The sequence below is a fragment of the Hydra vulgaris genome, chromosome 07, assembly GCF_038396675.1.
Source record: "Hydra vulgaris chromosome 07, alternate assembly HydraT2T_AEP".
Taxonomy (NCBI): domain Eukaryota; kingdom Metazoa; phylum Cnidaria; class Hydrozoa; order Anthoathecata; family Hydridae; genus Hydra; species Hydra vulgaris.
Window position 1 is genome coordinate 10,327,793 of NC_088926.1, and position 72,089 is coordinate 10,399,881.

Below are 72,089 nucleotides of genomic sequence, written 5' to 3' on the forward strand. Positions count from 1 at the left end.
ATTTGGCAGCAAATTATTCTTATACTTATACATAAATAATAGTATTTAAAGCGAATTAAGTCTTGATATATTTAGGACATTCATGTATTTGATTACAGGGAAAGGGTTTTCCAGTATCTTTAAATAGTTAATTGGTTTTTCATGCGTGGTTTTGTAAGCTCTGTAATCTTATTGATTTAGTTCTGTGTGTGTTAGCCCAAATAATATTAGCGTAGGAGAGACGACAATGTTGTTCATTGACTGAAGTAAAGCTTTTAGCTTGATTGATAATCAAGAAAGGCCCTAGATTTATATAATTCATTTATTGCATCAAATATTACTCACAAAAACCGTGTATGATTTACTCGATTTATTTCATTTTTATTGATTGACTGTTTTGGCAACTTCAATGAAAGATTAATTGATTGTTCTATATTATTTATGATTGTTTTATTTGTGTTTTTTTTTTGTTTTTTTTTGTCTCTCCATTTTTTGCCGTATAAAAATATAAATACAACCAACATTTCCAATATACAGATGGCCGGGTTAAGAAGAAGACACAATTTGTCTTATCGCCAAGCCCCGAGATTGATTCCGTAAAAAATAAATAATTTCGTATAGAGTATATAAATGTTACCAATATATATATAAAATAAGACTTTATTTTTAAAAAGATAAAACAAAAACAAAAAGTTACATGGTCATAAAGAATTTTTTTTTTTTTTTGAAAAAAAAAATTTAAAAATTAAAAAAAAAATTTCTTTTAAAGTAATGAAATAATCAATAAAAAGTAAAATAACAAATTCTTAGAAATAAATATTAAATAAATAAGTATATAAAGATTGATATAAATTTGCACAAAGTAAAACTTGCAATAAAAGAAAAAAAAAAAAAAAAGAAAGGTTTTTAACAACTTTTTTTTTTTTTAATTAATTAAGATTAAATAATAAAATTATTAATAAAACACAAAATTGAGAAGAAATTGAACCTCTCCAATTAAAAAATATATATATTTATATGTATATAAGCATGCTTCAACTAAATCCATAAAAGGGTTGACAAAGATAAACTTTAAACTAAATCGAAAAAACTTATTTGTGTCACCCGAAAAAGTCAAGCACTCCATCACTAACTAAGAGCATTTGCTTCAATTTTACTTTAAATTCGTCAAGAGTTTCAAGAGTTTTAAGTTTATTAGATAAGATTTTATTCCATACTTTTGGTCCTCTAATGGATAATAAAAACTCAGTTGTGGCATAAAAACTTTTGGGCTGAATATAGGTGTTGTTTGAGTATCTGGTTAAGTATCTATGTTTATTTATTTTAAATAACGAATTAAAAATGTTTAGTGTTGTTCTTTTATTAACTTTATACATAAAAATTAAAAGATGAAAAATATTTATTTGGTAGACATTGAGTATATTCAGCTTTATAAATAGTTATTTGAAGTGAGTAAAACATTAGATATTATTCTCATTGCATGACTTTGTTTATTAAAAAGTTTTTTAATTTTGTTTTGATTTGTGCTACACCAAGCAATGTTTGCGTAATTTAGATAACTATGAACAAAGGAGAAATATAACAATTTTAAACTAGTTTGTTTTAAAAATGGCCTTGCTTAATAAAGTAGGCCAATATTTCTTGAGATTTTACTTTCAAGATAATGTATATAATTTGTCCAAGTAACGTTTTCGTCAAGGAGTACTCCTAAAAATTTTAATGATTGTTCTCTTTTTATAAATTGACTGCCAATATGAAGTTTTGGAAATTTTAAAGGGATTTTATCGCGTTCATGAATGCGATGGAAAAAGAATACTTTGTTTTATCTAAATTATTTGATAATTTATTTGCACTAAGCCATTCTGCGAGTTTTATGAGTTCCATGTTAACTGAATTAAACAATATTTTAATATCGTGACAAGCGTGAAACAAATTTGTATCACCCGTAAACAAAATAGTGTCTAGTAACTTACAAGATTTACTTAAATCATTTATATAAATTAAAAATAAGAGTGGTCCTAAAATTGACCCTTGTGGAACACCACATTTTATATTCATATTATCAGTTTTTCCGCAGCTAAATGAAATGTATTATTTCCTATTTGACAAATAGCTTTGAAACCATTTAAAACTTGAGTGCTTAATCCCGTAATTTTCTAGTTTATTTAATAGAATATAATGATCAACAATGTCAAACGCTTTGCTAAAATCAATAAATACACCTAGCGTATATTTATTTTCATCAAATGCCTGAAAAATATTTTGAACAAGATGAATAGTTGCTTGATCTGTGGAGTGATTTTTTTTAAATCCAAATTGTTTGTTATAAAGAATATTGTTATTTTCTGGAGAAGGTAAGTAGTCTATGATACATAATGTATTTTAATAGTTTTGAAAGGCATGGTAGTATTGAGATTGGTCTGTAATTGGAAATGCTGGTATCGTCCCCAGATTTAAAGACTGGTACCAACCATGCAAGTTTAAGTTTATCAGGAAAGATTCCTTATTCAAGAGACAAAGTAAAAATATGCATGAGCGGAGATTTGGTAAATGCCAATTAAAGATATTTGTATTTGAATTTGTATTTGGAAATCGAGAATTAACGTACTTAAATTTGTATTTGTTTTTCATCAAATATATTTGACCCCAACCCTGCTAACCGCAAAGGCACCACTTTCCGTATAGATAGTAAATAGGTATGTTCAGCAATTTCAAAGAAAGTTCACCTAATGCAACACTTTGTTGTATATCAACCAAATTAATAATCAAACATATAAGACATTTGCATATTAATATAATTTTAATTAATTTTTTGATTTGAAACAACATTTGGGTTGATAGCCGAATGATCTGAGTAGGTTAGCCAAAAGTTTTCAAATTATAGATTATTTATAACTTTTACTTCAAACTATATATTTTTTTTATTTTTCATTTTTTTTTTTTTTTTTTGATTTGGAGGAGAAGGATGAAACTTTAAAATATGATAAAATGCAATATGCTAAAATAAAATGCTTTTATACTAAACTCTCAATTTTAGATTATAATACATGCATTTATATTATTAAAATATTTTTTGTATGACAAGGTAAAGAAGTAAGCAACTTTGCACAGTGAAGATAGTGGTGCAACGCCTCCTCTTGTCTCTGGCACTTTTGGTAATGTCAGGTAACCACCAGAACCAAATTCACAATTTGTTTTTCAAAAATTATACACAAACAAAATTTTTTGTTTTTAAAATTATTTTTATTGGCTGTGGAGGGGATGGGCCGGGGGGTTATTCTGATTAATTCATAACAAGGCTGCAAGCAACCAATTCATAGAGAAAGAAATGAAACTTTACATCGATGAAAAAGAGGCTCAAACTTACCAGATAGAGCGGGTCCAACTACGTTTACAATGCTTTTTAGGACCTTTTCTAGAAGAGATCATCATTAGAAAAACCAGCCCAAATATGACAACAAGACTCCATACAGAGACGAATAAGAGATTTTTAGAGGTAGAAAATGGAATCAGAAGTAAGAAAATTGCGAGCACGATAAAAAGAAGCAACCTTAGCGGATGGTAATCTAGCAAACGATCGTATATATGGTTTCCATGAAAGGTCAATCGTAAACGATAATTCAAGAAGACGTAAAGAAGAAAAAGAGATAATCCAAATAGACGTAAGGAAAAGCTAGCAAGTCAGCCGTATATCAAGAGGATTGAAAACCGTATTACAATAATTTATTTGACTCAAGATAGGATGTTAGAAATTTGTTAATCAAAGACTCAAATACCTTGCTATTAACAGATAAAAGACAGATCAAACAATTATTGGAGGGGTCGAAATGTTCTCCGAGTTTTTGAAAATTGGAACAACATTCCATTTTCAAGCAGGCAGGAAAACAAGACTCAGTCAAGCACTTATTGAATAGTTTACAGAGAATTGAAGAGGGTTCTGGAGAAAAACTTTGTAAGACTATGACAGAAATGTTGTTTGCACCACAAACCGTAGAAGAGTTTAATTGAGATTTAAATTTAGCAATGGAAGCCGTGACAACGGAAGAGTGATTCGAATGTCTTACTATGGATTAACCTGTTTAAACGGAATGGTAGAAAGAGAATGATCATAAGATTCAAAAGTTGAATTAGAAGAAGGTTCTTTGAAAATAGTTCTGTCTTATGCTTGGGAGAGGCAAAAAGACCAGTTCCATGATGGAATGAGAGATGAAATGTTAAACCTACTTTTATTAATGACGCGAAAATTTTCTAAAAATCTCTAGAGCTTAACTTCTGAGATAAGATACGAGGTTTAGTGAACCAAGAATAATGGAGCTTAGCATCAGACAGCACCTTTTTACATTAATTTCTTGCAATACTAAATTGACGTTTGTTCTCGAGAGAGTTATTCTTTTGAAAAAGATAAAAAAAAATGGTTATAATTGGATATAGCAGATGTACAAGAAGGTAAAAGGAGTAAAATGGTGAATAAAGTAGAATGAGACTTGACTTGGAACCGACGAGAAGGTATAAATGCTTCCATTCCAGGAGGGGTATTTATCAGCAAGAGAATATCAACCCAAGAACCGTCACGAAGAAAGCTACGAAAAAAATCCTAGCTAGCTTTAAAGCAGTAGTAAGTAGTACAATGACAGGGTAAGTCCAAAGAAGAAGTGCAAGATGCATGGTCAGAACCACTTGAGGGAGAAAAGGGGGAAATTGAACAAAAGCTGGGGTCAGAGTCAAGACATAAGTTAAGAAGTGAAGGTAAATGATAAGGGTTGCCTGGCAAACGAGTCACAAGCTTAACTATCTAAGCAAGAGATTAAGAAATGCAGAAGTTATATGCTTCAGTGCCACCAGTGTTAGTTGTGTTAGAACCATTAAGTGTGATGACCCATATTGTTGTTATTGGTGATTTTAATGCTAAAGTCAATAAAAACAACAATATTGGCAGAGTGGTAAAGAGAAAGTGCTTGGTCAATTTAATCAAAAATTATATGTAAAAGAATGGAGTGTTGGGAAGAAGGAGAACAATAAAGAACAAAGAGAACGATGGTAGAATGAAAGGGTGCTAAGCGAAAGCACAAAAGAATGTTTTCAAACCTGATTTCACAACATATAGGTGAATTGATGCGTATGTATACCAGCAAACCAAGCATGTGACTTTGGGGCCTTTGCAAATCAAAGAATAGTACCCATCAACACTAAGACCTGAAAAAGAAATTGCGGAATTTAAATTTGTCTCACAAAAAGCAAGCAAGTCTGGCAAATTTTGCAAGAGGTTCAACTTATGGAAGGTTGCTTAGCAAACCACGAATATTTGTAAAAGATATATTAAAAAAGTTAGGCCATGGAGATGGATTTTTATGTTTTAATGTTTTGGGTTACTTTTGGCACAGTTTAAGTTTAAACAAAACTTGACTCATTCATAGATAAAAAACAGTCCTGTTAATTAACACTAACTTGTAACATAGAGCTCCTTTTATGGCCTCGACAATGCGCACTAAAAGCATTGACAGTGACACCATCCATGCGCAACATGGCACTGTGATTATTCTGATATTTTGCTGCTGTTGATGGAATCAGCCTCTCTGAGACCTATCACAGAGTTCGGGAAACCTTATTACCATCCGGCCTCAGAACCATTGCACTGAGTTTTAGAGCTTTATCCTTATTAGGAGATTACAGGAAGAGTCTCATAGCTACTATCAAGGAGACACAATTAAAATTTTTTGAGTCGAGTCAAGAAGGTTTGAGGCTGGTTAAAAAAATTATTTTGCTTGATCCTATAGACTTTGCCTAGGATGCCTCCTACTAGACAGTAGCTGGATGCAGTTAACATCTGCCCAAGATATATGAAGAGTACACGGGAAAAAACGGCAGAGTCACATTTAAAAAGTTTTGAGAAAGTATATATTATAAAAGTTTTCATATAAAGCATAGTAAATTAGAAAAAATTATTTCTTGATTTAATTTATCTAAAGTTTACATTTTTAATAAAAGGTTTGTAATTTTTATTAAATTTTTTTTTTTCCTAACTTTATACAAAGACTTTTATAATTGATAAATATATACTTTCTCAAAACTTTTTTAATGTGACTCTGCCGTTTTTTCCCTTGTACTCTTCATATGTTTTTATCGAGAAGTAATCTCTAGCTTTTACATAACTAAGTACCCCAAAGCAGGGGATTTTTAAGTCAAGGTTTGTTTTTCTTTGTCTTTAACTAAAAGAGCACACCCTGAAATGCAGCAGGGCATGAGGCAGATAGTGCTAGGTTATATGACACCAGTAGCAGGGTGATCGTGATGATCTTGAACCTTACCTGACCTGGAGTAGTTAAAAGGAGTTTTGTTACTTCCTGTAAACAGTACTTTAAAACATTAGGCATGATATTTTGGAAATGTATTGGGAAAAATATTACATCAAACAAAATACTCGAGATTAAGGTGAGTGTATATTTTATAGTTGGAGTCACTAGTTAGTTACTGAGCTCACACTGCATTGGAGATTTAAACAGAACACAAACATACATAAAGTAACTTATGGGTAAGTAAACACCACGCCACAGATTCAGACAGAACACAAACATACATAAATGACCTTTCGGGTAAATGAACACCGCGCCAGAGGTTTAGACAGAATAAAAACACATGTTAAGTAACTTACGGGTGAGTGAACACCGCGTCAGAGGTTCAAACAGAACACAAATATACTGATAGCAACATACGGGTCAGTCAATACCGCGCCTGAGGTTTAGACAGAATACAAACATACATAAAAAGTAAATTACAGGTGAGCTAACACAGTAACTAAGACCAAAAATATAAAAAGACACACTTAAAAGTAGATAAACATGACCGATATTAAATATTACTGATGACAGAAAGCACAATCCTCCCAGCACACAGTGGGCCAGAATGCACTTTTACTGGACAAAATTCATAACTAATTTAATATTAGAGCTATATTCACTAAAATTAGTATGTGTACTAATATGATGTCTGCGCTTTTTATGAAGGTAATATTTTTTTATTTCGTTGCTATGGATACCTTTATTTTGCTTAGCAACAACCTACTTTTGTTATCTGCAGATATTTTATAAGTGCTATATTCACTAAATTTGGCATGAGTACCAATATGAGATCACACTTCTTACAAAAGTGATAATTTTTTAAATTTAGTTGTTATGGATACTTATATTGCTTAGTTACCGGATACTTTCCTTAGTTACAAAGTGGTAAATTGATATTTGAATATCTTATCGGATTTTTGACCCACCTATATTGAATAAAAATTGAGTATTTAGGTAAATAATGTTTTAGGAATAATAAAAGCAAAAAATAGTGCAAGAAAACGTTTTCAATTTTAAATTACATCAAAAAGTTATAAAACAATAATATCGTTTGAAGATTGTTTAAGTAATTGTAAAACATCTGAAGGAAATGCGTTATGATTTGTTTGGTGTGATGTTGATTTAAGCAATGATGAAATAACAGGATCACTGGAAACTAGGAGTCTATTGATAAGATCAGTATTTGCTGCTTTTCTGGATGTTTTTCGGCTGAAATTTTCGCGATAAGATTTAAAGTCTTTATTTCTAGCCTCTTGAGCTTCCTCTGACATAAGTCCGATGGGTAATGTAAGGCTTTTAATTATGTCATGTCCATGTATCAATACTTTGTGAACTGATTGAGCCATGTAATACCATGGATAAAGGGACACGTATAGTCTAAAAGTGTCAAAACAATAATCCTTGAACTTTAAGCAGTCTATTTCATATCCTGAAGAGAGCGTTACCAAGATAATGATAAATCTGAATATAAGGTTTTGGTCAATACCCAGAATTTCAGCTGTTTGCTCATATGCTGCAAAAGCACGCCTTGAGGTATTGCCATCATTACTTGTTCCAGAACCACCACTTTTAGGGAAATCAACAACAGGTCCCATTTTGTTCATAAAATCAGTCTGAATCTTTTGTTTAGCTACAGATGCCTTTTCTTTGTGTTCTTTAGATCTTGCTTGCCACTTTCTTGTTTCTTTTTTATATGCAATGTGCAATAACATCTCAAAAAATCGAATCCATGCATGAAGACTGGAAAGACCATATTTGAACTCTCTGTTAGTATAATCTATATTAAGGATATCAAGACTATTCATATTTTTTGGAGAGACACCACACACTGAACAGCATTGGTATGAGTTATTTTTTTCAGATAATATTGTTTGAACCTTCCCATCAATCATTGTAAGTTCAATAATACAATTCACTTCCATAGAAGATCCGCAAACCTCTAATAAAATCATACCCAAGCTTTCTATCTCACTTTTAATGTACTGATCTTCTTCAATCACAGATTCCTTGGATTCTATTTTGTATGCAAATCTTATGGGTCTACAATAGGCTGTGGAGGACGACTTTTGATTTATCCAAATAGGCACCTTTTCGTTGCTGTTGTTAAATCCAGTCAAATCCAATGGGACAAGACAAGTAATAAATAATGATTCTTCACGCTTTAAATCTCTGTTAATGTCGGGTTCTGATAAAACTTGTTTATAAATGCTTTGGCCAGTAGCACCATCAAAACCAGCCTTACACGTTAGTGTCATTGTTTTTATTGCTTTGTCGTTCAATATCAAGTGCCTTAGCACAGGTTCCTGAACTGCACAGATTCTTTGCAAAGTATGAGTCATTAAATCTTTTAAAGGAACTGAAGCTGAATAGTCCTCCACTGTTATGCTTGCAGGATAACATTTCAATTTTGCATCTCTGACATCATTGTAAGCGGGGTAGATGTTATATTCTTTCTCCAAGGCTCCGCTTCTAATCAATTGATAGGAAGCTTTTGTCAGACTTGCATCAATTATTAAAGCCAGTGCTTCGTCTGCTGAATATTTAGTTGCTTTATCTGTATTTGATATATTTAAAACATTCTTGGCAGCAATAACAACAGATTCATCTCTAAATTTTTTATTAGCAGCAAAAAATAATTCATTGGATGAATGAGATTCAATTAAACAAGATACACGCCGTTTTTTAGTTTTATTAGAACTATTATCAAATGCAACTGGTTTTCGACCACGTCTACTTGCAGTTGGTTCATTGTCTTTTTTTCTGACAATTAAATATTCATTAAGCCAGTTCACAAACTTCTTTTCAAAATTTTTCACAGTATAGTTTGCAGATTTCCACTTTTTTTTATACAAGTAAACAAAACGTTGAACAGCATGTCTAAAATCAACGTCTTTAAAATCAGTAAATTTTGGCTGAATAAATTTTAATATATCTTCAGTATTATTTTGTTTTGAAATACTAAGATTGTTTTTTTGGAGAAAATTATGAATGTCTAAGTTTAACAAAACCATATCTAAATAATTATTGTAACAAGTATTTTGTATTTAAAAGTAAAATGTTATAATATATATGCCGCCTGGACTACTAATACTTGTTAGTAATTAAGTTACTACAAGTGTTAGTAATTAAAATTAAAAGTAATTAAATTACTGTCAGTGTTAGTAATTAAATTACTAACAACTACCGAAAATATGTTGTTGCTATGTTGTGCAAAGTAAGGTATCCATAGTAACCAAAAAAAGTTAACCTCATAAGAATTCTGAATCTCATTTTAATACATACCCGCAATATTGTGTATTTAGCGCAAGTAAAATACTGTTAAAACAACGTTAATGTAAAAATGAGTTGTTGCTATGCAAAATTTAGTACCATAGCAACCAAGTTAAAACATACATAAAATCTGAACGGGGATTTAAGGGGACGAGCAATCAATTAAAACTCGATTGAAGCATCATATAGCTCAAATAAATATAAGACAACACATGGCAAATTGTGGTAATTATTAGTTATTGTGCGGCAAAAAATAAGTTTCTTAAGAAATTTTTTTTTTTTAATCTGTGATTTTCAAAGTATAACTGAGATAACATGCTATGACAAATTTATTTCACACATTGGTTTTTCTTATCTCTAAATACTCTAGAATAACATGTACTAATTTTTTGTTTCAAAAACGTAGATGTAATTGAAATATAACACAACGTTGATGTCACCGTTAATTACTTACTTATATATTTTTTTTATTTTTATTTTATCTCAATATTCAAATGCTTAGAGTCCTGGTAACTAAGGGATTTAATATAAATAAATTATCAATAGATTTCTCCTAATATATGTAGATACTAAAATTAAATAGGTTTTCAAGATTAGACAACTAAAATTTTTCCCATTTTGTCCACCTACTGGCCCACTGTGCAGCCTTTGCTTAAAAAGAAAATCCCTCAAGGTAGTACGGTATAGAACAGGTTGCTCTGGGTTACATGTTACCAGTAGCAAGGTGTACTGTTAGCTGTTAAGGTAACTGGGTAACATGTTACAAGTAAAAGGGTAAACTTATGTTATTTTCAGGTTAGTATTTTATATACTTGAGTGTGTAGTATTTATATACTTGAGTGTCATAAACTCTCGCCACCGCACCCACCCTCAACTGTAAGATTATATTTGCTATTGGTTCGGAATAAAATGAAAGCAACATGTTTATTTTATTCTAAAAAAAATTTTTTTGATCGAGAATTATGCTTTTAGATAGTAAAGATGATGGTTCGGTACACCTAGAAGGGGTACCATTAGAAAGGGAGCCGGCCTGGGGACAACTTACATCTTTGTAGCTCTCTCAAATCTATTTTTTGGTACCAAGTTGTAAGCATTTAGATAAGAATTGACAAAATTATAAAAATTTAAGTAAAGAAAAACTTATTTTTGACCAAAGTTCCATCAACAAATCCATATATCAAAAGTTTTTTACTCAAAACCTCATAATTTGTTTTTGAACTTTCGAATTTTGATATTTTTCACCTTTTTAATACTCTATTAATATTTTTTCCAACAATATACAACTATCTAATATTTAAATAATTTAAAAATTCATGCCACATACCTAATATATATATATATATATATATATATATATATATATATATATATATATATATATATACATATATATATATATATATATATATATATATATGTATATATATATATATATATATATATATATATATATATATATATATATATATATATATATATATATATATATATATATGTATATATATATATATATATATATATATATATATATATATATATATATATATATATATATAATATATTTCTAGTCCTGGAAAACAAGTAGTTTCATTTGGCACTATTACACCTTACTACACGCTGTGAAAAAACTTTTTATAACAATCTTGTACTCTATATGGCTGTGTTTATTAAAAGAAACTTAATAAAAGAAACCAGCTTAATTTTTCTAAGCCCCTCCATAGAATTATATTGTAAGACAAGAAAAAAAATGACATTAAGGCTAAATTTCGCATTTTCAATATGCAGGTGCTCATTTAATTGTAAATGAATCTTTAAATGAAAGAAAATGAAATGAAAAAAACTTTGTATAAGTTATTTTTATGCATAAATGCAACGCCAAAATTATGAACAGCATCATTCGACATAGTTGGGGCAGCTGTCACACCTTAATATATAAATATATATATATATATATATATATATATATATATATATATATATATATATATATATATATATATATATATATATATATATATATATATGTATATATATATATATATATATATATGTATATATATATATATATATATATATATATATATATATATATATATATATATATATATATATATATATATATATATATATATATATATATATATATATTAAGGTGTGACAGCTATATATTTATATATATATATATATATATATATATATATATATATATATATATATATTCACACTTTGCAATGACATCGTAAATGGAGGAAGCATTTTCTCAACGATGAAAAGATGAAAAATATATAAAAGAGCAAAAAATTGTTTAGAATAGAATAGAATATTTGAAAAATAAAATAAAAGAAATAAAGTGAAAACAATTAAAAGATTAAAGATTAAAAATTGAAGAAAAACATTAAATAAGAAGAACTAAACGCAAAGATAAGAGAATAAAAGTGTTAAATTCGAAAATAAAAAAACTTTAAAAGTTTTTTATTTTCGAATTTAACACTTTTATTTTTTATATTCAAGTTTTTAAAAGATAGAAAAATAATATTTTTTAAGTTTTATTAATTTATGTTGTATGAATTGTTTACAGTGGCGGATCTAGCTTTTTGGGGGCCCAGGGCTTAAAAATAGCAAGGGGCTCTAGCTCTACACGAATAAAGATTTTTAATTGATTATGCGATAAATTGATTTTCGGTTCATTATTTAAATAAAATGAAAGACAATATTAAAGATTAATTGTTTTTATTATTATTATTCCTATTCACTAACAATCACAAATATCGTAAATATTTAAGCATAATAAATTCATAACAAAAACAAGTTATTTAATTTTAGGATTTTTAATGACGCAGTTTTCGAACCTTTATTAGGGCATATTCCTTTATAACCTCATCGTAGTTTAATGACTTTGTAATTTTTTGTTGTATAGATAGAAGCATTAAATCAGCCAATCTGTCATCACTCATTGTATTTCTTTGCTTATTTTTAATATAGCTCATTCTGGAAAATGATCTTTCTGCTTCACAATTGGTTATAGGCATTGTAAGGAAAATTTTCATTACTGTGTACAAATTCGGAAAAGTATCGATAAGGTGTTTGTCATAAATTATTTTTAAAATTTCAGCACAATTAATTTAGCTTTGCTCGTTAACTACAATTATGTTAATATATTCTTTAAAATGAATGCATTCGTTTTTCAGCGTGGCAAAATCTTCAATATCCTCTTTATAAAACTTACATGCATTCTGCATACTGGACTCATCTATTAAAATAAAATTTGAAATAAAATTTATATAAATTTTATTTAATATGTTATAATTTTAATACCGAGCGAATGAAAAATAATCAGTGGAATTTGCACAAAATGGCTTCCGAAAGCGTATTAAAGAAAAATAAATTTCCCATAAAACTATGTACTTTTAATTGTCATGGGCTTAAATCAAACATTGAATACACTGAATCCTTGATAACTTCCCATGATATTATTTTTACATGCGAACATTGGATATCAAAACTTGAACATTCAATAATCAAAAATATTTGCAAAAACACCCACTCTACGTACTTCCACCAGGCAAATAAACGCGAGCAAGGTCGGCCGTTTGGCGGAAATACGTCTCTGGTTCGGAAACATATGTTTCAAAATGTCATTATTTTATATGAAGATGATCATATTCTTGCTATAAATCTTGTTAAAAATAATACTAGCATTGTTATAATTGGTATTTATCTAACTTCATCGCGGAATAATCGAACATCATTAGATGAATACACAAATCAATTAGATATAATTAAAGGCCTTGTTAATAATTATGAGGGTGTCGGCGAAGTAATTGTATTTGGTGATTTTCAATCTTTTCCTCTCGAAATATACGATTTACTAGAAAGATCAAGTCCCACAAAAAATAATTACTCCGCGGCTCTATCAGAATTTATAAAATCGAGTGAATTTGAACTACTGGACGTAATTAAAGGTTCAGGCCCTAAGATAACATATCAACATAAAACACTACCAAATGCATCATATATTGATCACATAGCTATCTCAAAAAACACTTCTCTTAGGTATTACAACTGTTTTGTTGCCCCCTTTTCACCTCAGAATATGAGTGATCATTTGCCAGTATCAATTGTAATTGAACTCATCGGAAGATCTCTCAAAGAGAATATTCACAAAATGACAGACAAAATTAGCATTCCAAATTATGCTTGGAATAATCAACGTTTTATACAATTATATAATGATTTCGTAAATAATAATATTAAAAGTCTTAGCCTTACAAATAACAATTACGATAAAGAACTTATCAAAATCTATAATTTGATTACAAAAAGTGCATCTGAGGCTCTTAGCCAACACTTATCTGAGAAAAAACAATCATTATATTCGAAATCTTGGTGGACTCCCGAGTTAAATAGGAGTAAAAAAGTTCTTACATTTCATTTTAAGAAATGGCGTGACACGGATTTCATAAAAGATTTAAGTTCGCACATTTTTAACCAATACCTAATGGCACGAAAAAATTTCCGAAACGCTGTTAAGAAAGCACAAAACTATAACCTTTACAAAAAATACATAAAAATCGAGATGTTAAAAAATACCAATCCAAAAAACTTCTGGAATACTTTTAGAAATATACAGACTGATGCAAACTCAAAATTATTTACAATAAATAATAAAAAGGACTAGGAGTCAATCACAAGAGAATTCGCCGATAGTTTCGAAAAACGGTTGAACACTAAATCTATAACGCATACCGCGACGAGTTTTCAAGTTCCACCTTGTCCAAATTTGACTTTGTAATAATAGCAGATGAAATTATAAGAACGGCTTATGTTGCCTAAAATTAAAACAAAACCAAAGATGCATTTGGAATCTCTGCAGAACATTTAAAATACTTGCGTTGTGAAGCCCTAATAGAATGGCTAAAAAAATTCTTCACATTTTCTCTTAATCATGGTCAAACGCCAAAGTTGATGTCTGCATCACTTATAAAACCACTTGCTAAATCTTATAAAAAATCATTAACTGATCCAAATAACTACCGTGGAATCAGCATCATTCCAATCTTCACAAAACTAATCGAATATATAATCCTAATAATCTGTCCAGATCTAAAAGAAGACAAAAGAAACAAACTTTACACAAAAGAAAATTGCATAAAATTGAATGCTGACAAAACCGAGTTTTTGGTCACCGGAAAACATCAAATTAAAAAATGCACGATAACACTCAACCACCAAAAAATAAAACTAGACAATAAACTTACTCATCTAGGCTTTATATGGGACACAAAATATTTACCAATTGCCTCACTTAATCGTTTAAACATTGATAACCGAATATCCCATTTTCGGGCAGTAATACAGTCTTTAATTCAAGCTGGAATTCGTTTTGTTCACCCAAACTCTATTGTCCAGTTATATAAAACTTTAGCTGTTCCAACACTAACGTATGGTCTTGAGCTTTGCGACCATAAAGAAATGTTATTGCAAAAGCTTGATATAGTAGGAAGAACTGCACTGAAGTCACTACTAAACGTTTCAAAACATAGTAAAAATTATATACATATCCTATTTTGTATTGAAGATATATCTATAATTACGCAACAAAATAAGATAAACTTATTTATTCGCCTGTTGAAAAATAAAATGACATTTAGTATTCTTAGGTCGCAGTTGAACAACGAATCAGGTCCACGACCTTTTGTAGATAGCGTCATGGCTCTGTGCAATAGTCATAAATTAAATATAGAGAAACTAATGCAACACAAAGAAAAAATAAAAATTACTGGTTTAAAAAATATAATTCCTGAAACGGATCTTAAAATCTTAAAATGTGCAGTTGAGTACTGGAACTCAAAAGAACAAAGAACAATCTTCAAGGATGTTCTTGAAAATAAAATTCCTAGATCCTAGAGATTTTTTTTGAAACTTTTTATTTACCTTACTTGTAATATATAGTGGGTGTTTAACAAATATATAAAAAATAAAAAAATAAACTTAATCATTCAAAGCTGAGTCGCTGGTGCGCTATTTTTACAAAAGCTAGCAAAGACACTTAACAATTTTTCAATACAAAAGCATTTGAACATCATCGTAGCGATAACAATGCCAATACAATTTTTATTCTCTATTCTAAAAATTTAGTTTTCGTTCGCTTGAATTTTCACATACACTTACTTATGTTTGAATTAATTAATTATTTAACCACTTTTACATTTGATAAATGAATATTCACGATAATATGTAAAATTTCTCTTTTCATACGGGCCCCTTACTGGTCGGGGCCCCGGGCTTTAGCCCTATTAGCCCATGTATAGATCCGCCACTGATTGTTTATACTGTCGTGTATTTTTTTGTATTGTTTATAATGTCGTGTGTTTTTTTGTATCTCTCATATTGCCGTGTATTTCTATGTTTTGTTTATACTGTTGTGTAATTTTGTGCATCGTTTATATTGACGTTTACACTTGTATATTGTTTATGTCGATGTGTATTTTTTTTGTGGTCTTGTTGCAAATTATATTTGTTGTTGCTTTTTATGTTGCTATTATTCAAGTTATTTCTTATTTTTTGTCTCATCATATATTTAAAAATATACCTTTTTTATTTTCTTCATTATTTTAATTATCCTTATGATAATAAAAATAATTATCTCATTCGATCGTTACCTATCATGTCAGTTTATTTACTTTTGCCCTTTTTTGTGTTATTTGTCTCGCCTTTTTAAATATTTATTTTCTTTTTTTTATTTTAATTTTATTTTGGTTACTGTATCACTTTTTTTTGCTTTATTTGTTTTTTTTGTTAAGGTGTCACTCCAATGACTAGTTTTTAACTATATGAGTGACACCGACCTAATTTTGTGAAATTATAAATCACTTTGAAATTATTACAATTTTTTGGTTAAATAAATGGATAAATGGATAATATATATATATATATATATATATATATATATATATATATATATATATATATATATATATATATATATATATATATATATATATATATATATATATATATATATATATTTATATATATATATATATATATATATATATATATATATACACATATATATATATATATATATATATATACACATATATATATATATATATATATATATATATATATATATATATATATTAATATATACATATATATATATTATATATATATATATATATATATATATATATATATATATATATATATATATATATATATATATGTATATATATATATATATATATATATATATATATATATATATATATATATATATATATATATATATATATATTAAGGTGTGACAGTTGCCCCAACTATGTCGAATGATGCTGTTCATAATTTTGGCGTTGTATTTAGGCATAAAAATAACTTATACAAAGTTTTTTTCATTTCATTTTCTTTCATTTAAAGATTCATTTACAATAAATGAGCACCTGCATTTTGAAAATGCGAAATTTAGCTTTAATGTCATTTTTTTTCTTGTCTTACAATATAATTTTATGGAGGGGCTCAGAAAAATAAGCTGGTTTCTTTTATTAAGTTTCTTTTAATAAACACAGCCCTATAGAGTACAAGATAATAATAAAAAGTTTTTTCACAGCGTGTAGTGAGGTGTAATAGCGCTAAATGAAATTACTTGTTTTCCAGGACTAGAAAACAATATTTCTCTTTTTGTACACAAAATGGCTTTCACTGGTTTGGAATCCGTTGTCTATGAAATTCTACTTCTTGGAGAACATCTTAAAAGTGTTTCTCATCCATAGTTACACCTAGGAAGTCATGGCACATCTTCACGTTATGCTTTGCTGCCTCATTTACCACCAGAAGTTTGTCGACAACTAATTTCATGTTTTGATTGTCTTCCCTATTAATCCAATCATGTGCTGGAATGTGGAGGAATTTATATGGCATACCGAAAATGTTTAAAAACCTGAATAAATCCCGCCCAATTAGGTCAGCTAAAAAGCTCCATATTTTATTGTGGGAGGAAGTAGGGCTTGTCATGTCCCTCTTTCTTTGTGACAGGCATTTTTTTAAAAATAAAAATAAATTTCCTCTTTGGTTTTTGCTACTATCATAGATGGGTACAGAGAGAATGGATAGAGAGAATGGATGCTAATCAACTCCTCACATAAGGATCAAGTGTGCCGACTGAATGCCATGCAAACATTTTCAACTAGAGTTAAGTTATGCTAATAAATATTGCGAAACTTTCCACAAAAATCAAGTGCGCTAGTGCACTGGTGCGCTAGCTGGTACAGGACAAATAAGCGACCACTGCGCATAAACTGAAACTGTGAACACAACAAATCGTTCCAACTTTTTTATTTGGTTGCTAGTAACAATTTCAGCTTTTTGAAAATGTTTCTTTGGTCTGTCTAGACAGAAGCACAATCTTTAGAATATAAAGCAGTTTACTTATCCACCTTGCTTTGTGAAGGGCACCAGGATAGAGCATCTTGAATTTCTTTGGTTCAGATCCCTTAGTTATTATGAACAAACAAAGCTCAACCAGCTCTTTACCCTCTCTTACTGGCGTTCTTTTTCTATAGGCATCATTTGAATGTATTAATACTTTGCTTTTTCATCTGATGACAGTTGAGGTAAATGTTTTTGAACCTAAAAAAGTCATATAGTGAATAGTTTTTAATTATTGTAAGTTAAAACTATAAGTAGTAAGTTTACTACATCCCAATTATAAATAGTAGCTTTTTACCATTTTTTGTGCGTTGATTGTAGGTAAAACAAAAGATATAACCGATTAAATTCACCTTCGGAAGATTAAAATATTTGGACAAGCTCATGTTTCTACTTTCAAACTTTCCCTGCAATGACTCAAAAGTAATTTAACCAAATGCCAACTACAAGCAAACCAGAAAAGGGCATGAATTAGCTCCTTCTGTAGAGACACAAATGAAGCAGTTTTCTTTCCTGAAAATGTATATCATTGCAGTGTAGTTGTATGATCTTCATTCAGATATTTTATATTAAACTAATTAGAGTTTCCTGTATTTGATGAAGTTGTATCGAAAACCATGTCAATAACATTTTCTTCACACATCCATTCTCTAAGAAGTTCTTTAGTTGCCTTTGCTATGAAGTCTCCAAGAACTTTACTAGTTTCTTTAGCTGACTTTGGATGTGGAAAGGCCAAGGAGTTTTGTACCATCAGCTCCATGCACAAGAATTGGAAATTGATTATCCGTTCCTTTAGAATCAAGAGTGTTTATAAGTTTTCCATCCAATTGTACTAGCATTTTTGGTGATGAAGTCCAATTTTTTTTTATCTTTAAACTTATTTCAGGTACAAAAGCGGATTTATACCGGTGGTATAAATCCGCTATTGTACCATGCATTTAGACATAGCTTGTAAGGGTCACCCCCAATTGCTGCTACAAGGGAGTACACAATGGCACTAAGTTGGGTTGATGAGATTTTGTTACGAGTACTGCATGAAACAAAATAAGGTCATGGTTTTTCAATATAACATGAGAAACGAAGATACATATGTGACATTTAACTACTCTCTTGTTTTTCCTATTCTGTGTTCTGATCCTAACTTCTTGAATATTCTCATTCTCACAAGAGCTACTGCCTGGTTTAAGATTTATCATTTCAAAAGTACGTTTAAATGGGTTCATTTCTTTTTGTTCAAGATTTTTTGGTTTATTTGCTTTTTTGTCTTTTCTGTGACTACCTTGTTTACCCCAAATAATACGTAGCTACTCTATCACACAGCATGTTTTTCATAAATTTAATTTCAACTCCAATTGCATCTTGTTCAACTTTAATTATCCCCTTTTTCTCAGCGGCCATGTCCTTTACAACTGAGTTTGTATAAAATTTTATTGTCAAATTTAATTCTGGTTTAAAAATAACTATTCTCGGTTCATCTTCTCGTCTTCTATAATCTTTCAATTTTATTAAAGTAATGAATTCTTTAACATAGTAATCTTTGATTACTCTACCAATATTGTTTCTGCCTATTAGAGTTAGGATATAAAAGCACATTATCTATAGTTCAGATAATGCTTGATTCAAATGCAAACCCTTTAGGTTTGATAAAAGGCATAACAAGACCTGTCTCCGTGTAGGCAGTTTAGAACCCTTTATTTTCTTATCACCATCTCCAGGAATGGTGCCAAGTATTAGTTTTATAGGTTTGTTGTAAACTTTTTTATCCATAACTAAATACTACAAAATACAGCAACAATGTTAATTTAATATTGTTGTGGAAAACTTAATAAAATTTTAAATTTTTAAAAAATTCCGCCGAAGCCATACAATTACTATAAAATTTACAAAATTGACATAGTCCACATAAAGCATAAACTAGTAAACTGTAAAGAAGACCTGGCGCAACAAGAAACAAATTTGAACAAAAAGAAGATCTATTATAGCAATTAAATGATTTCCCCCAAAATTCCAACAGGTTGGATAAAAGTTATTTAAAAAAACGAAAACTTTAAAAGGTCGGAGCTACCAACAAAATTGCACAATCTTAATGAAACTTCACTGGAATGCTTTTTAGACCAAGATGCAATATATATATATATATATATATATATATATATATATATATATATATATATATATATATATATAATATATATATATATATATATATATATATATATATATATATATATATATATATATATATATATATATATATATATATATATATATATATATATATATATATATAGAAACTGCATTATTAAGATAGTTCAGTATATTGGTTAAGTTGGCAGATTCCATTGTGTATTAAGTACTATCATGTTAATTAGTAAGTAGATCTAAAAACATTTAGGCATCTTCTTCTACCCGGAGCCTTGAATATAAAGCATCAACTATCTTTTAAATGATTTCACATGAATGTTATTGTTAAGCGCAATCGAGAGACCATTACTTTCATGATACTGTAAAAAATATTTGGCTTACAATATATATATATATATATATATATATATATATATATATATATATATATATATATATATATATATATATATATATATATATAACAAAATAAATCAAATTTTAACAAGAGAACAAAGAAAAGCTCTTATGGAAATTAAAGAAAAAAAAAATTATCGATATATATCCATTTGATAAGGGTAATGGTTTTGTAATAAAGCATTGGAAAAAATTGACGAACAAATTGGCCCAACTAGATTTTTAAATGAAGCTCCCACATTTAGTTATGCAATTAAAATTAAAATTAAATTATCTCTCACAACTTAATAAAAAACAGCAATTTTCAAAAACAAATGATCCCATCCCGCCTTGTATGTATGGTCTAATTAATGCTCACAAACCTGAAAAATCCTATCCTACGAGAATAGTTACATCAACTATCGGTACTCTTAATTATGGAATATCGAACTACTTAATGAAGAAAATACAACCTGTCTTAAACAAAAATCAAACATCTGAAAAAAATTTTTGATTTTATTAGTAAAGTAAGTGATTAATGGGAGACTAACAAAAACGAGTTTCATTTGATGTAGTAAACTTGAATCCATCAATACCACTAAAGGAAGCCACTTTAATTCTTATAGACCAATAAAACAAAAATAATTCCTACAAATATTCCACCAAGCTTACTACATCTGAAACAAGACAACTCATAGAGCTTTGATTACACAGTTGTTATTTACAACAAAATTCATGAACTTGAGAATTCTGGTCTTATAGGTCTTTCATTTATGGTCGTACTTGCAGAACCATTTTTACAACATCATGAACAAAACGCTTTTAAAATTACAATGGCAGTAAATCCTTCTCTTGACCTAAAATCCTATCTAAGATATGTCGATAATAGCCACGCTAGATTTTCTAACTCTCAAGAAGCAGAGTAATTCCTAATTATCTTAAACAAACAACACTCTGTGATGCAATATGCGATCGAAACTGAAAGCGAAAACAGAACTCTAAACTTCCTCCTTTTCCTTTAACCATAATAAATAACAACAAAGGAAAATACTAGTTTAAAGTTTACAGAAAAGGAAACCATTACTAATATCCAACTTAAATCTCACTTAAATCATGACCCCAAGATTCTAAACGCATCATTTAAAGGTTACGCTCATAGGGTTTATTCTATATGCAGTAATTTATATTTACAAGGTGAGAATAATTTCTTTATTCAAATGTTTAACGAAAATGGGTACAACATATGTCAACTTACACGGATTGCAAACTTAATTGGAAATACACGGTTCCTAAAAATCAACAAAATTCAATCAGATTCTCTTAACCTCCATACTTTATCATTACCGTGGATACCAACACTATCCCCGAAATTAAAGAAAGTATTTCGTAAAGCTAGCTATAGTGTATTGCATCTCCTAAACTTCTAATATATATGCGAGTATGTTTATATATGTGTGTGCAAGTATGTTTGTATATGTGTTTGTGTATGTGTATGTGTACATATGAGGATGTATATATGAGTTTTTATTCTTCACCTAGTATTTTTCAGAAAAAATATTTTATTGTAAATTTACTAAAGTCATGTGGGCTTTAAATGTTATTGTAAAGGGGCTCTATGAAAAGATTGTGGTGACACCAGTCATCCGTACCTTCTTTGAGCCCCTGTCTGTTTTATATATATTCTTTGTGTAACGTAAAAGTTTCATTGTAATTTTATTATTTTATTTTTATATAAACATTTTTACATAAGCAAAAAAGAAGCCACTCAACTGCTGACGTTAATTTTAAACAGTTTCAAACGTTGTAAAAAAAAATTTTGGTATAATTTTCACGAGCTTATAATGCTGGTAACCATAATCCAGCGAATTATGGTTACCACCATCATCAGTTTTAATTTCTAATAATAAATTGTTAATTTTATTAAGAGAGTTTGCATTAGTTGATGTTTTCTTACTAATATAAAACTCTTATACACGATATAAACACAAAGATATATATATATATATATATATATATATATATATATATATCTTTGTGAATCCTTAAAAAGTACCAACAGCTTTCTAAAAAAGAACTAAAAGGTCCTCAAAACTAAAGTTCACCAAACTTAAATGAATCAAATACCCAACTAACTGACAAAGACCTCAAAAACCGACTAAAACTTGAAAATTGTCTTCATTAGTATGATACCCCTACCCCTCCATATATATATATATATATATATTTAAAATAGATTGTGTCAATGGAACCAAATAAAGAAGAAAGCAATAATCATCATCATTATAAAGAAACCATGATGTACTTACTAAATTAAAACCATTTTTAAAAATCAAAATTTTTTTAAAAACTACTAAACTGCAAATTTTATCCAGTATGTAAAAAACTCACAATGCGGGAAGATTTACAGCCTCATATTGTTATGCATTTATGTATTATAAATAAAACAAATCAAGTAACTTATTACTTAATTAGCTAAAGTGTTATACCAAAGTTATTAGCACGTTTTTTTTAACTTACGGTTGAGAAACAAACCGTAAGTTAAAAAAAATTTAAGGAACAACCTTCCACACCGACCTAGCTTACACCGCTAGCGTGAATTGGAAGAAAGCCGTTGAAAGCTTTAGGAAAAAAATCAAAAGCTTCAAATACCGGAACATATCTTTGAGATGCAAGGGTGTTTTTGTAAACACTCTTGCACTCTCAAAGGTATGGTTCGTAGCCAACGGCTTCCCAATCAGCGAACCAATTTCCAAACAAATTAAAAAAAAAATATCCGCGTACCTCTGGCAAAGCGATTACGCGCAACCATTAAAATATGACATCTTAAATATACCCATTGATAAAGGAGGACTAGGCATCCTTGATACCAAAAATCAGTGCTTAGCCCTCCGAACCAAAAATATTTTTTTAATAAAGGAACAAGAAAACTCTCACGAGTCTTGTTTCATCCAAAACTACTATTTAGCCCACCACCTAACAAGAAGAGCAAAAACCAATTACCCCCAATGGTTGTTTCTAACCAGAAACAACTTTCCAAAATCAATTAATGACCTTCCCTTTTACTACAAAGATGTTGTTGAGATAATTAAAACCAACGATAAAATTTTTGAAATAAAAACTAAAAACTCCAAAAACATATATGCGATTGTCAGCAAATTTGGCGAAAACATACACATCCAAAAAATACAAATGGCATGGGATGCAAAGCTTCAAAAATCACTTCCGTGGAAAAAAATATGGGAGAGAAGTTTTAAATCCTATGCCAGCGGACCTAGCAAAAACGTCCTCTGGAGAATACTAACAAACTCGCTTCCGACTCTTGAAAAGATTCAGAGTTGGAGGAAAAACAGAGGACGGGGAAACTCTAACTGCAAAACCTGCGGTGCAGTGGAAAACACGTTACACCCGTTTATCCACTGCAAGAAAGCTAGATCGGTATGGAAGGCTTTCAAAAACGTTTATGAAAAGCTCATAACAGAGCAAAACTTTAACATAGTTCGTGCGGTCTTTCTGACAAATATAGACCACTTGTCAAAGAAGGACCTCACTGCTAAAATAGCTTTAACCCTGGCCAACGTAATAACTTCAAAGTTATGGTGGGCCAGAAACATGAAATTAAAAGAAAACGAAATTATACCCTCTGCAAGAGTTGTAGAGGTCATTAAAAAAGAAATTAGAAACATCTGGAAGATAAATTACAACATATATTTAAGGAAAAACAATGTGGAAATGTTTCACGAACAGTTTTCAATCAACAGCGCGATAAGCATAGATTCACTTGGCTCTCTGGTGTTCTTGCCACAGTGTTTGCTTGAAATAAAATTGTCATTTTGATCATTAAATATGTCTATTTAATAATCAAAACGGTTTACTGTAACAAAATATAAAAATATACATATGTAAAATAATATTTAAAGATATTCCTAATAACTCTATTTTCTGAATAAAGAAAATTGTTGTTTTTTTGATTGGTTTCAAAATTTTTATTTTATTTTTAAAATTTTTTAAAAGGTTTTAAAATTTTTATTTTATTTTAAGTTACAAAAGAAATAGAGTTTACTGATAAAATATTTTTATTGTGTATTGAAAGTTGACTTTCAATACAAAATAAAAATATTTTATTGAAAAAAAGGTTATTTTTATAACCACAAATATAGTAGCATATTTACTTAACCAAGTATAGCGTAAACTCAAAATTTTTTTATTTAATTAAATTTGTCATACGAAAATATTTTGCAAAAATACCATAAAGACGAAATGGCGAGTGATTGACAAAACCGCAAAAAATTTGCTACACCTCCAAATGTTATTCGATTGGTTTATTTGGTATTGAGGGACTTAGGGTGTTATTTAGCTCTTGCTCTTTATTAATAAAATTTTATTTTCTCAGCTATGATAATAGTTCGTTACTAGTATTAAAGTTTAGTCAACGTTTATTATTTTTCTGATTTTATTTGAGAAGTTGTAAACACTTAATAAAATTTTTTTAGTGTTTTTTTTTTAAATTATTTTATGTTGCCATGACTTGCTGCTATGACTTGTTGCTATGACTTTGATAAGTTTTTATTAGTTGGAAAATATCAGAAGCAGTGCTTATATTTAAAGTGTTCTTTAGAACAAGAAAATTGAGACATCACTTAAAAACTTTTAAAAAGTATAAATAGTTTTCCTTTAATTGATAAACAAACATTTTTTTATAAAGGTTTTGGTTGTCAAGAAAACTATTTGGAGTTTTTATAAGGTAACAAAGTAGTTGGTTTATATTGGGTAAACAAATATCTTTTAACCATTCTCAAATCCTAACAGATCAAAACTAATTGATAATCCAACCAATATTGCGTCCAAAGCAGAAAGATGAAACTAACAGTAAATTTATTTAGGATCATTACAATAATATTTTTTCAAATTTATTCCAAAATCGGAATCAATTGATTCCAAATTGATTCCACTTTAGTCCTAGTTGGGTTTTTTTCAAAAAAGTTTTATTTAACGCATCTAATAAACTTTCAAATATTGATGCGGCCGTACGAAAGTTAAGGAAAAACAATTGCTTCTTATATAACAAACAAATTTTATTGAATGTAAATAAGAAACGTAAATTACTTTCTAAGTTTAGGGAAATTGCGATAAAAAGTTCAGCTTTTTATGTCCATAGCGTCACGTGATTGGAACGCCTGTTTTATATCAACTAAGTGAAAAGACGCATATTATGGAATGTAATTATTGCTTTGACTTAATTAGCTGTTATATGTCAACACGAGTCTTTTAAGCATTAAGCCTTTTTTTCAATGTTTGTAATTTTATTGATGAAGTAACTTTGATAAATCAAGATGTCTCAAATTTTATCATTTTTTCGCAAAAAAAAAGGGTTTGTTATATTTTGATTTTTTGAACTTGGTTTGTTGCTATGCTTTTAATGTTTAGGTTTTTTTGAACTTGGCTTGTTGTTATGCTTTTAACGTTTTAAGATAATTCTCTGTTTCCTTATCTTTTTATCAGATTACTTTTTAAATAAAAATTTTTGAAATTTTTATTTTATGTTATTATTTACAAGAACTCAATTTTAATCAAATAAATATACAGAAACTCAAATCTATGGAACTGCAAAAAAAATCGTAATTTGTTTGTAATAAAATTTGATGTAACAATAATAACTAACAATAGAAAAGATTTTTTTTTTTTAATATTTACGTAGGTTACCATTGTTTGGTGAAAAAAAGTATGGCCAAAAGATTTCCAAAAAGTATAAATTGTCTGACATACTTGGCAGGTATTTAATTTAGGTTTTTTATTTTTATTGCAATCAATCACTGCATTGTATTTCGGTGCTTGAGGATGTAAGTAATATAAACCATTGAAACTTTTACCTTTTAGGCAATAAAACAAAATGTAGATGCTGTTTACTTGCGCACGCTTAAGATAAACAAAAGGGGATTTTTAAATATATTTTTAACTACAGTTTGACAAAAATAATGTCAGAAAAATTTAGGTAGGAAATTTGAAACGTTTCAGCTATGCAAAAGTCAATGCAAAAACATTCATCGATGCAAAAACATTCTTTTTTATATATCAAAAACATTCATTTATGCAAAAAATATTCATCTAGAGTTAAAACTTAGTTTTGACTAGTAATCAACAACATCAACAACAAAACTTTCAATTTTTAATAAAATAAAAACCCTTCCAAACTATTACAACTTTATTAATTTCTAAATTTTAAATATTTATTTTAGCAAAGCACTTTTGTTTTTAATGACGTTATGCAATAAAGACGCAAATTTGATGTTTGTTTAGTTCAACACACTAATTTATTGTTTAAACGATTTTTTTTTAATTGGATCAGAAATAACTTATTATATTATCCTGTGTTTTATTCAATGTAATTTTTCATTAAACTAAGAAATTATTACAATACAATCAAAAAATTTTCGAAGTTTTGTTGAGTTTAAATAATCTTTTGTTTGATAACGGTACGTTTAAGTGTGTACAAATATATACTATTATATAAAGTTGTATTAAAAGTGGTGATAAACACACAGAATAGAATATCTTTAAAGCATGTAATAGAGCTCTTCCATCCTACTCTAATAAGAATTAACATATTCCCTCTTTTTTTTATAATCGCATTTTATTTTTTCTAAATACGCTAGAAATTATTAAGCATATTTAGAAAAATTTTTAGAAGTAATTTCTAGCGTGTTTAGAAAAAATTTTCTAAATACGCTAGAAATTACTAAGCATATATTTTGAAAATTAGTTTTGAATAATTTCTTTTTATTAAATATAGTTTTATAAGAGTGCGACAGCATGAAGCATTTGTCCCACCTGAAGTGATTTTATGATATAAAACTTTAATACTATTATTGGCATTAGCATTTTGTATTATAAGTTTTTCTATTTTTCATTCAAATGTGATAAATCTGAAGTTTTTATCCAATACCTATATTTAAAAAAAAATTTGATACAGTTTTTTATGAGGGGAGGGGGTTTAAGCATTCAAATTAAATCATGTGCGGTGTTTACACAAAAAATAGAAAAATAAAATTTTTTTCTGAAAACGCTAAGATCTCAGACTTTTAATTTAAAAATAAAAAATGTCAAATAATTTGCTAAAATAGTTTAGAGCTAAACAAAAATAAGACGAGAATATAAGATAAATAGTAACAGTAAAAAGGACTGGACAAAACTTCCGAATTACTTTATGAAAAAAAAAAAAAATTGACAAAAAGAGTCGTTGTAGTTGTTAGAGTTAATGCTTTAGAATTGGTCCGTGGTTCAATACTGGCTCTGCCCATATATGCATCATTGGTAAGAAAGGAAGCGTAAACTTCCTGGTTAAATGCTAATCTGCGATGCTCTACAATAAGACCATAAGGCCTTTATAAAGCACCATAATAATCAATCTAAACAATCCACCACAAAAGCATATTAAAACATTAATTGAATTGATTCAAGCCTTGCTGCGAATTTATATATTTACTGATTTTTTAAGAAGTATAATCTTGAAAATAATCAACTAAAACACAGGTTCCGGCCATAAAAATTTATCCGTTTACGCTGACGTTTCAGCGTTGACGCTAATGTTACAGCGTTGACGCTGACGTTTCAGCGTTGACGCTGACGTTTCAGCGTTGACGCTGACGTTTCAGCGTTGACGCTGACGTTTCAGCGTTGACGCTGACGTTTCAGCGTTGACGCTGACGTTTCAGCGTTGACGCTGACGTTTCAGCGTTGACGCTGACGTTTCAGCGTTGACGCTGACGTTTCAGCGTTGACGCTGACGTTTCAGCGTTGACGCTGACGTTTCAGCGTTGACGCTGACGTTTCAGCGTTGACGCTGACGTTTCAGCGTTGACGCTGACGTTTCAGCGTTGACGCTGACGTTTCAGCGTTGACGCTGACGTTTCAGCGTTGACGCTGACGTTTCAGCGTTGACGCTGACGTTTCAGCGTTGACGCTGACGTTTCAGCGTCAACGCTGAAACGTCAGCGTCAACGCTGAAACGCACTTACGCAAAATTGAACAATATTTTGATACCAAAGGAAAACTAGAAAAAATATTTTCAAACAGACTGATGAAAAGCAAAAAAGGTTAGTTGCATTATGTAACAAGTATACGGATGTAACAAGTCAACGTACAAATACTCAATGTCAAACGTCGACGGCACCCGTCGTCCTCTCGAAGAAACCGAAGTCGAAAGAGACCTTGGTGTGATGGTCTCGAATGACCTTAACGTTAGACCGCAAATAGAGTCAGCCGTATCAGTAGCGAATAGATTGCTAGGGCGATTCAAAAAAACATTTCGCAGTCGCAGTTTTTATTTATGGCGCACTCTGTATCTCACTTACATTCGCCCCCATCTTGAGTTTGCTGTACAAGCCTGGTCACCGCATTTAAAATCAGACATTGCCATTCTCGAGCAAGTCCAACATCGAGCAACAAAAACAATATCGACTATTAAACACATGACCTATGAAGATCGACTCCAACGGCTCGGTTTAACAACTCTTGAAGAACGCCGCAAAAGAGCAGATCTTATCGAGCAATTCAAAATCACTCGTAAACTCGAGCTTGTTAGTTTTGTTGTCCCGCAAAAAATTTCAAAAAGTAAAGATAAGTATATTCTAAGAGGCCATAACCATAAACTAGAACGTCAGATGGTAAAAAACTGCGAGGAGCGGTATAACTTTTTTTCAAATAGAATTGTCGCCCCATGGAATGCGCTTTCGCAAGAAGCAGTGAACGCTCAATCCATCAACGCTTTCAAAAACAACATAAGAAAGTAACTTTATAGATACAATTGCTGCTTTGTCTGTAGCTTCTGTATCTCCATGTTCGTCAGCATAGGGGGGCCTGGTGTAGCACCTCTTCATCAAATTATAAATAGATTATTGTATTTGTATTTGATCACTGAATAATAATAATAATAATAATAATAATAATAATAATAATAATAATAATAATAATTATCTAACTGCCTATTAAATTGTTAATAAGAAACAAGCTTTCTTAACGTTTTCGTGGAAAGCGAAGTTAGAGGCTGAGTACTCTTGCATAAAAAACAACCAGGAACAGTATTTTTTCTCTGCGATGCTCATAAAATCATGTTATCTACTTTTGATAACAAATTTTAATGAGATATGTAATTATTTCTTGAAACGTAGAAAAAAATGAAAAAGATTTTTTTTGTGTACTACTACTCCCCACAAAAACGCCGTGATTGTGCAGTGGATTACATTCCATCATTGAGTTCTTTTAATCATTTCGAATATAACATGGCTTTTGCTGCGCATCTAGAAGCAATCAAAAAATTTAATTATAAAAAGATAGCATAAATATATATACATGCACTCTAACATGATTAAAAGCAAAGGTTCAAATTTTGCACATCAAAGGAATAATTTTAGAAAATAATGAAACCTAAGATGGTATTAAAAATAAATAAACAATTTTACAAAAAACACAAGGCAAATGCAGTGGTGTTGAAAATGCTGAACTGTACATTACTGCCTATAACATTAGTAAACTTACAGCAAATTTTAATAGTATGTTGTATTGCTCTTAGATAAACCCTAACAAGTGGTTAGCTGATTACGAGGAAAAACTATTAAAATCCATCACTACATTTAAAGTTTAAGTTTGACCTGATTTTATATGGACATAAGATTTTTTATACGCGATAAATAAAAAACCGTAAAATCTGCTTTACGCAGAGGAAGTAATTATCCATGAATGAATAATTACTTTCACTGAGTGAGAACATATCGCTATATCTTTGCGATGGCAACGTTGAATTTAATAATTATGACTTTCAAATCGAATGAAAACCAGTGCCGCCGATATGGGGGTCGCGAGGAACAGATTATCGCGGGCAGCAGATATCCAAGAGGCACCAAACGAAAAGAAGGTACCTAAAAATAATAAATAAGGACGCCAATCAGGGTTACTGTCCCAGGCGGCGTAACGGCTCTCGGCGGCCCTGATGAAAACATAAAACATAGATTAATAGCAGCATAGAATTTAGCTGCGAGCCGCAACAAAACTAGTTTTCACACATGTCTCGGGAAAAGAATACAACTCTTGAATGTACAACTTGAACATTAGGGCTGGTCGAATTTGGAATCAGGGGTTTGGTAATAAAGAGATTTGATTAATAGGTGAAAAAAATGTGCTTGGTAAAATTTTTTTTGTTTTAATGAAGTTTAAGTTGAGCTAAAATGATTTTAAATATTGGTATATTTAATTAAAAAATTTTTTGCAACGCCATCTTTATTTTTATACAAATTAAAGATTGCCGCACTTACGCAAAATAAACAAATGTTATAATTGTGTGGGAAAAAGAAAGTTTTGTGGACGAAAAATAATGTTTTCAAACAAGCGTAAAACACGAAATTGCACAAAAAGCAAGTTTGGTGGAAGTCCTAACCCTCTTGCAAATACAGAACCACCCACAAACAGACAGATTATTCAAGATTTTTATTTTCTTAACAATACTTATCCAAGTTATTGCTTTAGCGTAATTTTAAAACTGATAGCTGAAAAAGTAATCATGATTTGGAAAAAAGTTAACACTCGGCTACCATTAATGTCCACATATTACGTCGAAAAAAAAGTTGGAGTACTTCTAAACATATCCAGGTTAATTAACCGAAGAAAATGCAAAGTATTAACAGAAAAAAACACTTTTAAAAAATTGGATAGGCTTTTTGATATCAGTTCCTGCACATGTGACCTTAAAGTTGTACTTTGTAATGATAAAAATATCAAATGTAGTCAAGATAATTGTCCTAATACTCATATTTTATGCACATGTAGTCTAGATAAAAAAGTACTATGTTATTTTTTAATAATAGATAAATAAAATAAAAGTTTTTTTTAAATAAAATGAACACAAGTATATTACTAGAGTGATAAAGTTTAATACTATGAAATTCATATGCAATTTCTCAATATTATCAAATAATATTTAGGTTCCTGTAGAAGAAAGGTTATATTTAAAAAACCAGAGAGATAAGTCAGGTCCTAAAGGATCATTTCAACTTGGCTCAGTTGATAGTGAAAGGTCTAGAAAAGGATCTTTAAAGAAACATAAAACTGAACTTAAATATATGGAACAATCATTACAACAAGAAACATTTAATTTACTTCCAGAAATAGTATTATCAGAATCTGATTCAGAATCTGTTATTTCTAGCTCAAGTGAGGTAATTAACTAATAAATCGAAATTTAGTTCATTGTTACATTTTTTAAATTTACTTTTTTTTAACATATCACTTTTTTATATAAAATTTTTTTGTTAATTAACTTTATAACTTTTCTTTTAGATATGGGAGCCTGCAAGAAGTCCATCAGGAATTTACAATCTTTGGAAGTTTCCAAAGTTTGCTATTGAGTTAATCAGAAACGATATAGGAAGTTCGATTGGAGTTGCATTAGGGAATGCTCTTTTGCTCGATCTATCAGGACTGTTTAATGATCCAGCAATTATATCAAGTTTAGTTTTAGACAAATCCAAAATAGACAGACAAAAAAAGTCAGTTAAAGTATTGTCAGACTTAAAATCCTTTGAAAATAGCAGAGAGTTTGTTTGCTTTGGTGTTGATGGTAAAATTGATAATGAAACTTTAGTTATAAGAAAAATAAAAAGAGAAGATGTTGAGGTCGTGTTAAAGAGATCAACAGAGAAAGAACATCACATGACTGTGACTAAAGAACTTCTCCCTAACAGTGGGGAGTATCTTACTCACAAAGTTTTACCTCTTGTTGGAGCAACAGGAAAAAAGCAAGCTCAGTGCCTATACGAAGTTCTTGAAGAGTATGATTCTTTAAACACTCTAAAAGCAGTTTTGGCAGACAATACTTCCACAAACACAGGTCATAAAGCAGGAATGGTTGTGGAGTTAGAGAAAAAACTAGGACGAAAACTTCAGACTATAGGCTGCAATCTTCATCAGAATAAGCATCCCTTTAGATCTTTGTTTAAAAAAATTGATGGAGTAACTAATTCACCAAACCATTTTGCTGGACTTTTAGGTAAAATGGCAAATATCAATAATGAGCTTAATTTAGTTGTTAATTTTGGTGTTATTAAGTCTCCAATTATTGTTTTAGAAAAATAAATTTTAGATGATTTAAGTAGTGACCAGAGGCTTTTATATGAATATTGCATTGCAATTGCCACTGGAAATATGAGTGTTAAACATTCAAGTTGGAAAATTGGTCCCCTTAATCATTCTCGTTGGTTAACATTGGCAATACGGTTGATGTCTTTATATGTCCGAGTACTAGTTCCTGATTCTAAATTAATTATTTTGGTAACCTATATTGTCCAAGTCTATGTTCCTACATGGTTCCTCCATAAAAAGAGCAATAAGTTACACGAAGCTCCATCAATTATATATTTTATGATTAACCAAATCAAGCTCCAAGGAAAAGAGGTGCAAGATATTTGCTTAGCAAACTTAAGGTTCAATACTTTTTGCCTACTTCCTGAGAATATTTTGTACTCAATGTTAAAGTCAGAGGAAATATATATAAGATCAATAGCAATGCAGAGATTACTTGATATTAGAAATCGTAAAAAAGATGGCCAAGTTATAAACAGAATTAATAAAATTCCAGAAATTAACATTGATGCTCATATATGGTATAAGCTCATAAACATTTTTGATGAAAACATAGATGAACCAGCAACAACTCAAGATATTACTGATGAAGAGATAGTAGAAAAGTTATTATCTGGAGAAAAAATTGACCTCCCAGATCTTCCTTCACATTCACAGAGTGTTGAGAGATCTGTACAACTTGTTTCCATGGCTTCTCGTACTGTTTTTGGAAAGGAAGCACGTCATAAGCATATTTTAGCAAAAATTCTAAGCAAAAAGAGTATTATGTCTAAAAAAGCATAGAAAGAGTTTTATGTCTAAACGTCATTACGGTGAGACATATGATGATATTTTTTGTTAATTTAAAAACTAATTTATTGCTACTTGTACATGTAAAATTAAACTTTAATAAAAATGTATAATAATTTTTGAGTTAGTCATTACCTCGCGTGGTTCTTAATAAATAAAAAGATCTGAATGTAATTTTTTTTATGGAATCTTTTATATAATTTAAAATTTTGACAGTTATTTCAAAGGCTTTTAATAATCGTTATTAAAATTTAACTTATTGGATAAATTTAACTTATCTGAAATAATTAAGATAGTTTTCTATTTTACAAATATTCTATTATATAACCCAGGCGTCGGCAACCTATTTAAGGTTGAGAGGTTTTTCATTAAATAGTTAAAATAAATATTCATTAAATAATTTTAAAAAAAGAGCCGCAGGATTACAGTTTTAGACCCCTGATATAACCATTAAACAAATTTTCAACATTTTAAATTTGCGTTTTTTTTATAAAATCCGGACCAGAATTTACAAAAGAATTTGTAAATTCTGAATGAATATCTAACTTAGAAAAAAAACATATTTTTTTGACTTAGAGTACTTTATTTTGTTTTTCTTTATTTCTAAGTAACTGTCAGTCTTTTTTCTTTTTATTCATTTTATTTTATATATAAATTAGTTGGGTCCTGAATTTATAATACAATGCCGCAGTAAATGTTGCGCGGAAAGCCTTAGGACCCAACTTCAAAGCTAAAATCGCTCATGAAGAAACTATTTTAATTTCATAAAATTTTCCAGGATGTGTTTTTGGACTGTTTAGAAATTATCTCCATAATGCCAAACACTGAAATCGAAAAAAAGTTGTAATTCGACCTGCCCTATTGAACATAAGTTAGTTGGTGTTGATCTTAAAATAATAAAAGTTTTGAGTCTTTTTATTTACGTAAATAACAAAAGTTAAAAGGATTGACAAAAATAGGTGAAAAAAACTACCAAAAAATTTATTTGAGAAAACTTTTAGTTGAGGATATTTTGTTTTATATAAAAAACATTTAACAATAGTACTTTATGTATATCTAAGTATTAAATTGAATGAAATGGAAAAATATATATTTATATCTACTCGAAAGATAAATTCAGATAAAAATTATTTGTAAAGAACATTTTTAATAACTTTCATTTATCATTTTTGATAAAGACCATCATAATTATTCATAATTATTCATATTTATTCATAATTATTCATAATTATTCATAATTATTCATAATTATTTATAATTATGAATAATTATTTATAATTATGAATAACTATTCACAATTATTCAATTACAATGAATAATTATGAATAATTAATCACAATTATTAATATATAATCATGTAAAAAATAAATAACATCCTAAACATAAAAATCTTGATAAAAAACGTATTTAATTTTTTTTATAATGATGCGTTTATCATCACAACCTTTTCATAGAGCCCCTATAGTCACTCATTAAAAAAAACACTTTAATTTTTAAGGAAAAATAAAAATTCAATAAAACATAGCTCATTTTTTTTTAGTGTAAAAAAGTGAAAACAAAAATATTAAAACAAATAAGAAGAAAAAAAAAATTTTTTAATCTGAAAACAAATACTGAAAACTATAATATATATATGTCAGGAATTAAGGAGATGCATTTTAGTTTGTCTTTTAAACGATGAAATACTTTTTAGATCTTTAATATTTTTATTTTAGAAATGATTCCATATTGATGGACCACGGTGGTAATTAGAAAACTTTACTGCTGTGATTTGATTTTCCCTAGGTGATAGTTGTACCTGGTATTTGAATGCAAATTATATTTTTCAGAAACTTTTCAACATACTATAAAGTTCATTACTATTCATACTAGTTCATAACTATTCAACATACTATAAAACTATTACCTTATAAAAATAAACGGTAGCAAGGATTTGAAAATCTCTAGAGGCGGATTTATACTTATTTATATAGTTGTGCCGGACAGGAGAATGAGTAGATGGCAACAAGGGGTGGGTTTTTTGAAGCAGGAGGAATGCAGCATCGATTTTAACCACAGCTATTACGTACACCCAAGGCACTATACATCCTAAAACTTAAATTTACTGAGTTTAATTTGTTCAGATTTGTTTTTAATATAATAAGGAACACTTAATATCACCGCAAAAACTTGCTTCATTTACAATAAATATTAAACAAGACGAATAACTGAAAGCATTAAGAAAGATATCTGATTCCCTACTAGTTTATACAAATTGCAAGATTTCTTTTGAAGCAAAATAGTTTATTGATAATTCAAAGTTAATGCTCTCAGCATACCCACCATCAATTAAAACTAATGTTTATCATAGTAAACGTTTGATTATCATTGTTGATTTCAAACAATTTGTTTTACAAATGGTATTAACAGAGCAGCAGATAGTTTTGCAAATAAAATGTCTGTGTTTTTGCGTAACAAATAGTTTGATAAGACGAAAAAGTTGTTGATTAGTTTTTTCAGAAACAGCATCAGAAAAAAAAAGTTTTTTTTTTTTATATCAAAACTGATAGTCCAATAACTTCTGCCTTGACACTTCCATTGTGCATTGTGGAATATTTTAGATTAACATCTTTTTTGTATTTTCCTAGAATAATATCTTTATGGGTTCTCCTAGATTAACATCTTTTTGAATTCTTAAGACATATACCAGTAAAAATCTCCACAGATATTTTAAAGGATATTTATTTAACTATTGTATTTCGATATTGAATGTTATAAATATTTTAAAAGTACATATATTATTATTCTTCAATTTCACTTTGTTAGTTTTTCTTTCTTTGCTTTTGCTTTCTTCAATTTCATTTTGTTAGTTTTGCTTTCTTTGTTTTTGAAACTTTTTTCAGCAACACATATAATAAAACTTGTAAAGGGCTGTGACCAAGTTGTTCAAAATAAAGTACTAATGCGTGGACATACAAGATAAAAAACCTCACACGTTTTCTGGGAAGGCTTAATTAAGTTGAGAGTTGGTTACTAGAAAAAAAGAGTAGAGTTATAGAGTAAGGAAACGGTTGACAGAAGACTTAAATGTTGAAGGTTATATGAGTCAGGAAAACATGAAGATGGGAGAGAGTTCCAAATAGTTGAAGTGTGTGGAAAAAGACTAAACGAAAAAAAGTTTTTATAGCATGCGGGGATAGGTACAGTAAAAGAATGAGACTTTGCTGAATGACGAGTCAACAAAGAATGAGTTTTAATTGATGGAATTAGAGATGATAGCTCCTTTGAGCAGCAATAATGATAGTATTTGTAGAAAAGAGAAAGAGATGCAACTTTACAACAATCGGAAAGAGGCTCAAGCTTAGCATAGAGCGGGTCCAACTACAGAGCTTAGAATAGAGCGGTTCCAACTACATTTACAATGTAGTTGGAACAAAATTCAGTAAGTCAGTATTTTTCAACAAAATCTACTTTATGTTCTCTAAGCTAGTTTAAAGTTGTCCCAGAGTAATGGCATGATGCTAAATCGGGCCCAAATAATGGGTTACCCGTGTGTGTTCTTAAAAACGGCAAAAAACGTTTCTTGAGGCATTCTTTTATGTATGTTTTGGTGTTAATTGTTCCCGTAGTCACAAAACAAGAGCTTCTTTCACCACATTCACAAATTGCTAGCCAAACTAAGAATTTTTCAGCAAATTTTTGCATCCCAATGCAAAATTTATAATTGGAATCAGTTCCTTGCGATTAACTGCTGAATAATATTGATGTCCTGGAGATGAAGATGTCCTGGAAGAGATGAAAAATATGCAGCAGAATAAGTTTCATAGTCAATAATCAAACAAGACTTTTTGGCATATAATTTTTTATAGAGCGGCTTTGAACAACGAATTGCAACATTTTCTTGTTTTTCTTCACGACGAAGAACTTTTTTCTTTTTATAAGATTTATAGCCATAATTTCTCTTCACCCTTTGTATAGTCAAAGCACTTGTTCAAAATTTATTCGCTAAAGCTCGAACAGAAATCTCCAGTTTTCTGTCTAAGGCATCTTTTACTTTTTTACCAAGATCTCGTCTAACAAAACATTTTTTTCTTCCATTTCCTGATTTCCTTTTGATTGTACCAGTGTCCTTAAATTGTTTCACAACGCTCTGCACTGTTCTCAAAGCAATTTGCAACTCTTTAGAAATTGTTATGTTTGATACGCCAAGATTTTTAACGAGAAAGTGCAAAAATTTTTCTCGCTTCTTATCTTGATTTGATGACATTTCAATTAAAACTAATTGTTTTAATAACAGAGTGGTTTAAACTTTGAATAACACTTATACAGCGACATTTTAAAACAATTAGCTATTTAAAATGATGCACGGTTTCCCTAAACACCACATCAGAACACGCGCAGATTTTTTCTGATACATGTCTTATTGTAAGAAAAAAAAAAACAGAAAAAAGACTTAACAAATGAATTGGTAGTTCATACTAACATTTTTGATGCTCTTGGAGAGTTGTGATAAACAACAATTTTAATATTCAGCTGAATATTAATATAATAGTCTTCCTTTAAGTCAAGTAGCTCTTGTAGTATTAGTTTTTATTTAGCTTACTTTATTTTGCTGTTTAAGTATATATAAATGTTTAAATATATTAGAAAAGTAATGAGCAAGAAAAAGGCAATATGTAGTCTTATTTTCCGAAACTTATTTAAAACATATTTTACAAAACACATATTTTAAAATGACAATCGTGAAAAACTTAGTAAAAAAATAAAAAAATAATTAAGAAGCGCTAATATGTTATAAAATTCTTGAAAAAAAAAATAAAATACTAAGAGTAAAATTACAAATAATAGTTAGGTTATCACTGGATTTTTTGTTTTATTGGATAGATTAAAAATTGTAAGTTTCATCAAAAATTTATCATGGCTCCCACAAATAATGTAATAACGTATCTCTACGTAAATTCACAAAGTCTAAATAATAATTTGATTCTGCTTAATTAATTATTGTATTACCTATCCAAATATTAGTTTAATATTACTCTAGGAGTCAGTGGCGTTGTGGGGGGTGGTGTCACCCAGTGCGGTAAAGTTGTCACCCCTCTAAAAGTAAAGCTGTCACCCCACTTGATTTTTAGACTTTTGTTAACAGGGCCAATAATACGGGTTTGAATTTCTAAATTTCAGACAATCAAAGAAAAATTTAAAATATAAAAAAACTCAAAATGTATTGTATTTGCGTAAAATCGAAAAATTAACCCCCCCCCCCCACACTTCTTCCTACTTGTTGTTTGGATTTGCTTTAAGTACTTTTTTTATATAGCATTTTTCCAGTTTTTAAATGGAAAAAAAATCCCCCCGATATAGTTGCGAAAAAAAGTCCAACCAAACAGGATTGCTAGATTGGTCACTTCGTGGCCAAGTCAATAAATCTGGCCACCACTAAAAAAAAAAAATCGGCTGAACATCAATTTAGCTTTGTTTAGCATTATTATATTTCTTAAATTGGATTATTAAGTTTTATATTATATTAAGTGTAAAATAATTTTATTTTCAAACTTTTACAATGTTGCTGTTGTTAGTGGACGGATCAAGGAGGCCAAGGGTGGGGGGTGGGGGTGAGTATGCATCGCCCCCCCCCCCCACTACCAGAATCTGTAAGTTCTAAAATACCTTAGAAATTGAGCACTATTTTTTTTTCAGGAGACTAAAATGTGGTACAAAATACAAAAATATTTCAACATCCGCCCTCCACCTCCCCCCCCCCCTTATCCTCACCGAAGATTCCTTGATCCGTCACTAGTTTATTTAGATATAATTTATGAAAATGGTAATATAAATAGTTTTGAATGATGTTTTTAAAGAATATTAATTTAAAGAAAAACTTTTCTTAAAGGTTTAAATTTTCGATAAAAAATATATAATAATTATTGTTTACTATTGAATAGTTTACAATTTACTATTAAAAAATGCATAAAAAGAAGTTTTTATTTATTTAACTAAGTTAACTTGTTTTTATATTTTATTTTTATAACTATGACATTTTTCACCGTATGTTGACATCTAAAAATCCGTTGGTACTATTTTATTCAGTTGATTTATTTCACCGTATGTGGACATTATCTAAAAATCCGTTGGTACTATTTTATTCAATTTTTAAGATCTTTATTTAAGATCTATATATTTTATTCAATTTTTAAGTCTTATTTAAGATTTTGCGGAGATTTTGGCTACTTTTTGGGTTCTTTAGGGCATTTTTTGATTTCTTGCTACCGTGATCGCAAAATATTTAGGGACCCGACAACCTAACAAAATAAAACAAGTTTTTCAATTTTTCCAACCTAATTCAAAAAAGTATTAGATACTTTAATGAAACACATGGAGCCGTGGAAGCTGTGAAAAAACTAACTAAGCAACTAAGAAATATAAGAGATGTAAAAATTATTAATATTAAAATGTTTATTATAAAAAATAACAATTTATAAAAATAAAATTAGATAAATGCTATTGTATTATACTTGTATAAATAAAAAATATAAGTTCTATAATGTTTATTTAGAAATAAATCAAGTAAAAAATTGTTTTTACATTTGATTATTTTGATTTCCAGAGGTGGTTTTTCAATTGTATACCACGGAGAAAATATTGCAACAAATGAACACTATGCAGTCAAAAGTATTGAAAAAAAGAAGCTTGTTGGACCTGATATTTCAAATTTAGAAAATGAGATTTCTATACTAAAAAAGTAATTATTTTTTTTTAATACGGTAAGTAGAATAATTTACATTTAAATTTTGGATATTTACAATGATTTTGCAATTTAGAATCAATCATGCCCATATAGTAAACTTAATTGAAGTTATTGACAACCATCGTTTTATCTATATAGTTATGGAATTGTAAGTAAAAAATATATTATAAAAGAATGTAACCAATTTATTTTAAATATGCCACTTTTATTTAATTTAACTATTCAAGTTCCTAAATAAATAAATATATCTATAAATAATATTATAAATGTAATATTAAATAAGTATTTATATATAATCTGCTGTTGAAAAGCAAAAAATCAAGATTAAAATTACTAAATCAAACATTTTTTGCTTTAGGGTGACTGGTGGAGAACTCTTTGATAGGATTGTTGAAAGAGGAAGCTATACTGAAGCTGATGCATCTCATCTTGTAAAACAGATTTTAAATGCTGTTGGTTATTTACATGAAAGAAGTATAATGCACAGGGATATAAAGGTAACATAACTTTTTGCTTTAATAGAAAATCTATCTATCTATCTATATATATATATATATATATATATATATATATATATATATATATATATATATATATATATTATATATATATATATATATATATATATATATATATATATATATATATATATATATATATATATATATATATATATATATGTACACATGTATAAATATATATACAAATGTATATATATGTATATATATATATTTATATATATATATATATATATATATATATATATATTTATATATATATATATATAGTTTAGTAAAATATCACTTATAAAACTTTTTAGGTGATTTAATTTTATAAGTGATTTTCTACTAATTTTTTATTATTGCTATTTTCTATTAGGAACATTGAGCACTCTATTTTGTAAAAAATATTTAAAAATATTCATATATATATGTATATATATATATATATATATATATATATATATATATATACATACATACATACATATATATACATTTGTATATATATTTATACATGTGTACATATATATATATATATATATATATATATATATATTATATATATATATATATATATTTAAATATTTAAACAACTTTAAAAAGTATTCTACACAATAGAGTGCTCAATGTTCTTAAAAGAACTGAGCAATTATATATATATATATATATATATATATATATATATATATATATATATATATATATATATATATATATATATATATATATATATATATATATATATATATATATATATATATATTATTCTATTATATACATTTTCTGATGAATCTTTGTTGATGAAACACAGTGTTAAATGGAAATAAATTTTGTTAAGTGATTTTCTACTAATATATATATATATATATTTTTTTTTTTTGAAGTTTTCCACTACTTTTTCTCTTTAACTAAGGAATAGTTACTCAAATGAAATTTTTTATAAAAGGTTTGACATGTAAATTTGTCAATGATTGAGCAACTTCAGGTATGTGTAGTGTTTCAAATAAATAAAAACCTGAAGTTGCTCAATCATTGATAAATTTACATGTCAAACTTTTTATAAAAAATTTCCTTAGAGTAACTATTCCTAAGTTAAAGAGAAAGAGCAGTGGAAAACTTTAAAATAAAGTTGTCTTTTATTATTGAAAAACTTTAAAATAACAAATATAAAAAACATAAAAAACTTCAAGTTTATACTTCAAACAATCTTTAATTTGCCTTAATGTTTTGCTATGTATCAATGCAAGCCTATTGTTTACTACTAAAGGAATTCTTATTTTTATGTAACAAAGTTAATAATTTTTTTAATAATGTATTAAAGTATGCAAGCATTGTCATGCTATTAAATTAAGGGCATACCAAAGTAATGAAGCAATTGAAATGCTATAAATCTAAAAAAAACTTATATGAAAAGTTGGAGAGCTGCCAAATCTGGTCAGTTAGCTATTCAGGCATCAGAAGATAATCCGTATTTTTCACACAGTTGCAATTTTGATAATGAACTTGTCACACCTGATAAAGCAATTGCTTCAAAAAATGCTCATAAAATTAATATTGAATATGATTCAATATTACTTGTAACCTCTCAGGAAAATGTTGATCAGTTGGAATATTTAGAAATTAAAACTTCCATAAAACTTCCTTACTTTTACTCTTTGTTAAGCAAGCTTAAAGTAAGTGAAACTTTATGAAGTTCTTTTAGTCATGAAAATGAGAGCTTATCTAAAATAAAATTTTTGATCAAATATATTTATAACAATGTGTTAATTATTCTGTTGATGGTGTAATTGATATTAAGGAAATCTTAAAGAAGGATTTTTTCTTGATAACTGGTTTCAAAAAATTGTTGTCAAAACAATTCTTATTATAAAATTTAACACTGACAGCTTGATGATAAAAATTTTTTTAAGAAAACATTTTTTATATAATATAAAATAATTTACCTGATAAATATATATATCAAAATAAAAAAAAATTAATGCATGCAAAGATTTAAAAACAATATAAAAATGCTAGAATTACTAACAAATTGTGCTACAAAACTAATATAGTTTTTTCTCCCAAGATTAAACAAAATTCAACAAAAATTAAAGACGTTGAACCAAAATGCTTATGGTAAACCAAAACATTTAATTTAAACTTTATTTTTGGTCCATGTTTAAAGTAAAAGAAAAAATGGCTTGTGAAAAGTTAATTTCAGAATGACTACAAAGTTTACTTATGTATATGATAAATAAGTTTACATAATAAATAAATAATTATTATGTATAATTATTTAATGTATGACTAGGTAATCAGCAAAAGTATTAAAACCATTTTATATTTTATTTTGCATGAAAAGTAATAAATTACATTATGTAAATAATAGTTAAATTATGAATAAATAAAAAAAAAAACAGATATTAGATAATAAGTATATATTAATAAGTATATTTAATCAAAGTTTAAATTTTTTTTGACTAATATGTAAAATTTAATACAAAAAAATTGAGATTTGCTTCTCAACCATAGTAGCCCCCTTGACCTTAAATAAACTAACCCCTTTGAGAACTTATATTCACTAGGGACTATAGCTCCATGTTAATATTTTTGACAGCAGCTTTAATATATCTTTTATATGCACTAGTTGCTGTAAGACTTTATGTTAAAATTTGGAGTAAATATAACAGTAGTGTCTTATTAACAAGTTTTTATTAACAACTCATGTTTAATGATCAATAGCAACTTCATTTTACTGATACCAAAACATTCAATCAAATAAAGCTGGGGGTCTGGGCTATTATTTAATCTGCAAAGGAAAACTTGTGATCTAATTTATTTTTCTCACCTCATTTAATTTAAATAAATTTGTAACTATTAACAAATCCTCAAAAAGGACAACAAAATTATTGCTATGGTTAAATTACCATTAATAAACACTTCATTACAAGGGAAGAGCTCTGTGCTGGTTTATTACAGAAGTTTGTTTTACAAGTCATCATGGTAGATGGTGGCCCTGATAATTTTCTTATCCATTCAAGCTCATTTAAAGACATGTTCATTAAAAGTCACAATAAAAAAGAATAATTTTTTTTTTGTTTTTTTTTTTTTTGTTTTTTTTTTTTTGTTATTTCACCTCCCCAAGGCCCAGAAGGCCACTACAGATGAGGAGGCTACTTAATTGTGGTTATAACCCTCTCTCAACTCTATAACTCCGAAACACAAACCTTGACGAACAAGGCCGCTGCGCGGAGAAACAAGTTGAGCGCAGTACTACCAGGGGCGTGGTGGGGATCGAACTCGGAACCTTTCGCTTATGAAGCGAGCGCACTACCACTACACCACTACCGCATGTTAAGTTAATATTTTAAAAAGTTGTTATAATTGCTTCAGCTCTAGTAGTTCTTCTGCTCTATTATAACATTTGTTATAAATGCAAATCATGACTGAAAAAGTTACTTCATTATGACTCTTGCAATCTTTTAATATTGTAGACTGATTGATGAACTTTATAATTATTATTTTTAATTCCCAAAAAATTGTTACATTTCTGAGATTTTTTTGAGACATTAGGAGTCAAAAATAGTAGGAAAAAGTTTTTAAAAAAAATGATTATGAGTTAATAAAAACTTTTTTACTAACTTTATTGATGATTTGGTGATACGGAATTTTACCTATCAGTATATCGTATGCTAAATTAGAATATGTTTTTCTGTTAATTATTTATATTTATAGATGTTTTGAATGGTTTAAATAATTTAAGTTTTAGTATTTTATTTTTTTATAAATTATTTTTTTATTTAATAATATGTATAGTTTTTTTTTTTTAGCCTGAGAATTTACTTTATTACGAGTAAGTCAATTATTTTAGTATAGTATATATAATTGAGCAACAATAGGTTGGCTCTTAAAACTGAAAACTAGTTAGACCGGTATAAAAAAAGTATATTGTTATTATGTATTGGATAGAATACATAATGTATATGTGCATTTCCATAAAATCATGCACTGAAACTCATATATGTTTTGTCTATTATTTTCATAATAATAAAACTGGCAATCTAACCTATATAAATATTTTGTAAACAAAAAATGGCATACATTAGTAATGTTAACAAAGAATAAATTAAGTTTGGAGCAGAATCACGCGCAGAACAGAAAAACTCAAATTTTAGTTACAAGATAAATAAACTTTAATTCCTTGGAAAATATAAGTTTCAGCGGTATATATATATTTTTTAAACAATATTTTAAACATTAGTAAACATTAGATTTCCAGAAAGAATCAATCGGATTGCTCTATGTATGCTGTGACTCATACATAGTGCAATCCGCACTATGTATGAGTCACAGCAATCGTTTAAATGCAGTTCATGAATGATCACACATGGAAGTCACGCACTTATTAGGTATTGGATATTTTGGATATTAGATATTATATATTGGAATAATAAGTAATATGAATTAAACAAAAGTAATAAAGGGGTGTGAGCTATGATAAGTTAGCTAAAATATATTTTGGGAATATATAACGTATGTTTCTTCTATCCATATGTTTTTTTATGACTTAATTATGATTTAGTCTTAGCAGCTAAGAACTTTTCTCTTAACTTTATTGATTTTAAATGCAACTTATTAAAAATCTAATTGATGGTTTTAAGTAATAAAATAAATAAAGATAAGATCCTTAAACTTAATAATTGTGTTCAATAATAAACTAATTAATTTTGAGTATACAAAGTAATACTAATAACTTTGAGTAAAAAAAAGAGAATGGACAATTAAAAAAAGATAATGGACAATTTCTCGTCGAACCAATCAATGTTTGCAAAACCACCAAAGTTTCTAAGTTTCTAAATGAAAATAATGATTTTAGAAAAAAATGTTTTATAGAAATATCTTTCATTGTACAAGTAAAAAAATTTCTTTTTTTGGCGAGAAATTCAAAAAGTTTTGTTAACCTAACCTTGATTTTGATCAGATATTAACATGATCAGTTAAAAGAATATTTTTAAAACATATGTTGAAACATGGAGGCAGGGTTTGTATTTACCCTGCTTCCATGTTTCAACATATTTAATTTAATTGCTATACATTTTTTAACTACCACATGGTTGGAAAGTTGTCCATTTTCTCCTGGTGATTCTCAAGTTAATAAATTTATGGTGTCTCAAAGATTGCTTCTTATTATATATTGTTATTATATATTGTTATTATATCTTATATTATACTACTGTCTTGTAGAAGGCCTCCTAGGCAAAGACTTAAGGGGTAAACAGTTTCTATCTGTTGACCAGCCTCGCACCCCTTCTTCATCTATTAGGCTGGCGCAGATGTATTTTTAATACATTGTTTCCAGTTTAGGATGTTGAATGCTGGATCTTCTTGACTCAATGCATGGGTTTTGCTTGTGTCTCTGTTTTTATGACTAGGCAACTCATTCTATTATCTCCTAATGAGAGTACAGCTCTAAAACTCAGTTTTATGGTTCTGAGGCCGGCTGGTAGTCAGGTCTCCCGAACTCTGTGGTAGCTCTCAAAGAGGCTGATTCCATCAACAGCTGAAAAATATCAAAGTATTAACAGTGCCATGTTGCGCATGGATGGTGTCCCTGTTTGTACTTTTGGTGTGCATTGCGGAGGCCACATTTGGAGCCCTTTGTTACCGCTTAGGGTTTATTAGTAGTAATGAGACAATTGCTTGGGCTATTAAACGGTGTTCTGAGTACTAACTATGCTTCGAGTCAAGTTCTTCAATCAAATTTAAAATGAATAAAGTACCAAAAACTATAAAACACAAAAAACCATCATCATCACCAAGTTCTCTAAACCTATCATTCACTAATATTCGTGGTCTTCAAAGCAACTTTTCTTCTGTTGAGTCTTATCTCTTGCAAAGTTCACCAGACCTAATTGCTCTTTGTGAGACTAATTTGAGTTCAGCTGTCTCATCTTGTGATCTTAGTGTTGATGTTTATCTTCCTCTAATTCGTAAAGACTCCAGTAGTCACATGCTTGGCCTGGGCATTTACATTCGTAAGAATTCACCCATTTGTCATGAAACTAGGTTTGAATCCACAGACTATTCTTTTATGTGCTTTCGTTTAGCACCACTTCACTCTATTGCCTTTCTCTTTGTTCTATATCGCTCTCCTTCATCTCAAGACTGCACTCTTTATGATGTTATTTCTGATCATATTGACCAAGCCCTCTCTTTTTATCCAACAGCTAATATAGTTGTTGTTGGTGACTTTAAAGCTCACCACTCTGAATGGCTTGGCTCTAGTGTCAGTGATTCGGGAGGCATTAAAGCCCACAACTTTTGCCTTTCTCAATCCCTAACTCAAATAGTCAACTTTCCAACTCGCTTTCCAGACAACCCGAACCATTTACCTTCTCTACTCGACTTATGTCTTGTTTCTGATCCTAGTCAGTGCTCAGTTTCTCCACATTCACTCTTAGGTGCTTCTGATCACAGTTTGATCTCTCTAAAACTAATATCTCATTCTTCTTCATCACCTGAATCCCCCTACTATCGAACCTCTTACAACTACAGTAAAGCTGACTGGTATTCTTTCCGTGATTTTATTCGTGATGGCCCTTGGGTAGAAATCTTTCGTCTTCCTGTTGACAAATGTGCTTCTTACATAACTTCGTGGATTCAGGCCGGCATGGAATCTTTTATTCCCTCTCGACGGTTCCAGGTCAAGCCCCACTCTTCTCCATGGTTTTCTTCACACTGTGCTGCTGCGATTGCCAATCGAAACCATTACTTCCATTTTTATCAGCAAAACAATTCTCCAGGAAACAGGCGTCTGTTTATTACTGCTAGAAACAATTGTAAAAAGGTTTTGTCTAACACCAAAACCCGCTATTCTCAGGTCATGAAATCTCGTATCTCCTCTCAAAAATTAGGCTCTCGTGACTTCTGGAGAATCTTTTATAATATCAATAATAAGGGCAAATCTATAATTCCACCTCTCTTGTATGGTTCAGACTTTGTTACCTCACCTAAAGACAAAGCTGAATTGTTTGCTAAAAACTTTTCATCAATATCATCTCTTGATTCCACTAGTTGCGTTCTACCTGATATTGCCAACAAACAGGTTGATCCATTGCTTGACATTCATATCACTCCAGCATCTGTATCTAAAGTGATTTCCTGCCTGGACTCTTCTACAGCTTGTGGCCCAGACAACATACCTGTTATTGTCTTGCAGAAGTGTTCTCCGGAGCTGTCGTCTATACTCTCAAAGCTATTCAACAAGTGCTTATCAGAGTCTTGTTTTCCAGCCTGCTGAAAAGCGGCATCTGTTATCCCTATCTTCAAAAATTCTGGAGAGCGATCTGATTCGTATAACTACCGTCCTATTAGTCTTCTTCCTATCATAAGCAAGGTTTTTGAATCTTTAATTAACAAACACTTAATTTCTCATCTTGAATCTAATAACTGACTTTCTGACCATCAATATGGATTTCGATCTTCTCGTTCTACAGCTGATTTGTTAACAGTAATAACTGACAGGTTTTATCGTGCATTAGATAAAGGTGGAGAGGTTAAGGCCATCGTTCTCGACATTTCAAAAGCTTTTGATAAAGTTTGGCATGCTGGTCTTCTCCATAAGCTTTCTTCTTATGGTGTATCTGGCAACATCTTTAAGATCATTGAATCCTTCCTTTCCAATCGTAGCATAAAAGTTGTCCTCGATGGACAACACTCTTCTTCTTATTCTGTAACTTCAGAGGTTCCTCAAGGTTCTATCCTTGGCCCTATACTCTTTTTAAGTTACATTAACGATCTTCCAGATATTTTCACATATAAGGTAGCATTGTTTGCAGATGATACTACCATTTATTCTTGTCGTGATAAGAAACCAACACCCTCTGATTGCTTGGAGGGGGCATTTGAGCTTGAAAAGGATCTTACTTCTGCTACAGCATGGGGCTCACAGTGGCTGGTGAACTTTAATTCAGATAAAACTCAATTTTTTTCAGCCAATCGTTATCGCAATAATTTAGATTTTTCTATATTTATGAACGGTGATGTACTCGATGAGTCACCTACTCTTCATCTTCTAGGATTAACTCTTACTTCCAATCTTTCTTGAAAACCATATATCAAATCAGTTGCAAAATTAGCATCTGCTAAGGTTGCATCTCTTTATCAAGCTCGTCACTTTCTTACTTCGGATTCTATTCTCTATCTCTATAAATCTCAAATCCGGCCTTGTATGGAATATTGTTTCCATATCTGGGGCGGATCCTCTAATGATGCCCTTTCTCTTTTAGACAAGGTGCAAAAATGCGTTGTAAACATAGTTTAGTTGCAGCCAACCTCCAAACATTATCACATCGTCGTAATGTTTTTCCTTGAACATCAGCTCTTTTGGAATTCGCTTCCTTCATCTTGCTTTCCTTACTCATAATTTGCAATCTTTTAAGTCGTCCGTCAATCGTTATCTTGCTCTACAATCTTCATCTTTTCTCTTTCAGTAACTTCCAACTTTACTTAGTGGCTGCTTGCAGCCTTGTTGGAAGCGAAGATGTTTAAAAAACAAAAAAAAAAAAAGTTAGGTTGACCATTTTGTAAAAAGATAAAATTGGAACATAAAAATTGGAATTATAAAAAAATGGGAAAAACCTAGCAAAAACTAAATTAGTTAGTTGGTGATCTATGAGGGCCTCAAAACAAGATTAAAAGGGTCTTAGATAAAAAAAATGGAGGGGCATTTAATTGTTTTAATGTATTATCTTTCAATGGTAGTAATGCTTCTCAAAATAAAAACTCTTTGTCGAACAGACTTAAAAGCGTTATTTGAAAAATGCAAACCTTATTTATTTAATAAGACTTATTATATTTGTATTATATTTAAATGATACAAAGCCTAATATAGAATAGGTTTAATATTCATATTATGTTAATATTTAATAATGTATAATATATACTTCTTATATGATGTAAATATTGTTAATTGTATAAAATATATTTAATACTATAATTTTACTTAAAATATTAAAAATATTTATTTTGTTCTGGTCCAATTTTTATGTCAGACCAAATCTTTATTTAGTAACAAAAAATTATTGTATATATTATATAAATATAATAATTTTTTTAAATAATAATTTTTTACGCTTTATCTGGTTCTGTTTTTAAAACATTTTGAAAACTTTTTTTTTTTCTTTGAAACTATTTTTTGCATTACTAAAAACTTAATGCATTTTTTTTTTTTTTTTTTTTTTTTTGTATTATAATCTATGTAATTATTTTATTAATTAATTTAGCAAGAAGGAAAACTCTAAAATAATGTTAACAGACTTTGGACTTGCAAAAATTGAAGACAATGTAGTTCAAAAAACAGCTTGTGGAACCCCAGGATATGTGGGTAAAAATTTTAAACAAGTATTTAGTGATATATCACCAATGCATAGTAACATTACAATATGATATTTATAACTTTAGCACCAGAAGTTTTATTGCTAAAAAGCTATGGTCGACCTGTAGATTGCTGGTCTGTTGGAGTAGTTACTTATATTCTGTGAGTACATTATCATAGTTATTTGTTGCATTTTGAAAACATGTTTGAAAACATTCGTAAAAATTTTTTTATGTTTTTATTTATATATATATATATATATATATATATATATATATATATATATATATATATATATATATATATATATATATATATATATATATATACACACACACTCTCCAATAGCAAAGGCTTTAAATTTATCATTTATTGTAAAAAACAACTCTTGAAGACTCTTTGTCTTTAAAAATAATGAAATTAAGTACACTTTATGTAAAAACACAAAATACAAAACTTTCATGCATGAAAATGTAAAACTTCCTTATTCAAAACCAATTAAACAAGTTGTTCTTCAAAGTTTCTAAATAAATTTGGGAATTGGCAGTCTCACCTTGTTGTAAAAGTTGAAAACCAACATGACTGTTGACAGTGGTTGCACTCTAAATCATAATTGGTGGACATGGCTTAATAGAAGGGCAACATGTCAGAGATTAAAGTATAAGTTTGGTTTATACATTAAATTTAATTGAGGAAACTAATTAATTTTTATCGTTTTTTAAAAAACTACAAAAGCACGACTTTATAGACTGGAATGATTTTTATTTTTTACTGTTTACATACATTGACTGACAAATAGGTAGAACATGCAAGGAGTGCTGCTACATTGAATGAGAGTTTTAATTTGGACAGGCAATTTATCAATTAAAAAGAAACTATTTTTAAAGTTTTCAAACTTTTTCTGATTTTCCGAATTATTATTATTTTTTTTAAAGTTTACATTTTATGGTAAAAATTAATCTATCTGTGTGCACGCATGTGAGTAATAACTGCATATTTCCAATTGCTGATATACTTGGTACATTCATCCAATATTGTTTTTATAACTTTCATCACATGCCATTGGTTAGTTAGGGCAGTATTTGTTGATCTGATTAAGGTCAGTTTCTGCTCATCCTTTTTTCAACAGGAAAAGGAAAGGAAAAGTCATCACAAGAGCATTCTTAGTTTTGTTTCGGACAAAATTTAAACTACGCGTGCTCATATGATTATTTTTCCTTTTGGTTTCCCATTCCCAAAAGAAAAAGATAAGAGAAAACTAACCTTAAGTCAGATCAATAAATACTGCCCTAACCACCCTAATGACTGAATATGTGTTTGACATAATCATGTCAAGTCATTCTATTCTGATATCCATACTACCTTTTAACAGAAATCAAAATTTAATGTTTAACAATATTTGTTTTGCGTTTAATCCATTAAATTGTAGAGTACCACAAGATATAATTCAAAATGTCATCTAAATATTAATAAAATCAATAATCTACCTTACTTTTCTAAAATAATGGTTTTAATTATAATGATAAACCAACTTGGTTACCAAAATTGTTTATAAAGTAATGTTATCATAAATTCAGCAAACATATTCAGGCCTATATACTACAATCATTTTCTCTGTTTGCTATATTAAGCAATGATATCGTTTTTGATTTTTTGATTTCGATTCTTTTAGTTCTTTAGGTAGATTTTGTTAATATTTGGATGACATTTTGAATTAAACCTTGTGGTACTTCACACATTACTGATTTAACACAAAACAAAATAAAATATTCACATAGTCAATTGCATTCAAATCAAATTTTAAAAAGTTTGATCTACGATTCATTTAGCAGTTTATTAAATTGTTTTCCTTACGCTTACTCTTATTGAGGTTTTATTGGTGTTAAATGAGAGTAGTTTAGTACCTGTCTCATCTTTTATGTATTTTGTACAATTTTTAAATAAGATAAATAAAATTAAGCATTGTTCATGATGCACAGTTGATACTAATTTTGTAGTGTTATTTAATACCTTTATGTTTATGGTTGTGCTCTTAAATTCTTAAAAAAGATATTGTATTTTAAAAGATAATAAAAACATTTGAGTTATATAAATATCGAAATATCAAAACACTTAAAAATGTTTTTTCCCCTAACGGTGTTCAACTTTTTCTATGTTAAAACACATTTATGGGTTGATGATTGAAACACATTTAAAACTTTGTTTGAACATATTTATGGATTGATGATTAATTAGTATATATAGAGAATAAAAATTAGCAAACAAAAAGTTTAAACTGTTATAAATATTAAAACTAAAATTTATTGCACTCTATCAGCTATATCAACATTTATAGCAAAGTGAGAACTTAGAATTTTAACAAAATAGAACTTAAATCGAACTTAATTAAACATAAATATCTAGAAACAAGCCTTTATTTTTATAGTCTCTGTGGTTATCCTCCTTTCAATGATGTAGATCAACAAGGTTACTCACAAATAATAGAAGCAAATTATGAGTTTGATGAGCCTTACTGGTAAGATGTTAAAAAACTAATAATAAACATCTTCATAGGTTTTAAAGTTTGTTCATTAAATCTTTGAAATTTAAATTTTTTTACAATCAAAGTTTATTTGCAAATGATAAGTGTACATGTTTTTTAGGGATGACATCTCTGATTGTGGTGAGTTTTTTTGTATATATGTTACAGCAGTGCTTACATGAGGAGAGAGGGATAAAAATAATATATAATAGTTTTATAAGTTATAATAAAAAAGTTCGTTGTAATTTAATTTTAATTTTTTTTTTTTTTAAAGCTTTTATTAATTATATTAAAACTAACATTTTTTTATTTATTGCATAAATTACTAATTTAAATAATCAAATATTTTAATTTAATTAATTAAATATAATAACATATACAGTAATGGCCAAAAAGATCAAACTCCCAATATTTATTTCATCAACCGTTAAGTACTGTAACCTGTTTGGTACTGTAATGCATAAACTGTTTTGTACTGCATCGTGTACACATTTATTACTAGAAAACTTTTTAATGCAAAAAAACAATACACATGAACATAAAAGAATAGAGAAATCACACTATTTGGAGCCATGTCTTAAACAGTTTTTGCTTGATAGAAAGTTGCCCTGTCATGCATGAAAGTATCAAATCTTTTAATTTAAAACCAATTAGACAAGTTGTTCATCAAAGTTTCCAAATAATTTCTGGAATCGGCAGTCTCACTTTGTTGTAAAAGGTGAAAACAAGCATGACTGTTAACAGTGGTTGCACCCCAAATCATAATTGCTGGACATTGTTTAACAGAAGGAGCAACACGTCAGAGATTAAAGCATGAGTTTGTTTGGCAAACACTAAAGTTTTTTTAAGAAAGGAGTAAATTACAGTGCAATCAAAGATTAAAGTTCTGTGCAAGGCATCTTCAAGCTGTGTGAGCAATAACATTTACACTAGGAGGCAGTTTAGTAAGATTTTTTAATTTGTGAGCTTGAAATTTGTAGTCTTGACAGCCAAACAGTGTTGTCATACTGGATGTCGTGTTGTCAGTTTTTGGAGTGGTAATTGTAGGTATTCAACATGATTTTCCTGGTTTAATTGCCAATGTTGACTTGATTGACTGAATAATAATAGTAATAATAATCATTGCAAACTAGTTAAAAACTTTTATTCTTTGACCCTTGTTCTATATGTTTTAAAAACAAGAGAGTTTTAAAATTTGTATTATTAATTTTTGACAAATAGTTCACTAAAATCTAATTAAGATTTATGATTTTTAGTTAAAAGTTAAAACAATTTTTGTAATAACAGTTACGCAAAATTATACTATCATGGAGGCCTAAGCTTTCAAGTATCCCCCAATAACATCTAAGGAAGTTGTAAGAAGTTTCTCTATGTATAATAGCGTTTTCAGTGCCAATGGACAATGTTTTTTTTTGTTTTTTTCAAAATTTAAGCAAAATGTTTGCTATTTACTGTAACAAAAATATAAATTGAAAAAATATATTTTTCTGAATTACATTAGTTACTTGTTGTTTACTAAGTGTTTTATCAAGTGTTTTTTGATATTTAACGACAATTAATGCTCGTAAAACTTATTTTTAGAGCATATTTTTGGTTTATATTATAAATATATTATAGTATAATATGAATCATAATATATTTAAAGTAAAATATGATTTTTTTCAGGTAAACTATTTGTTTCTGGCTTAATGGAACTAAACCCTCAAAAAAGGTTGACTTGCAGCGAAGCACTTTCTCATAAATGGTATTGTCATAGTTCGTACATTTAAAAAAGTTATTGTTTTCATAAATTTATTTCTAAAAAATGACAAAAAAGACAAAAAAGTGATTGAGAGAAAAATGTTTCTTAAAAATGCTGGTGTCGTTAATTAGATTCTTCATTTTTCATATTTAATGTATCAATAAAAATTAATCATCAATAATATATTATATATTTAATTATCAGAGCTATTCAATTATGTTAGTTGTTAATTAAGGACTGGCAAAGTCATCTTTTCAAGACCCGAATTTAACTGGCGAATTTAGGCTATATTTGTACCCCGAATTTAACTGAAAGACAAATTTGGACCTTTTAACCAAATTTAACTGAGAGCCGAATTTGGATTTTAAAAGCACATTTAATTGAAAAAGAAATTTGGAATTTTATGTTGAATTTTAACTAAATTTTTTTTTATAGTTATTATGGTGCTCCCAGAAGTTGTTACGGTTTTACCACAGAGCACCGGGGAGGAGCATTTAACTAGGAAGTTTAAGCCTTCTTTCTTATCAATGTCGTTTATTATTAGAGCCAGCCTCAAACCTCTGGGATCTGAACCAGAACTCTAACCACTGAGACACGGCTGAACCACTGAGACATGGCTGCGTTACATGCATCAGCTTATCATACATTAGCCAAATTAACATTTGATAATATTTAAAGAGTTCAAGTAGATTGATTTTTAGCAAATTGCAGAAAATAATACGAGCTAAAGCCTTAAACTTTATCTTATAATTTTAATTTTTTTTTTTTTGCACTTTAGAATAGTTCTGTGTAATGTAGACAAGCTTTTCTACATTGTTGCTGTTAAGATTTGTTTGGGTCCAAATAAAAACTTGCCCAGCTTTGGATGTTGTGGTGCCATGCTTTTCTACCACTGTAAAACATCAGTTTCTTTTGCTACTAATGGTGATGAACTAAGATCATCCTGAGTTAATGTAGCCAGATTTTGGTAGGAAAAGTCAATCTTGTCAGAATCTATAATAATAGTTGGTGTTTGCTCTAAAAGTAAAGGTAAGCCAATTTCCTTAGCAGATGAGTCTAGGTGATGTTCAATTCGAATGTATGTCTTGGTTATTTCATATCTGTCATGCTTTGTTTTAAGGAGTTTGCCCTAAAAGACTGGGTCTAGCATGTGAGCAATCACAAAGCTGGTGTTCTCCATGCCATTTCCTTTATAGTATTTGGTAATTTGCTCATCCATAGCTGTTTCATCTATTCTTCATTCTTTTGGTCAGCAAGTCTAATATTGACATAAGCTATAAGCACAAAGAATAGTAAATAAGTAAACATATATGTAGCCAATTTCATAAAAATACAAATTAGCAAAAAAAATGTGAATGAAAAATTAATTTAGTTTTTAATATGAAACATATCTAATTTTAGGTTCATGAAAATATAAAACAAACTAGTTATAATGATTTAAAATATAAGGTCAAAAATGACCTGTGCAAATTGAAGATGCCTGAGATCATTTGATGGACTGTGGGTGTTTTGTCAGCAGAAATTTTGAAAGAAAAATCATTAAACTTTGGAAGAACAGGCAAAATCTTTTTTAGATCTGAAACTGAGTGTGAGATGGAACTTTGTCCTCAAATGGGTTTCTTTCTCGAACTAACATTTCAAGAACCTCCCGAAAGTCAAGAACTGATATCACTCACAAAAACTGGCTGTTCCATCTAGTCTTGCAAGGTAAAATAACCTCTTTGTAGGTTATTTTTTATGTCAGCACAAGCTTTTTTGATTTTGGTTCATGACAATGTGCTTCTGTGCAGATTAGCAGCCAATTCATTACATTTTTCAACCGACTCTTTGATCAATGTCACATTAGTAATGCTTTTTGTCACTATTAAGTGCCAAGTGTGATCATCACATATAATTTCTGTTTGCAACGGCAAGCTTTTTTCAACTACCAAGATTGACGCACCATCCGAAAATTAGGAACAAAAAATATTATTAGTAATATTACTATTTGTTGTTGTTATTATAAAACTAAACAAAATGATAACAAAAATGTTTAGTTCGTCTAAACTTTAAATAACCATAAGCAAAATATAAACTTCGACAGAAAGATGTTGGTTTATAAAAAATTTAAATGTTACTAAAAATTGAAACAGAAATTAAATTTTCTTTTTTTTAAAGTTGTTTGGTAACAAAATGTAAAAGTTAAACACCAGTTAGTGTTGAAATATCTTTAGCAAAGTCAGCAAGGACACATTTCTTTACTTTTTCATAAAGTTCTGGCAGATTTTGACACTTTCTGTAATAGTTGGTTGCGTCTTTAATGGTAGGCCTAGAGTCAACAAAACCTGTAGTGGAAACAATATTGAATGGAGTGTTGGTTCTGCAAAGCATAGCTGTCAGGTTGTAGTCAAATCTGACAAATGTGTATCATTTTCCGCATAAGTTTTCTTTTGTACTATGAGTTTTGTAAATGATGGTTGAATGGAAAGACCAACACCACTTTTTGATCTTTCTGTTGTACTCGCAAGCTCTTCTGCAGCAACTCTCTTTTTTTCCGTTTGTTGATGTCTTTGTGCTTACTTTTCATGTGAACATGGAGACTAGATATTGAGTGTTGTGGTGTGGCTAGTATATTTCCGCAAATCTTACAAGTTGGTTTAAAGTGTTTATTGGTGTGTTCTTGAGGAAATGCTCCTAGATTAAACTTACTTTAGGTATGATTTCCGATATTTAAATTTAGTTTTTTCAAAGTTAACTGAAATATAAAATTAATCACAAATGTTAATTTTTGGAGATGGTAAAAGAAGCGGCAGTGAACAATCAACTAAAATTTAATTGTTTCTTTTGATCATTTATTTTTATAGGGTATTTAACACATAATTAAATAAAAAAAGTTATAGAAAATATTGTTTAAAATTGAAATCTAATTAAAGGTAATTTTTGTTAAATTATCAAAATTTTGATTGATAATATGCACATTATATAAACACTAGTTGTGTATACAACAGGCCTAGACACATTATATAAGCATTAGTTAAGTTTGCAATATTATCAATCAAAATTATTATAAATTAATAAAAATTAAAACTTTAAAAGTCAATTTTGTAAAGGAAAAAGATCGTGAAGAATATTATGTTAATTATTTCCTTTTTGTTACCTTAAGGATTTTTTGAAAGCGATAAGTATGATTTAATAAGTGATGAATAGTGATAATCCTGTAACTTCCAACTTTAATTAGTGGTTGCTTGCAGCCTTGTTGGAAGCGAAGATGTTTAAAAAAAATTGTTTTTCTGAAAAATAAAAAAACTATTGTTAAAATTCAAAATAGTTATTTTTTTAATAAAAATTAAAAAGTAATTTTCAAATTTAACTGAAAGTTAAATAAAGTTTTGCAATTGTTACCGAATTAAACTGAAAGCCAAATTTCTATTACAAATTCGGCACCGAAGTCGAAGCGGAAGTCAACTTCGCCTTTCAGTAAATTCGTAATCCGAATTTTAACGAATATTCGCCGGTCTTTATTGTTAATTATGTTAAGTAATTTAAATATTTCAAGTCCAGGCATAATGTTATAGTGAAAATCAAACTAAATTTACACATTAGTAATTATTTTTTGAGGAATCTTTTCTCTCAACATTATTTACGCATCGCTTAGCATTTCTCATTGGTAAATCTACGGTAAATGATACAAAATGCAAAGAACTTGGAAATTTTGTTGTTTGGATGTTTTTGGTCTAATTTAAGATATTGCAAAATTTGTAATTCCGTTGAGGGTCGCGAGATTTTTAACAAGCTATACTAAATAATACTACTACCAAGCATCAAAAAAGTAGTATATGATGTAAACTCCTCTTTTAAAATATTTTGCAAACATTCTTTTTCTTTTTATATGTTTAATTCGTTTAATTTTGAAAAACATTTATCTTCTCAGGGTGTTTAAATTTGTTGTTCTTTTTAGGATAAACGGACAGTTTGATGGCCATAAAAATATTCACCAAACTGTTTCTACTCAACTCAAAAAACACTTCAATGCAAAAGCAAAGTGGAAGGTTTGAGTTCATTTAAAATATTTGACTTCTTATTTGCTTGACATCTTATTTTATGGAGAGTGCTGGTTAGTATGATGATGATGATGATGATGATGATGATGATGATGATGATGATGATGATGATGATGATGATGATGATGATGATGATGATGATGATGATGATGATGATGATGATGATGATGATGATGAAGCTGAGTTTTAAGTGCATATTCTGAATGCGAAACTTAATGTGCCGCTATTAAATATCCTCTAGCTTCTTTGAATGTGTAAAAAATGTTCAAAGTTTTTGATTTAACCAAGTTAGACTTAAAAAAATTATTTTTTACCAAGGTTGTCCCGACATCAGTGATTCTGATGTTCGAATCATTGTTGCTGAAGGCATACTGTATTGACTACATCCACAGATTTAATGTAATATGGTACCTAGGCATTTTAGGATGTGGAAGCGATAGTTATATTACTTTGAAAAAATTGGAACAACATTTTAACATGTTTTTATAATGTCTCAAATGAAATATTTATTTTCAATTTTATAACACGCATTGATATTTTGAATTTTGTTTTACTGTGCAAGATGTGTCTTACTGCGTTTTACTGTGCAGTATCTTACTACACATATACTGTTGTGTATGGTGTAAGACCATACTACTGTTGTAAGACACCTGAAATATCTTTTTTACTATGCAGCACTCTCCTTTATTTTTTTATTTTTTTGCCTGATTTTTTTCATAAGTTTGTTCTGTAAATGTTTTTTATTTTAGCAAGCACTGAATGCAACAACAGCAATACGGCGAATGAAAAATATATAAATTTAACGACAGTAACGAAATATAACGACACTAACTAAATTGAAAAAAATGAACAACTGCAACACGTTAAATTTTATGTAGAAAAGTTATTCGTGCTAAAAACGTTGACTACATAAAATGAAATACTATATAAGTATTTGAAAGTTCATATAAAGGATAGTTATATGATAAAAAAAGTTACGAAAGAAGATCAAAAATTCATTTAAACTGATTGGACAATAATATAACTTTTGCATCCATTGATAAAATGAATTCGTTTTTTATATAGACCTAATTTTTGCTTCTTTTTCTTGTTTGTTTGGTGGTGTTTGGCGCTTTATTTACAAAAGGCGAGTCTAGTGCAAGCTAGTCTTGCGCAAGTCTAGTGCAATCTTTTTTTTTTTTTTTTTTTTTTGTTATTCACCTCCTCAAGGCCGAGAAGGCCACTACAGATGAGGAGGCTACTTAATAGTGGTTATAACCCTCTCTCAACTCTATAACTCCGAAACACGAACCTTGAGGAACAAGGTCTCTGCGCGGAGAAACAAGTTGACCAGTCCCTTTTTCATCTATTAGGCTGGCGCATTTGTATTTATAATATATTGTTTCCAGTTTAGGTTGTTGAATGCTGGATCTTCTTGTGCCAATGCATGGCTTTTGCTTGTGTCTCGATAGTGTACTGAGTTCTATCTATGCTTTGAGTCAAGCTCTTTAACGAATTTAAAAATGAATAAAGTTCCACAAACTGTAAATTGTCTTTCTCTTTGTTCAATATCGCTCTCCTACGTCTCAAGACTGTACTCTTTTTGATGTTATTTCTGATCATATTGACCAAACCCTCTCTTTATCTATCAGCCAATATTGTTGTTGTTGGTGACTTGAATGCTCATCACACAGAATAACTTGGCTCTAGTGTCAGTGACTCAGCAGGAATTAAGGCCTGCAACTTTTGCCTTTCTAAATCTTAAACTCAAATAGTTAAGTTCCCAACTAGCTATCCAGACAACCCGAATCATTTACTTTCTCTACTCGACCTAGGTCTTGTTTCTGATCCTATTCAGTGCTCCGTTTCTCCACATTCACCCTTAGGTGCTTCTGATCCGGGTTTGATCTCTCTAAAACTATTATTTCATAAACTATTATTTATATATTATATAAAACTTCGTCATTAGAATCCCCCAATCATCGTACCTCTTTCAACTACATTAAAGCTGACCGGGACTCTTTCTGTGATTTTCTTCTTGATGGCCCTTGTGTAGAAATTTTTCGTCTTCCTGTTGACAAATAGGCTTCTAACGGAACTTCTTAGATTCAGGCTAGCATGGAATCTTTTATTCTCTCTCGACAATTCCAAGTCAAGCCTCACTCTTCTCAGTTCCTCAGAAAACAGACGTCTGTTTACTATTACTAGAAACCATTGTAAAAAGGTTTTGTCTAACGTCAGAGCCCGCTATTCTCCGGTCATGAAACCTCGTATCTCATCTCAAAAATTAGGCTCTCGTGACTCCTGGAGAATCTTTAACAGTACCAATCATAAAGGCAAATCTGTTATTCCACATCTCTTATACGTTTCAGATTTTGTCACCACACTTAGGTGCGGCCGTGGCGCGGTGGTTAGAGCGTTTACTTTATAAGCAGGAGGTCCAGGATCGAAACGAGCTTTGGACATATTTTCGCGTCACGGTGAGGAAGGAGGCGTTAACTTTCTGGTTAAATGCGCTGAGTTCTTGCTAAGAACTTTTCATCAATATCATCTCTTGATTAGTTGCGCACTAGTTGCGTTCTACCTGATATAGCCGACAAACAGGTTGATCCATTGCTTGACATTCGTGTCACTCCAGCTTCTGTATCTAAGGGGTTGTCAATTAATTATGTCAACAATTTTTTGGCAATTTTTACCTCCCCCTCCCTCTTGTCAACAACTTATCAAACTTTCAGAGATCCCCCTATAAAATTACGTCAACAATTAATTAACCCCCCCCCCCTTCCTTTCTTATGTAAAATTAAAAAAATACGAAAAAAATATATATTTAAATAGTCGTAACAGTAGTAGTTTACAACTTCAAGAAAAAGTGTTAAAAAGTTAAATGTTTAGAAAAAAAAAACATGTTTTATACATTCAAAGTACACCTCAGCAATAACTGAGGTATACTTTGCATGTATAAACGATTGTATAATACATATATAAACGATTTCTGTATGGAATATTCATGCAAAAATCGTTTATACATGCAAAGTATGTATAATCGATTGTATTATACATGTTTAAACGATTTTTGTATGGAATATTCTATACGAAAATCGTTTATACATGCAAAGTTACAGTTACAAACAGTAATAAACTGACAAAACGTAACATCTAACGATGACATAAAAACGACTATCTCTAAAAAAAGTTATAATAATAATAATGATAGCAATAAAGTAATTATAATAATTTAAATAAATCGGTATTACTTTCCGGAATATAATTATAATAATTTAAATAAATCAATACTTTCCGCAAAGTAATACCGATTTATATAAGTTATTATAATTACTTTATTGCTATTATTGTTATTATTATTATTGTTATTATTATTATTATTATTATTATTATTATTGTTATTATTGTTATTATTATTATTGTTATTATTATTATTATTATTATTATTATTATTATTATTATTATTATTATTATTATTATTATTATTATTATTAGTATCATTATTACTATGATTAATATATATAAATTATTTTTTAAAGTATTTACTTGAGATTAGTATTTCAATACTATTTGTTTGTAATATGTAAGTGTTCGTGAAAAATTTATTTTTAAAATATATACGATTGATAGATATACTTTCCTTACTGTATATTTAAAATATGGTGGGGGAGTAAGTTGGAACTTTAACTAAAAAATTGTCAAAAAATATTAATAACAAAAATAAATATTGAACATACAATCAAATATTTAGTTAACGCAGAACTTAACTAACATATTTAGTTAACACAGAAAAAAAATACTTCGGAGATAGATTTAGAAATAATCCAAACATTTATAGAATTTTTTAGAATGAAAAAGAAATTTGAGGGAAAAAAAAGAGAAAAAAAACTCGGAGTAAAAGGCATCAAATTTAAACGTGCTTATTGCACTGGAATAGATAAAGCAGGAGACCTGGGCACTAAGCTTACCAAAATATATAATTAAAAGAAGAATATATAATTAAAAAGCAAAACTTACAAATAGATATTTAAACATGAATCGTTTTTTTCAATTATGATGAAATTTTTTATTAATAATTATAAAATGTTTTATAATTCACGGTGCAGCTTATTTAACGGAGTCAGTAACTTTAGCAAATCAACCCACTAGAGTAAAAATAAATCCAGCAACTTTAATTGATAATATAATATCTACAGGTATTTTCAACAATTTGAACAAAAATCTTAAAAATCGTTACATATGTTTATTTCAAAACATTCTTTCCTACACATGATGCTTGTTTTTTTAATGTTTTCAAAAAACAACAACAACTAGCAGTTAAATTAAACTCTGGATTACCATGGATTTTTAAAAACAATCCAAGATTGATAGGAAATTGTATTTAAATCTTTTAAAAACAAAAACACCTATAGGAAAAAAATTTATAAATATAAGAACTACAATAACTAATAAAAAGGTTATTTGTGATTACTTGATACACTTTAAACTGACACAAAAAGTACAAACAAAAAAAAATTCTTTTCCACGGTTTATACAGTTTTCTACCAAAGGTGATTAAAATTGATTAAAGTTAATATGAACTAAGAATATAGCTCGGGAATTTAATAAACTTTTCAATAATATAGGTCTAAAACTGTTCAAAAATCACACACACACACACACACACACACACACACACACACACACACACACACACACACACACACACACACACACACACACACACACACACACACACACACACACACACACACACACACACGCATAAAAATTAGTTAAAACACTTATCTAAACTTTTTCTACAGTCTGTTTCCCTTTCAGCAGGTTTATCAGAAAGAATGTCTAAATGTCAAGAAATTCAAATTATAGAAAAAATACTGCACAGGAAGTTGGGAATCGTTAAAAATGATTTTATAAAAATTTTGTTTTGTTGCCGGAAAGTTGCAACATAATTTTACAAAATTTAGTTTAAAAAAATTCTTTAGAATTAAAATAATTTTAGTTTGGCCATTTTTATAATTTTTTAAAAGGTATTTATTTTAATGCCCGCATTTAGAAATTAATTCAGACTTTTTATTTGTCGTTAGGTAAATTTTCTTGATCCATATGAGTAATAGTTTCAAATTTTTCTTGCAAACATAGCATACATTTTTTGGAAATATTATTATAGGCAGGTGCAGCTTTTAGAATAGACCAGTTTAGTTTAAAATTATTTTTTTTTTCTTTTAATTGTCAGATATATTTTGACAGCATAGTCTCTTTTGAGTATTTTTTATGCTTAAAAGATTGTTTGTGGTTGGCGTAACGTTTCGACTACGATTAAGTCAGTATATTGTTTAGCAGGTAATTTTGTGGAGAAACAATGCGTTTGTAAGTAATACTTTTTGATAAGAATTTTGATCATAGGGAATTTTTTGTTTACAATTTTATTTTTCATTATATTTTCTTTAAGAATTTCATTTTTATTAATCAATGGCCTTTTATTATTCTTTCTATATTTTTTATACAGCTATAACTTTATTTATAGTATTTCTGTTAAAATTCTGTTAAAATCCAACATGCAACATTATATATATATATATATATATATATATATATATATATATATATATATATATATATATATATATATATATATATATATATATATATACATATATACATATATATACATATATACATATATATAGTTTTTGCCACTTTATTATCTCCCTGAGGCATTGCGCATTTGTGCAAACTCATTATTCAAAAACTATATATACATATATATAGTTTTTGCCACTTTATTATCTACCTGAGGCATTGTAAATTGCAACATTTCAGCCCTCTGCCGTTTTGTTCTGGTGTCAAATAAGGGTATTGTTCTTTTTTTAATTGTAATAGGCTCAACTTGATCTGAAGTTGGTATATTTTCAGGACTGCCGGTAGTTGTGAGTATTGCTTTTTCAGTTTGGAGATTTTTTAAAGTAAACGACTTCTTAAATGTGATGAAAGTCTGCTAAGTGATTGAAGTTTTGGATTGTGCGATCCACGAGATATTTTCAAACTATTGCAAGTTCGGTATTTGAAATCACTAGCTGTCACGGTAAAATGATTCCATAAACCAGTTTTTATCGATTATTTTCCATTGTAAAATTTAGCACTGAGAAACTTTTGATGAAACTATTGGTTTGGGTTGCTTTACTTAAATGTTAATTCATTTTAAGAATGATTTGAGAATAGTAACTTAAAACTATTATGTAACGTGATTTCAATTAAAATTTCTACAATTGTTATAATTAAAAATTGATTTACTAACAAACGATTACAATTAGGAAACCGTCATGATTCCACTCTAAATTAAAACTTAAAAAAAAATCTTATAAAAGTTTCAGTTCATTTTGATTGCGGTTTGAACCGAAATTTTGGCCGAAACAGGAAAAGTAAAAAAATTGTTGAAGCAGAAATTTCAGTTTCGGTTTCGGCCGAAGCCGAAAGTTTCCGTTCACTAACATAAAATTGCGAGTAAGCAATATTAAATTGCGAGAAAATAAAAGCAAACAGTAAGCAACATAAAATTGCGAGTGTCGGAAGCATGGTGCTTATTAAAAACAATGTAAAAGCGCTTCGTAATATTAGACGATTTGAAAAAGCAAACAAATTGATAGCGAAGCAGAAGAAGTAGTTCAATCGGAAGAGAATGTTGGAATCCGGACAGAAGTAGATATCTTAAAAAGAGCAAAAAAATAGGAAAAACTTAATGCAGGACAGAATATCAAGCGAAACATGGAAGGCTACATAGTTGATTAAAGTCAAAGCCTCAGCTTTAATTGTGGAGTGTGTTATAAATTGAGTCTTCCTAGCTATAAGGGAACAATTAGCGTCTTCTATTGAAATAATGACTATGACGCGGTTGTGAACTATAATTAAAATAGTTAGTATTATAAATAGCTTTATTCGAAATCAGAGATAATACAATCATAAAGTGTTAAGCAAATTAGTAATTTTATTAGTATCCCAGGAAAACCAATAAAAGTTACCCACGACCTAAGAGGAAGCAATCAGGAATATATAGTGCAATCACCAGAGAAAAAGTTAAATAATTTGGTGTTTGTTTTTACTGACAACCACCAAATAAAATAAGATATATTAAAATAGTCTATTGTGAACAATTGTTGCGCGAATAAAAATCATAACCTGCCACACAACGTTGCGCAATAAAGATACAAGGTTGCAGGATAAATGTTTTTCTTTTTTTTTTTGACGACAAGTATAGCAGTCCAATATGTAATCTCTTAGTTTAGTCCAAGTTTTTTGTACAGCGAATATTTTGTTCCTTAATTAAAAAACATTAAAGAGATTTTTTTCAATGATAAATTTTAAAACAGGAAATTTTTTCTGTTTATTTTAAGTGTAAGTGTTACTCTTTCTAAAGTTTACCAGCGTAACACAATGACAGTGTAACACATTGAAAATTTTGTTCAAAACTTAGTATTTATTGTTTAAATTTATTATTTGAATACTTTCGAAATAAAATTTTGTATTTCTAAATCCGTATCTATTGAGATCCATGTTTCACTTTTAGATATTTTTTGAAGCTTGGCGTGTTACCCAGCAAACTCTCAAAACTCTCTCTTGAATAAACCCAAAGAATCTACAAAAATATAACAAAATATTCCAAATGAAATTATTGAAAACATTTTTTTTATTTTGGTTTACCTTTTGATTTAAAGTGAATTTTCGTACAGAAAATTTTGACTTAAAAAACTTTCTTTGCTTCCATCAGGTTTAGTTTAACATATTTTTGAATAAACTTACAGAATCTACAAAAACGTCAAAAGTGTCATTTTATTATGCAGAAAAAATTTATAAAAAGTTGACACTTGAAAGACTTTTTATAATTAAAAATTGTCTAATATTTTTTTCCATCTTTGTATTTTATGTTTAGTATAAAAATAGTTTTACAGGTAAATATAATTCTTTAAATATCCTGAAATACTAAAAAAAATTATTATTTTTTGTATAAAGAAAGTGAAGGCTTGTAGAAAAACATCAGGTATATCCTTTAGATCCGCTTGAACATTAAATATAAATTAAAATAAATAAAAGTAAAACAGCAAGCTAAAAACGTATGTAGGCGAAATTTGAAAACTAAAAGAGAATTTTTGAAAAATGAATTTGCATTATTAACAATTATTCACAAGTTTTTACTTATTTAAGCAAAGATAACAAGAAAAATGTTTAAATTTTAAAGTCTTATATTCATTCGTAGTTAGGTAGTAAAAACAGTTAAAATAAAGTCCGTGAGTTATCAAACTGAAACCTCTTAAAGATTATCTTAAACTTGCCAAGATGAAATCTTATCTTTTTAATCTATTAAAGTAGAATTTTTTTAGGTTAACATATAATCATGTGAATAGAAAGTGGTTACTTGCTGGTTATTTTTTAAGATGTGGTTGAAAATGGTAAATGTTCAAGTATAAAATCCAAATTACAAATCATGAGGTTTACAAAGCCTGGAATTTTTTTTTTTTAGCTTGAAGTTTTTAATTTTGAAGTTTTTTTATACGTTTTTTAAATTTTTTTTGCTTTTTATCCTACACTGTTTCTTTTTAAATTGAATATTTTTTTATAAATCTTATTAATTTTTAAGTTAGTTTATTTAACACTTAAATGTTTTGCATAAACAGGCGTAAATCTTAACCAAAAATTAAAGGCATTGCAATGCTTTTAGTTTTATGGAATAAAAAAGGAATATTTTTCTGTTTGCTTTTTCAAAGATTCCTATACCGTTAGATATTTTCTCATGTAAATTGCTACATTTCTTAATAATACAGTGAGTACTTTCAAGTATGAGATATTATTATACGTAAATGATAACATTGCTAAGGCATTTCAATAGTCTTGCAATCGTAGAAACTGTAGAATTTGCATAATTATAAGTTTATAAATTATGTTAAATTATCTAAAATTTAGGTTTTATTTTAATAAAATCTTGTGTCAAGATTACAATGAACCAGTCAATCGAAAAGACTTTTAAAGAAACCACAGAAGAAACAGTTGAAGATTCAATTGAAAATTCTATTGATGATATTACTGAAAATACAATTGATGATACTATTGTAGAAACGATTGAAAATACAATTACCGAAATTATTGAAGAGACTATCGAAGAAACTATTGAAAACATAGCTGATGGCAAAATGGAAGAAACTGTTGAAGAAACAATTGAAGAAACTATTAAAGAAACTATTGAGGTAACCGTTATGAAACTAACAATGAAGCAAGATCCATTAAAGTGATATTTTTAGATGTATAAACGGTATACTTTATTTGCAAGTTTTAACTTTCTTTTACTAAAGAACTTTTTTTTTATAATCTCAAAAATATATTTCTGTATTGTTCTTACCATTTCTTAGTAAAATGTAAATACCTAAACCTGAACGAATAAAATAAACAATTTTTTTAATAACCTCAAATGTAAAAAATCAGCAGCCGTGGTAAAGTGGTTAGCCGTGGTAAAGTGGCTTGCTTTAGAAGCAAGAGATCCAGGGTTTAAATCGAGCTCTGGGCATATTTTGCGCCATCGGTAAGTAAGAGGCGTAAGCTTCCTGGTTAAATATTTTTCCATGGTGATCTATAACAAGACCATTAGGCCTTCTTGAGGCACCTACAGTAATAATTAAATATTATTGTTACTGGCCAAATAAAGCAATTCTCAATCCTAAAACAGCGTATTTAATTTCAGAATTATCCTTTGTAACAAAATGTGGTCAATTAATGTGTAACTTTTTTGTATATCATAAAGACCAAAGAGCTTGTATTAATTAAAAACGGCCTTGTTTATTTATGATAAGATATTGGTAATTTTGATATGCCATTTTATTGTAAAATTTAACAGCTGTTATCTGAAGTACCAGCTTTGGTAAATCATTCATGATATAACAACGGTCCGAAGCGGCTTTAACGTGCTGCTTACTGAGTTTTAAAGTATGACCAAAACTGGCTGAGCTGACAAGTTCTGCTATTTAGGATGCGAATTTCTTCTGCATTGATTTGCATTAATAATATATTTTTTCAAAATTAAAAATATAAATTGATTTTATTAAATTATCATTTAAAGTTACAAAATTTTAATCACGTATCTGAGTTTTTTTGCCATGACAATGTTTTGTTTTGATTTCAAAAATATCACATATATCTCCTACTATGACTGTAACAAAGTTGAAGAAACAAGTTTTATAAACCATTAACATAAAATTTACATAAACAGTTATTAGTTTTTTAGAACAAGGCTTCATAGTAAGTGGTATTAACAAGCTTTGATGTCTTTTCATGCTAATTGTCCAGCATTTCAATGCTATTTAAATTTGAAAATTTATATTGCAAAACTCTTTTATCTCAATAATTAATATTTATAAGCAATAATAATGTCTTCGTTGAAACATACTCACAGTTCATTTCTTTAAAAGAACCGATAGCCTGATTATTTATTACCATTAAATTTTCATCTTGAATTCTTTCCTGTGTACATAAAAAAATTAGTGTTTTCATTGGAACATTTAACAGATAAATAAGTTGGTATTTTTAAATATTGCAAGTTTTTTTAACAAAAAGAGAATATGTAGAACGTTCTTTTTTTACGAAAAAGAAGATTTATTAGTAGAATATTAGTAGAACATGATATAACACAAATGCTTTTAATTAAAGAACATGATATAACACAAATGCTGTTTAATTAAATTTTGATATTAAAAAAATGATAATTCCAACTACTTTTTTTACTATTTCATTTTTAATTTATTATTAGAAATGCAAGATGCATCTAACATGCAGATGCAAAATACATTTAACATACTGATGCAAGATGCACTTCACATCTAAACTTTAAAATTTAAAAAAAGTATAATGGTAGACAAATAAATATTTATTAAAATTTAATAATAATGATAAGTGCCATCCATTTTTAAAAATTAACCCTAAAAATGATTACCTGGAGCTAAGTAATTACAAAGAAAAAGTATATTTCACTAAAATCAAAAAAATAACTTTAGAAAAAGGCCTTGGTCTTTATGTATCAAATGACTTTAATTAGAGTTTTATTGATTATAAAGTCAACAAAGCACGCCAAAAAATAAGATTACTTGATAAGATCAAAAAATTATTACTTTCATCTATAGTTAGGTTTCTTTTTGAACATACATCACCAACGAAACATTCACAAAAACATAATAACAAGATTTATAAGCTCAACATAAAGCAATTTGAATCCTTAACCTAAAAGGTTTATCATATAAAACAGATTAAATAAAATCAATTTCTCCTCACTGAAAAAACAAGATTTAGAGGTGATATAATACAAACTTACAGATTTATCAATAACTAAGATATAGTTACTTAGTACTTAGTCCTCCAATATTTATAGAAAGCTCTATTACTAGAGACCCCAATAAAGAGTATGCAGACAACAAAGCACAAAAAATATTTAGTTGACATGTTTTTTTAATTAATTGTTGCCTTAATTGGCAAAAAGATTTTTTCTAGGTGAAAGAAATACCTTCAGACAGGAAGAGGCACCGTGTCATACGTGACCGTACTTTAGGTTCTGCTGTTAATGGTTCAACATGCCAGTTAACTCTATCAATTTTATTTTCAATTTTAAAATGTTGAATGCAATCAAAACGCGTTCTTCTGGCTGTTAAATTGTCTAAATTAAAAAGACGCCTGGGACATAGCAGTAATTAGACACCTAGGGGTGTCTAATTACTGCTATGCTAATTACTTACTCTGCATATTTTTAAAAGGAATTTAAATTAAAAACATATATAGTTATATACAAGTTAATGAACGTGTTTTTAATTCTAATGCTATTATTTTACATTCATATTTTTATGAAACGTATCTCGAATAAATAATACTTATACACATTTAAAATCACTTATAAAGATTAATAGACAGATTCTTCGAAATCAATATTGAAAACCCCTTTTTTTTTGCTTTTTTAAAAGCAAAAACTATTATTATTTTTGTGTCAATTTACGACAGAAATGTTCAATATGAGTGTCCAATAGACGCTCTTGTTTTAAAGTGCAGTGGACACGAGACGTAAAAAAGACGTTTTTTGAACGTTCTGAACGTCTTTTGAACGCCACATCTTGAAAGACATTTTTTTTAGGTCCCGTGTCTACTGGGAGTGACCCTACAATCTTTTTTAATCAGCTTCAGTCTACGTAACAATCGTTCACCTTTTGTGACAGATAATGGCATCATATTAAAAAATCAAATTAGTATGCATATATAGACAGATTCTTCAAAATTAGTTTGCATATAAATTGGAAAATAGGCTATAGAACCTTTGAGTACATTTGCTAGAGAAAGACTCGTTTAAACTATTAACATAAAAAATATCACTAATAAAGTTGTCTTCTACTTCACAAGCATTTATTTTTACCGGTTTTTAATCATTCAACCAGATAAAGAAGGATCTAAAAGAAACAGTTTTCACAATGTCAATTCTAGATGGATTTTGTTGAATGAAATCATGAAGCGCAACGTTGAAGATTTTTACTGTAAGGGGATGTTTAGGGGTCTCAAGGAAAAATTTGCATTTCTAGGTTTATTATAATTTTGCTATCATCATTTATTTTGCCAAAAATTCTGTTTCATAGCCAAGACGAGTTATTTGCTCATCATGGATCGATATTTTAGTTGAAGCTAAAGCAACGGTTTTAAGACAGCAGTGATTTCCCGTGGTCGATTGCAATTAGTTTTACAGAGGCAATCGAAGCTAAGCTTTTGATGTCCAAAAGTTTATAAACCTTTCATCTAGGGAAACTGCAGCTGAAGATTAAAAAGTCTTGCATTTTATTTATTTATTATAATAATTAGTTAAACTTATACATAAAATTAACAATACCCGCTGTTTTCTTTTTACACTTCGACTTCAACTAGAAAAGCTGGATAAAAAACAGGGAGATAAAAAACAGGGAGATAAAAAAGATTTTTATCTCCCAGCTTTTATATTTGAAGTCAAAGTGCAAAAAGAAAAAAAAAGATCGCTATGTAATACATCTATTGTCCCATCGAAATGACGGTATAGTGTCATGACAAAGTTTATAGCAAACAATAAAATATTTTGTTTGGATAAGATCTAGCGTCTACTTTAATGTCGTCAATTTAAAATAGTCAACTTTTTTTTTCTGTGGTTGACCCCCTCGAGCCATCGAAAGGAGATTTGGTAATATAAATAAAGCAAGTTAATTGCTACACTCATCACCAAATAAATTTATCTTACAGCTAATCAACAATTCAAAAACGTTTTTTTTTAATTTTTTGTAATAAAAAATCTCATTGTGATATTTAAGTTTACTGAGGTTTTAGCTAATAAACTGAAAATTCGTTTTTTACAAAAATAACGAAACTTTTACCCTGTAATATTGATCCTATATAGACACTCGAAGACACTGTATACACTGTTAATAATAGACAATATACAATTTTTTTTGTCCATCTAGATATGGCGCGTCAATTATCTTGGCACCCGGGGCACGTATGTTCTTTTTGCCTCTCTCTCTCGGTAGCCCTGGGTGCAAGTGTTCCTCATTGTTAAATTGTTTTAGACCGTAAGGTACTTTTGTATATTTTTTCTGAATACGTTTTTCTAAATGCGTTTTACTGCTGGTTTTGAATAAATTTTATACACTGGAGTTGCTAGTAGTTTTTTCTATATTTCACACTTGTATATTTTTTTTCTTTTCTTGTTTTTATTTTTTTTTTATGTTAGTTTCAGGGGCGG

At 28.8% G+C, this 72,089-nt stretch overlaps 1 protein-coding gene across 2 annotated transcripts; it reads left to right on the forward strand.

The window, feature by feature from the left end:
- Positions 1-25,701: 25,701 nt before the first annotated feature.
- LOC100200289 (calcium/calmodulin-dependent protein kinase type 1D) lies at positions 25,702-59,404 on the forward strand. Of its 2 annotated transcripts, none has more exons than XM_065801005.1 (13): positions 25,702-25,902; positions 26,230-26,304; positions 40,033-40,167; positions 40,247-40,321; positions 40,532-40,670; positions 44,486-44,508; positions 49,940-50,040; positions 50,118-50,193; positions 52,457-52,546; positions 52,674-52,693; positions 54,218-54,296; positions 58,231-58,321; positions 59,083-59,404. In XM_065801005.1, exons 1-13 carry the CDS (start codon positions 25,865-25,867, stop codon positions 59,128-59,130), a joined length of 990 nt encoding a protein of 329 aa, XP_065657077.1. In that variant the 5' UTR covers positions 25,702-25,864; the 3' UTR covers positions 59,131-59,404. The 2 variants fall into 2 exon arrangements, with proteins under 2 accessions (XP_065657077.1, XP_065657078.1); XM_065801006.1 differs by lacking the exon at positions 25,702-25,902 and adding an exon at positions 26,005-26,149.
- Positions 59,405-72,089: the final 12,685 nt, after the last annotated feature.

Coding starts and splice junctions, on each gene's coding strand:
- LOC100200289 (XM_065801005.1), top strand. CDS start 25,865: ATGTCTCAAATTTTATCATTTTTTCGCAAAAAAAAAGG. Junction 44,509..49,939: donor GAGAATTTACTTTATTACGA/GTAAGTCAATTA, acceptor TAATTAATTTAG/CAAGAAGGAAAACTCTAAAA. Junction 58,322..59,082: donor ATGCAAAAGCAAAGTGGAAG/GTTTGAGTTCAT, acceptor TTTTTATTTTAG/CAAGCACTGAATGCAACAAC.